This window comes from Coenobita brevimanus, chromosome 78, assembly GCF_032717465.1.
Source record: "Coenobita brevimanus isolate Jiangsu-jjx chromosome 78, ASM3271746v2, whole genome shotgun sequence".
In the NCBI taxonomy this organism is placed as follows: Eukaryota; Metazoa; Arthropoda; class Malacostraca; order Decapoda; family Coenobitidae; genus Coenobita; species Coenobita brevimanus.
The window spans coordinates 20,368,810-20,440,898 of NC_137031.1; positions in this window are offsets into that span (position 1 = coordinate 20,368,810).

Here is a 72,089-nt window from a genome sequence, read left to right on the forward strand (position 1 = left end):
ATGGGCAACCTCTTCAAGCCAAGTTTAGTGGTCCTTATTTCGTGGAGAAGAAACTCAGTGATGTCAACTATGTCATCGCCACACCAGATCGTAGAAAGAAGAAGCAACTTTGTCACATCAACATGCTAAAGTTATATCACAGGCGGGACGAAAATAATCCAGTCTGCACTGTAGCTGTTCCACCCGAGTCTGCAAGTGAAGTTCTCCCATGCAGCATGAGCCTGAGTGATAGTTTTGGGAAGAATCCTGATATCATGAATGATCTCCAGACTAAGCTTTCTCATCTAGCTCCCGAGGAAAGGCAGGAGTTTTCGGCATTACTGCAGGAGTACCCGCAAGTGTTCCGTGCCACTCCAGGAAGAACCACTGTGTTGATGCATGATGTCGATGTTGGAGACGCAAAGCCAATTAAATTGCCTCCTTACCGTGTGAACCCAGTGAAAGTTCCTTTCATCGAGAAGGAGCTTGACTACCTGTTGGACCACAAGATGATTGAGCCCTGTCAGAGCGAGTGGAGTTCTCCTGTCACTTTAGTCCCTAAGCCAGGTGGGTCACAGCGGCTTTGCATTGACTACAGACGTGTTAATCAGATAACCAAAACAGACACTTACCCTCTCCCTCGCGTGGAAGATTGGATAGACAAGATCGGAAAGGCTAGGTACATAAGTAAGTTTGATTTGTTAAAGGGATACTGGCAAGTACCTATGACTGAAAGTGCTAGGGAGGTCTCATGTTTTGTAACACTAGGAAAGACTTTTGCATGTTCTGTAATGCCATACGGTACGAAGAATGCACCAGCCACATTTCAGAAGCTCATGAATGTTGTAACAGAGGGTTTGGCAGGGTGTGTTGTTTATATTGATGATGTATTAATCTTCAGTGACAACTGGAAAGATCACCTATGCCATGTCAGTAAATTTCTTGAGCGTTTGGTTCAGGCTAATCTTGTAGCTAATTTATCAAAGTGTGAGTTTGGTCAAGCTAAAGTTCAGTACCTTGGGTACGTAATTGGTGATGGACATGTTGCACCACCAGGAGCTAAGGTTCAGGTTATAAGTGATCTTCCCAGACCTAAAAGTAGGAAAGAGCTACAAAGATTTTTGGGAATGGTAGGTTATTACAGGAGATTTGTTCTTAACTTTTCAATTCTTGTATCACCACTTACAGACCTACTGAAAAAGTGAGTTAAATTTGTTTGGACCTATAACTGTGAATCCTCTTTCTGCAAACTTAAAGCTATCCTATTAAGTCAGCCAGTGCTCGCTACTCCAAATTTTGCTAAGCCTTTTAAGATGGCTGTTGATGCAAGTGATACAGGAGCTGGGGCTGTTTTGCTGCAAGAGGATGATCAGGGTATTGAACACGCTGTATCTTATTACAGTAAGAAATTCACTCCACCTCAAAAGAACTACTCAACTATTGAGAAAGAGCTTTTGGCCTTGATTTTTTGTTTACAGCATTTTTCATTTTATTTGTGTTCTGGTTTTGACCCCATAGTCATTTATACCGATCATAACCCACTGAAATTCCTTAGTAAGTTAAAGATAAAAATCAGAGATTGACAAGATGGAGTCTACTTCTTCAGGAGTATTCATTAGACATACAACATGTCAAGGGGAAAGAAAATGTTATTGCAGATTGCTTATCTAGACTTTAGACAGATTGTTTTAGAGTAATAAGAAATTTCCTTTGTAAATTTCTTTTTCTTTGTGGGGAGGTGTTACATAGCCTATGATTTCATCATCCTTTGTGTAATTCTAACGTACACTATGCTGCATGTTTGATCACGAGCGTGTTCTACCTCACTCCCCCCTTCTACCGTTATAGTAGAGTAAGTCGTTCTTTCTGTTGTTCAGAGCAGGAGTGTCAACTCTTTGTCCCCTCTGGCTTCATTTGCGCGTCCTTCTTACAAGTTGTATCAAGCTCTGCCGGCCCCTATATAATGAGCTCTGTCTCTGCATTATTGCCACTTAGATCTACTCCTCATTTTGTTCACATCTCTGTCCTCCCCTGTACGGTTATTATTGTGAATGCTCAGGAAGTCTCCAACCATCTAGCAGCTGTGTAATTTGAGTATAAGTGTTGTTGCATTTTTTCTTGTACTGTGTAGCATGGGTTGTTAATTCTTAGGCCTAGTGAGGTTTTTGTGATTCATGTGTTTTTGTCAGTCATTTTTGATAATATTTTGTATCTGTAATAATATAACTTGCATTCACTGAGTATTATCTAGTATTGTCATTTTGTCAGGGCTGACTTAGATAAATTTACACTTGCTAATTTCGTGTTAATAGAGGCTATTGCAGTTAACCATATATTTAACCTGTTTTTTGCCATTACATTATCCTTATGAGTCCTGAATGTTTTGTTGTTAGTTTGAGCATTAAACTTTAACTTGTAATTTTACCTAACTCTTTGTTTTGAACCTGGAACTTTGCGGGACATTTTTCTCTGTTCCGTAACATAAATTTGGCGACCTCTTATCAGGATATTCAGGATATTATCATAAGGATATTGCTTGATATTTTGTGACTGTGATTTATTCATGATGTCTACTATTACTACGCTTGATGAAGCCAAAGATTTTTTGTCAAATGTGCAAACAGTGTGTGATGTAGAAAACAGAACAAAGAATGAACTTAAGCTTGTTGCTCAACAATTGGGAATTGCTGTTCGCTCTCATCATTCTAAGGATCAAATTGTTGACATGATTAATGAAAGTTTGTTTAATGTAACTCCTCCAAATGAGCAAACGCAGATTGAATTAGCTAAGTTACAGCTAGCCCTGCAGGAGGCTCGTGCTAAGGAGGCTGAATTTCAGGCAAATGCTCGTATTCAGGAGGCTCAGGCACAAATTGAACTAGCTAGGATTCAGGCAGACCATGAGTATCGCATGAAACAAGGTGGAACTGGATCATCTAGCTCTGATGATTTTGATGTGGCTAAAAATGTTAAACTTGTCCCTTCTTTTAATGAATCTGATTTAACAAAGTATTTTCATTTGTTTGAGAGGGTAGCTACAGGTTTTAATTGGCCCAAAAGTATTGGCCAGTACTCCTTCAAACTGTTCTCACCGGTAAAGCTCAAGTAACTTATGCATCTTTGCCTCAGGATCAATCTGATAATTATGATGTCGTTAAGAACTTGATTCTTAAGGCCTATGAGCTTGTTCCTGAAGCCTATAGAGTAAAATTTAGGACAACTTATAAGCAAGATAAGCAATCCCATGTTGAGTATGCAAAAATCAAAGAAGATCTGTTAGACCAGTGGTTAAATTCTGAGAATGTGGATTCTGATTTTGACAAATTTAAGCAGATGATTTTGCTGGAGGACTTCAAAAGGTGTATTAGTAAAGATGTAAGCCTATATCTTGATGAGAGAAGAATAGATAATTTGTCTGATGCTGTAGTTTTAGCTGATGAATACGTTCTCACTCACAAGAGATATTCTAGAGAAAAAAGGAAAGCTGAGAGTAAGTACGTTGCCTCTACTCAGAGTACAGGTAACAGGAAAGAGAATAAAGATGATGTTTCTCAGGAAGTAAATACCAGCTTCACCTCTAGATTTCAGAAAAGTAAATGTACTTATTGTAGTAAGCTTCGTTATACTACGGAGAGATGTTTCAGGAGACAGCGTGATGTGAACAAAAAGGAGTCTTTAAATATTCAGTCAGTTGGTCTAGTGTCCACCCTTGAGACTTCCCAGAATTCTTTAACTGAGTTAACTGAACCTGCTTTGAGGAGTAACTTAAATTCTCATGATGGAGCTCCTCTTTTGAGCAGTAACGTGGGTGACACTCTCAAGAGTTCATGTGCTAATTTCCTGTCTGATGGTTTTGTCAGTCCTCTGGACAGTAATGACAGGAAATCAGTTAAAATATATCGTGATACAGGTGCTTGCCAATCCCTTATGCTGACCAGTGTTCTAGGCTCTAATGTTAATTCCTCTGATGAAACTGTAATCTTACAAGGTGTAGGGAATAATTACTTCTCTGTCCCTCTGTGCAGAGTGAATTAGAGTCTGGTTTTGTTAATGGTTCCGTTATGGTTGGGTTTGGTTGAGACACTCCCAATGTCAGGTGTAACTTTCTTACTTGGAAATGATATTGGTGGAAGTCAAGTGTGTCCAGCTCCTCAGTTGTCTAGTGAGCCAGTGACTGCGGCCCAGGATTGTGATGTCACTGATGTGTTCTCTGCATGTGATGTCACTAGGGCTAAGTCTAAAGTTACTGGTGACTTAGAGGATAATGATGAAGATGATGTTAGCCTAGCTGACACTTTTCTTGCTAATTTGGACCACTCACCAGATGAGGCAGTACCCCGTAGTGTTGATAATTTGTCTCGTCAAGAGTTGGTTGAGTTGCAGGTTGCTGACCCTGAGTTGAAAGGTCTAGCTAACTCTGCTTGCAGTGAGGAAGAGTCAGCTGGTGCTTCTACTTGTTATTATATAAAGTCAGGAGTACTTATGAGGAAGTGGAGACCCCCAACAGCATCAGCCGACTGTGAATGGGAGGTTGTACATCAAGTTGTCATCCCTCGTGTTTGTAGGCAGGATATCATTAGAGTGGCTCATGATTCCAGTTTGGCAGGACACCTTGGAGTGAGGAAGACTGTGGCACGCATTTTGAAACACTTCTACTGCCCAGGTATCTTCAGGGATGTTTCCTGGTATTGTAAGTCTTGTCACACCTGTCAAGTTGTCGGGAAGTGTAATCAGACCGAAAAGGTTGCACCTCTAGTTCCCATTCCTCCTTTTGAGGCGCCTTTCACCTGTGTGTTGGTGGATATTGTGGGCCCTCTTCCTAAGACTTCTTCAGGATTTTCTTATGTGTTGACCCTGATTGATATGGCTACTCGTTATCCTGAAGTCATTCCACTTAGAAATATCTCAGCAAAGAACGTGGTCAAGGAAATGCTAGGGTTCTTCACAAAGTTTGGTCTGCCCAAGGAGGTACAGTCCGACCGGGTAAGTAATTTCATGTCAAATGTTTTCAAGCAGTCTCTGAAATAGTTGGGCACCACCCAGATCACGTCTTCAGCTTACCATCCCCAGACCCAAGGAGCGTTGGAGAGATATCATCAAACACTCAAATCGATGCTCAAGAAATACTGTTTGGAACATCAGAAAGTCTGGGACAAAGGTCTTCCATTCGTTGTATTTGCCGCAAGAGAATCTCCAAATGAATCACTGGGCTTCTCACCTTTTGAACTACTGTTTGGCCATGAAGTAAGAGGACCCCTTAAGTTACTCAAGGAATGCTGGCTGTCGGAGGAAGATGACGTCAACCTGCTGGAGTATGTGATGAAGTTCAAAGAACGGCTGTCCACTGCTTTACAGCTGGCGAGAGAGAATTTAGGAGCTGCTCAGGAGAAGATGAAGACTTGATATGATAAGAAGTCCAGGTTACGCCACTTTTAGCCAGGGGATCAGGTTTTGATTCTGCTACCGGTGCATGGGCAACCTCTTCAAGCCAAGTTTAGTGGTCCTTATTTCGTGGAGAAGAAACTCAGTGATGTCAACTATGTCATCGCCACACCAGATCGTAGAAAGAAGAAGCAACTTTGTCACATCAACATGCTAAAGTTATATCACAGGCGGGACGAAAATAATCCAGTCTGCACTGTAGCTGTTCCACCCGAGTCTGCAAGTGAAGTTCTCCCATGCAGCATGAGCCTGAGTGATAGTTTTGGGAAGAATCCTGATATCATGAATGATCTCCAGACTAAGCTTTCTCATCTAGCTCCCGAGGAAAGGCAGGAGTTTTCGGCATTACTGCAGGAGTACCCGCAAGTGTTCCGTGCCACTCCAGGAAGAACCACTGTGTTGATGCATGATGTCGATGTTGGAGACGCAAAGCCAATTAAATTGCCTCCTTACCGTGTGAACCCAGTGAAAGTTCCTTTCATCGAGAAGGAGCTTGACTACCTGTTGGACCACAAGATGATTGAGCCCTGTCAGAGCGAGTGGAGTTCTCCTGTCACTTTAGTCCCTAAGCCAGGTGGGTCACAGCGGCTTTGCATTGACTACAGACGTGTTAATCAGATAACCAAAACAGACACTTACCCTCTCCCTCGCGTGGAAGATTGGATAGACAAGATCGGAAAGGCTAGGTACATAAGTAAGTTTGATTTGTTAAAGGGATACTGGCAAGTACCTATGACTGAAAGTGCTAGGGAGGTCTCATGTTTTGTAACACTAGGAAAGACTTTTGCATGTTCTGTAATGCCATACGGTACGAAGAATGCACCAGCCACATTTCAGAAGCTCATGAATGTTGTAACAGAGGGTTTGGCAGGGTGTGTTGTTTATATTGATGATGTATTAATCTTCAGTGACAACTGGAAAGATCACCTATGCCATGTCAGTAAATTTCTTGAGCGTTTGGTTCAGGCTAATCTTGTAGCTAATTTATCAAAGTGTGAGTTTGGTCAAGCTAAAGTTCAGTACCTTGGGTACGTAATTGGTGATGGACATGTTGCACCACCAGGAGCTAAGGTTCAGGTTATAAGTGATCTTCCCAGACCTAAAAGTAGGAAAGAGCTACAAAGATTTTTGGGAATGGTAGGTTATTACAGGAGATTTGTTCTTAACTTTTCAATTCTTGTATCACCACTTACAGACCTACTGAAAAAGTGAGTTAAATTTGTTTGGACCTATAACTGTGAATCCTCTTTCTGCAAACTTAAAGCTATCCTATTAAGTCAGCCAGTGCTCGCTACTCCAAATTTTGCTAAGCCTTTTAAGATGGCTGTTGATGCAAGTGATACAGGAGCTGGGGCTGTTTTGCTGCAAGAGGATGATCAGGGTATTGAACACGCTGTATCTTATTACAGTAAGAAATTCACTCCACCTCAAAAGAACTACTCAACTATTGAGAAAGAGCTTTTGGCCTTGATTTTTTGTTTACAGCATTTTTCATTTTATTTGTGTTCTGGTTTTGACCCCATAGTCATTTATACCGATCATAACCCACTGAAATTCCTTAGTAAGTTAAAGATAAAAATCAGAGATTGACAAGATGGAGTCTACTTCTTCAGGAGTATTCATTAGACATACAACATGTCAAGGGGAAAGAAAATGTTATTGCAGATTGCTTATCTAGACTTTAGACAGATTGTTTTAGAGTAATAAGAAATTTCCTTTGTAAATTTCTTTTTCTTTGTGGGGAGGTGTTACATAGCCTATGATTTCATCATCCTTTGTGTAATTCTAACGTACACTATGCTGCATGTTTGATCACGAGCGTGTTCTACCTCACTCCCCCCTTCTACCGTTATAGTAGAGTAAGTCGTTCTTTCTGTTGTTCAGAGCAGGAGTGTCAACTCTTTGTCCCCTCTGGCTTCATTTGCGCGTCCTTCTTACAAGTTGTATCAAGCTCTGCCGGCCCCTATATAATGAGCTCTGTCTCTGCATTATTGCCACTTAGATCTACTCCTCATTTTGTTCACATCTCTGTCCTCCCCTGTACGGTTATTATTGTGAATGCTCAGGAAGTCTCCAACCATCTAGCAGCTGTGTAATTTGAGTATAAGTGTTGTTGCATTTTTTCTTGTACTGTGTAGCATGGGTTGTTAATTCTTAGGCCTAGTGAGGTTTTTGTGATTCATGTGTTTTTGTCAGTCATTTTTGATAATATTTTGTATCTGTAATAATATAACTTGCATTCACTGAGTATTATCTAGTATTGTCATTTTGTCAGGGCTGACTTAGATAAATTTACACTTGCTAATTTCGTGTTAATAGAGGCTATTGCAGTTAACCATATATTTAACCTGTTTTTTGCCATTACATTATCCTTATGAGTCCTGAATGTTTTGTTGTTAGTTTGAGCATTAAACTTTAACTTGTAATTTTACCTAACTCTTTGTTTTGAACCTGGAACTTTGCGGGACATTTTTCTCTGTTCCGTAACATAAATTTGGCGACCTCTTATCAGGATATTCAGGATATTATCATAAGGATATTGCTTGATATTTTGTGACTGTGATTTATTCATGATGTCTACTATTACTACGCTTGATGAAGCCAAAGATTTTTTGTCAAATGTGCAAACAGTGTGTGATGTAGAAAACAGAACAAAGAATGAACTTAAGCTTGTTGCTCAACAATTGGGAATTGCTGTTCGCTCTCATCATTCTAAGGATCAAATTGTTGACATGATTAATGAAAGTTTGTTTAATGTAACTCCTCCAAATGAGCAAACGCAGATTGAATTAGCTAAGTTACAGCTAGCCCTGCAGGAGGCTCGTGCTAAGGAGGCTGAATTTCAGGCAAATGCTCGTATTCAGGAGGCTCAGGCACAAATTGAACTAGCTAGGATTCAGGCAGACCATGAGTATCGCATGAAACAAGGTGGAACTGGATCATCTAGCTCTGATGATTTTGATGTGGCTAAAAATGTTAAACTTGTCCCTTCTTTTAATGAATCTGATTTAACAAAGTATTTTCATTTGTTTGAGAGGGTAGCTACAGGTTTTAATTGGCCCAAAAAGTATTGGCCAGTACTCCTTCAAACTGTTCTCACCGGTAAAGCTCAAGTAACTTATGCATCTTTGCCTCAGGATCAATCTGATAATTATGATGTCGTTAAGAACTTGATTCTTAAGGCCTATGAGCTTGTTCCTGAAGCCTATAGAGTAAAATTTAGGACAACTTATAAGCAAGATAAGCAATCCCATGTTGAGTATGCAAAAATCAAAGAAGATCTGTTAGACCAGTGGTTAAATTCTGAGAATGTGGATTCTGATTTTGACAAATTTAAGCAGATGATTTTGCTGGAGGACTTCAAAAGGTGTATTAGTAAAGATGTAAGCCTATATCTTGATGAGAGAAGAATAGATAATTTGTCTGATGCTGTAGTTTTAGCTGATGAATACGTTCTCACTCACAAGAGATATTCTAGAGAAAAAAGGAAAGCTGAGAGTAAGTACGTTGCCTCTACTCAGAGTACAGGTAACAGGAAAGAGAATAAAGATGATGTTTCTCAGGAAGTAAATACCAGCTTCACCTCTAGATTTCAGAAAAGTAAATGTACTTATTGTAGTAAGCTTCGTTATACTACGGAGAGATGTTTCAGGAGACAGCGTGATGTGAACAAAAAGGAGTCTTTAAATATTCAGTCAGTTGGTCTAGTGTCCACCCTTGAGACTTCCCAGAATTCTTTAACTGAGTTAACTGAACCTGCTGTGAGGAGTAACTTAAATTCTCATGATGGAGCTCCTCTTTTGAGCAGTAACGTGGGTGACACTCTCAAGAGTTCATGTGCTAATTTCCTGTCTGATGGTTTTGTCAGTCCTCTGGACAGTAATGACAGGAAATCAGTTAAAATATATCGTGATACAGGTGCTTGCCAATCCCTTATGCTGACCAGTGTTCTAGGCTCTAATGTTAATTCCTCTGATGAAACTGTAATCTTACAAGGTGTAGGGAATAATTACTTCTCTGTCCCTCTGTGCAGAGTGAATTAGAGTCTGGTTTTGTTAATGGTTCCGTTATGGTTGGGTTTGGTTGAGACACTCCCAATGTCAGGTGTAACTTTCTTACTTGGAAATGATATTGGTGGAAGTCAAGTGTGTCCAGCTCCTCAGTTGTCTAGTGAGCCAGTGACTGCGGCCCAGGATTGTGATGTCACTGATGTGTTCTCTGCATGTGATGTCACTAGGGCTAAGTCTAAAGTTACTGGTGACTTAGAGGATAATGATGAAGATGATGTTAGCCTAGCTGACACTTTTCTTGCTAATTTGGACCACTCACCAGATGAGGCAGTACCCCGTAGTGTTGATAATTTGTCTCGTCAAGAGTTGGTTGAGTTGCAGGTTGCTGACCCTGAGTTGAAAGGTCTAGCTAACTCTGCTTGCAGTGAGGAAGAGTCAGCTGGTGCTTCTACTTGTTATTATATAAAGTCAGGAGTACTTATGAGGAAGTGGAGACCCCCAACAGCATCAGCCGACTGTGAATGGGAGGTTGTACATCAAGTTGTCATCCCTCGTGTTTGTAGGCAGGATATCATTAGAGTGGCTCATGATTCCAGTTTGGCAGGACACCTTGGAGTGAGGAAGACTGTGGCACGCATTTTGAAACACTTCTACTGCCCAGGTATCTTCAGGGATGTTTCCTGGTATTGTAAGTCTTGTCACACCTGTCAAGTTGTCGGGAAGTGTAATCAGACCGAAAAGGTTGCACCTCTAGTTCCCATTCCTCCTTTTGAGGCGCCTTTCACCTGTGTGTTGGTGGATATTGTGGGCCCTCTTCCTAAGACTTCTTCAGGATTTTCTTATGTGTTGACCCTGATTGATATGGCTACTCGTTATCCTGAAGTCATTCCACTTAGAAATATCTCAGCAAAGAACGTGGTCAAGGAAATGCTAGGGTTCTTCACAAAGTTTGGTCTGCCCAAGGAGGTACAGTCCGACCGGGTAAGTAATTTCATGTCAAATGTTTTCAAGCAGTCTCTGAAATAGTTGGGCACCACCCAGATCACGTCTTCAGCTTACCATCCCCAGACCCAAGGAGCGTTGGAGAGATATCATCAAACACTCAAATCGATGCTCAAGAAATACTGTTTGGAACATCAGAAAGTCTGGGACAAAGGTCTTCCATTCGTTGTATTTGCCGCAAGAGAATCTCCAAATGAATCACTGGGCTTCTCACCTTTTGAACTACTGTTTGGCCATGAAGTAAGAGGACCCCTTAAGTTACTCAAGGAATGCTGGCTGTCGGAGGAAGATGACGTCAACCTGCTGGAGTATGTGATGAAGTTCAAAGAACGGCTGTCCACTGCTTTACAGCTGGCGAGAGAGAATTTAGGAGCTGCTCAGGAGAAGATGAAGACTTGATATGATAAGAAGTCCAGGTTACGCCACTTTTAGCCAGGGGATCAGGTTTTGATTCTGCTACCGGTGCATGGGCAACCTCTTCAAGCCAAGTTTAGTGGTCCTTATTTCGTGGAGAAGAAACTCAGTGATGTCAACTATGTCATCGCCACACCAGATCGTAGAAAGAAGAAGCAACTTTGTCACATCAACATGCTAAAGTTATATCACAGGCGGGACGAAAATAATCCAGTCTGCACTGTAGCTGTTCCACCCGAGTCTGCAAGTGAAGTTCTCCCATGCAGCATGAGCCTGAGTGATAGTTTTGGGAAGAATCCTGATATCATGAATGATCTCCAGACTAAGCTTTCTCATCTAGCTCCCGAGGAAAGGCAGGAGTTTTCGGCATTACTGCAGGAGTACCCGCAAGTGTTCCGTGCCACTCCAGGAAGAACCACTGTGTTGATGCATGATGTCGATGTTGGAGACGCAAAGCCAATTAAATTGCCTCCTTACCGTGTGAACCCAGTGAAAGTTCCTTTCATCGAGAAGGAGCTTGACTACCTGTTGGACCACAAGATGATTGAGCCCTGTCAGAGCGAGTGGAGTTCTCCTGTCACTTTAGTCCCTAAGCCAGGTGGGTCACAGCGGCTTTGCATTGACTACAGACGTGTTAATCAGATAACCAAAACAGACACTTACCCTCTCCCTCGCGTGGAAGATTGGATAGACAAGATCGGAAAGGCTAGGTACATAAGTAAGTTTGATTTGTTAAAGGGATACTGGCAAGTACCTATGACTGAAAGTGCTAGGGAGGTCTCATGTTTTGTAACACTAGGAAAGACTTTTGCATGTTCTGTAATGCCATACGGTACGAAGAATGCACCAGCCACATTTCAGAAGCTCATGAATGTTGTAACAGAGGGTTTGGCAGGGTGTGTTGTTTATATTGATGATGTATTAATCTTCAGTGACAACTGGAAAGATCACCTATGCCATGTCAGTAAATTTCTTGAGCGTTTGGTTCAGGCTAATCTTGTAGCTAATTTATCAAAGTGTGAGTTTGGTCAAGCTAAAGTTCAGTACCTTGGGTACGTAATTGGTGATGGACATGTTGCACCACCAGGAGCTAAGGTTCAGGTTATAAGTGATCTTCCCAGACCTAAAAGTAGGAAAGAGCTACAAAGATTTTTGGGAATGGTAGGTTATTACAGGAGATTTGTTCTTAACTTTTCAATTCTTGTATCACCACTTACAGACCTACTGAAAAAGTGAGTTAAATTTGTTTGGACCTATAACTGTGAATCCTCTTTCTGCAAACTTAAAGCTATCCTATTAAGTCAGCCAGTGCTCGCTACTCCAAATTTTGCTAAGCCTTTTAAGATGGCTGTTGATGCAAGTGATACAGGAGCTGGGGCTGTTTTGCTGCAAGAGGATGATCAGGGTATTGAACACGCTGTATCTTATTACAGTAAGAAATTCACTCCACCTCAAAAGAACTACTCAACTATTGAGAAAGAGCTTTTGGCCTTGATTTTTGTTTACAGCATTTTTCATTTTATTTGTGTTCTGGTTTTGACCCCATAGTCATTTATACCGATCATAACCCACTGAAATTCCTTAGTAAGTTAAAGATAAAAATCAGAGATTGACAAGATGGAGTCTACTTCTTCAGGAGTATTCATTAGACATACAACATGTCAAGGGGAAAGAAAATGTTATTGCAGATTGCTTATCTAGACTTTAGACAGATTGTTTTAGAGTAATAAGAAATTTCCTTTGTAAATTTCTTTTTCTTTGTGGGGAGGTGTTACATAGCCTATGATTTCATCATCCTTTGTGTAATTCTAACGTACACTATGCTGCATGTTTGATCACGAGCGTGTTCTACCTCACTCCCCCCTTCTACCGTTATAGTAGAGTAAGTCGTTCTTTCTGTTGTTCAGAGCAGGAGTGTCAACTCTTTGTCCCCTCTGGCTTCATTTGCGCGTCCTTCTTACAAGTTGTATCAAGCTCTGCCGGCCCCTATATAATGAGCTCTGTCTCTGCATTATTGCCACTTAGATCTACTCCTCATTTTGTTCACATCTCTGTCCTCCCCTGTACGGTTAATATTGTGAATGCTCAGGAAGTCTCCAACCATCTAGCAGCTGTGTAATTTGAGTATAAGTGTTGTTGCATTTTTTCTTGTACTGTGTAGCATGGGTTGTTAATTCTTAGGCCTAGTGAGGTTTTTGTGATTCATGTGTTTTTGTCAGTCATTTTTGATAATATTTTGTATCAGTAATAATATAACTTGCATTCACTGAGTATTATCTAGTATTGTCATTTTATCAGGGCTGATTTAGATAAATTTACACTTGCTAATTTCGTGTTAATAGAGGCTATTGCAGTTAACCATATATTTAACCTGTTTTTTGCCATTACATTATCCTTATGAGTCCTGAATGTTTTGTTGTTAGTTTGAGCATTAAACTTTAACTTGTAATTTTACCTAACTCTTTGTTTTGAACCTGGAACTTTGCGGGACATTTTTCTCTGTTCCGTAACATAAATTTGGCGACCTCTTATCAGGATATTCAGGATATTATCATAAGGATATTGCTTGATATTTTGTGACTGTGATTTATTCATGATGTCTACTATTACTACGCTTGATGAAGCCAAAGATTTTTTGTCAAATGTGCAAACAGTGTGTGATGTAGAAAACAGAACAAAGAATGAACTTAAGCTTGTTGCTCAACAATTGGGAATTGCTGTTCGCTCTCATCATTCTAAGGATCAAATTGTTGACATGATTAATGAAAGTTTGTTTAATGTAACTCCTCCAAATGAGCAAACGCAGATTGAATTAGCTAAGTTACAGCTAGCCCTGCAGGAGGCTCGTGCTAAGGAGGCTGAATTTCAGGCAAATGCTCGTATTCAGGAGGCTCAGGCACAAATTGAACTAGCTAGGATTCAGGCAGACCATGAGTATCGCATGAAACAAGGTGGAACTGGATCATCTAGCTCTGATGATTTTGATGTGGCTAAAAATGTTAAACTTGTCCCTTCTTTTAATGAATCTGATTTAACAAAGTATTTTCATTTGTTTGAGAGGGTAGCTACAGGTTTTAATTGGCCCAAAAGTATTGGCCAGTATTCCTTCAAACTGTTCTCACCGGTAAAGCTCAAGTAACTTATGCATCTTTGCCTCAGGATCAATCTGATAATTATGATGTCGTTAAGAACTTGATTCTTAAGGCCTATGAGCTTGTTCCTGAAGCCTATAGAGTAAAATTTAGGACAACTTATAAGCAAGATAAGCAATCCCATGTTGAGTATGCAAAAATCAAAGAAGATCTGTTAGACCAGTGGTTAAATTCTGAGAATGTGGATTCTGATTTTGACAAATTTAAGCAGATGATTTTGCTGGAGGACTTCAAAAGGTGTATTAGTAAAGATGTAAGCCTATATCTTGATGAGAGAAGAATAGATAATTTGTCTGATGCTGTAGTTTTAGCTGATGAATACGTTCTCACTCACAAGAGATATTCTAGAGAAAAAAGGAAAGCTGAGAGTAAGTACGTTGCCTCTACTCAGAGTACAGGTAACAGGAAAGAGAATAAAGATGATGTTTCTCAGGAAGTAAATACCAGCTTCACCTCTAGATTTCAGAAAAGTAAATGTACTTATTGTAGTAAGCTTCGTTATACTACGGAGAGATGTTTCAGGAGACAGCGTGATGTGAACAAAAAGGAGTCTTTAAATATTCAGTCAGTTGGTCTAGTGTCCACCCTTGAGACTTCCCAGAATTCTTTAACTGAGTTAACTGAACCTGCTTTGAGGAGTAACTTAAATTCTCATGATGGAGCTCCTCTTTTGAGCAGTAACGTGGGTGACACTCTCAAGAGTTCATGTGCTAATTTCCTGTCTGATGGTTTTGTCAGTCCTCTGGACAGTAATGACAGGAAATCAGTTAAAATATATCGTGATACAGGTGCTTGCCAATCCCTTATGCTGACCAGTGTTCTAGGCTCTAATGTTAATTCCTCTGATGAAACTGTAATCTTACAAGGTGTAGGGAATAATTACTTCTCTGTCCCTCTGTGCAGAGTGAATTAGAGTCTGGTTTTGTTAATGGTTCCGTTATGGTTGGGTTTGGTTGAGACACTCCCAATGTCAGGTGTAACTTTCTTACTTGGAAATGATATTGGTGGAAGTCAAGTGTGTCCAGCTCCTCAGTTGTCTAGTGAGCCAGTGACTGCGGCCCAGGATTGTGATGTCACTGATGTGTTCTCTGCATGTGATGTCACTAGGGCTAAGTCTAAAGTTACTGGTGACTTAGAGGATAATGATGAAGATGATGTTAGCCTAGCTGACACTTTTCTTGCTAATTTGGACCACTCACCAGATGAGGCAGTACCCCGTAGTGTTGATAATTTGTCTCGTCAAGAGTTGGTTGAGTTGCAGGTTGCTGACCCTGAGTTGAAAGGTCTAGCTAACTCTGCTTGCAGTGAGGAAGAGTCAGCTGGTGCTTCTACTTGTTATTATATAAAGTCAGGAGTACTTATGAGGAAGTGGAGACCCCCAACAGCATCAGCCGACTGTGAATGGGAGGTTGTACATCAAGTTGTCATCCCTCGTGTTTGTAGGCAGGATATCATTAGAGTGGCTCATGATTCCAGTTTGGCAGGACACCTTGGAGTGAGGAAGACTGTGGCACGCATTTTGAAACACTTCTACTGCCCAGGTATCTTCAGGGATGTTTCCTGGTATTGTAAGTCTTGTCACACCTGTCAAGTTGTCGGGAAGTGTAATCAGACCGAAAAGGTTGCACCTCTAGTTCCCATTCCTCCTTTTGAGGCGCCTTTCACCTGTGTGTTGGTGGATATTGTGGGCCCTCTTCCTAAGACTTCTTCAGGATTTTCTTATGTGTTGACCCTGATTGATATGGCTACTCGTTATCCTGAAGTCATTCCACTTAGAAATATCTCAGCAAAGAACGTGGTCAAGGAAATGCTAGGGTTCTTCACAAAGTTTGGTCTGCCCAAGGAGGTACAGTCCGACCGGGTAAGTAATTTCATGTCAAATGTTTTCAAGCAGTCTCTGAAATAGTTGGGCACCACCCAGATCACGTCTTCAGCTTACCATCCCCAGACCCAAGGAGCGTTGGAGAGATATCATCAAACACTCAAATCGATGCTCAAGAAATACTGTTTGGAACATCAGAAAGTCTGGGACAAAGGTCTTCCATTCGTTGTATTTGCCGCAAGAGAATCTCCAAATGAATCACTGGGCTTCTCACCTTTTGAACTACTGTTTGGCCATGAAGTAAGAGGACCCCTTAAGTTACTCAAGGAATGCTGGCTGTCGGAGGAAGATGACGTCAACCTGCTGGAGTATGTGATGAAGTTCAAAGAACGGCTGTCCACTGCTTTACAGCTGGCGAGAGAGAATTTAGGAGCTGCTCAGGAGAAGATGAAGACTTGATATGATAAGAAGTCCAGGTTACGCCACTTTTAGCCAGGGGATCAGGTTTTGATTCTGCTACCGGTGCATGGGCAACCTCTTCAAGCCAAGTTTAGTGGTCCTTATTTCGTGGAGAAGAAACTCAGTGATGTCAACTATGTCATCGCCACACCAGATCGTAGAAAGAAGAAGCAACTTTGTCACATCAACATGCTAAAGTTATATCACAGGCGGGACGAAAATAATCCAGTCTGCACTGTAGCTGTTCCACCCGAGTCTGCAAGTGAAGTTCTCCCATGCAGCATGAGCCTGAGTGATAGTTTTGGGAAGAATCCTGATATCATGAATGATCTCCAGACTAAGCTTTCTCATCTAGCTCCCGAGGAAAGGCAGGAGTTTTCGGCATTACTGCAGGAGTACCCGCAAGTGTTCCGTGCCACTCCATGAAGAACCACTGTGTTGATGCATGATGTCGATGTTGGAGACGCAAAGCCAATTAAATTGCCTCCTTACCGTGTGAACCCAGTGAAAGTTCCTTTCATCGAGAAGGAGCTTGACTACCTGTTGGACCACAAGATGATTGAGCCCTGTCAGAGCGAGTGGAGTTCTCCTGTCACTTTAGTCCCTAAGCCAGGTGGGTCACAGCGGCTTTGCATTGACTACAGACGTGTTAATCAGATAACCAAAACAGACACTTACCCTCTCCCTCGCGTGGAAGATTGGATAGACAAGATCGGAAAGGCTAGGTACATAAGTAAGTTTGATTTGTTAAAGGGATACTGGCAAGTACCTATGACTGAAAGTGCTAGGGAGGTCTCATGTTTTGTAACACTAGGAAAGACTTTTGCATGTTCTGTAATGCCATACGGTACGAAGAATGCACCAGCCACATTTCAGAAGCTCATGAATGTTGTAACAGAGGGTTTGGCAGGGTGTGTTGTTTATATTGATGATGTATTAATCTTCAGTGACAACTGGAAAGATCACCTATGCCATGTCAGTAAATTTCTTGAGCGTTTGGTTCAGGCTAATCTTGTAGCTAATTTATCAAAGTGTGAGTTTGGTCAAGCTAAAGTTCAGTACCTTGGGTACGTAATTGGTGATGGACATGTTGCACCACCAGGAGCTAAGGTTCAGGTTATAAGTGATCTTCCCAGACCTAAAAGTAGGAAAGAGCTACAAAGATTTTTGGGAATGGTAGGTTATTACAGGAGATTTGTTCTTAACTTTTCAATTCTTGTATCACCACTTACAGACCTACTGAAAAAGTGAGTTAAATTTGTTTGGACCTATAACTGTGAATCCTCTTTCTGCAAACTTAAAGCTATCCTATTAAGTCAGCCAGTGCTCGCTACTCCAAATTTTGCTAAGCCTTTTAAGATGGCTGTTGATGCAAGTGATACAGGAGCTGGGGCTGTTTTGCTGCAAGAGGATGATCAGGGTATTGAACACGCTGTATCTTATTACAGTAAGAAATTCACTCCACCTCAAAAGAACTACTCAACTATTGAGAAAGAGCTTTTGGCCTTGATTTTTTGTTTACAGCATTTTTCATTTTATTTGTGTTCTGGTTTTGACCCCATAGTCATTTATACCGATCATAACCCACTGAAATTCCTTAGTAAGTTAAAGATAAAAATCAGAGATTGACAAGATGGAGTCTACTTCTTCAGGAGTATTCATTAGACATACAACATGTCAAGGGGAAAGAAAATGTTATTGCAGATTGCTTATCTAGACTTTAGACAGATTGTTTTAGAGTAATAAGAAATTTCCTTTGTAAATTTCTTTTTCTTTGTGGGGAGGTGTTACATAGCCTATGATTTCATCATCCTTTGTGTAATTCTAACGTACACTATGCTGCATGTTTGATCACGAGCGTGTTCTACCTCACTCCCCCCTTCTACCGTTATAGTAGAGTAAGTCGTTCTTTCTGTTGTTCAGAGCAGGAGTGTCAACTCTTTGTCCCCTCTGGCTTCATTTGCGCGTCCTTCTTACAAGTTGTATCAAGCTCTGCCGGCCCCTATATAATGAGCTCTGTCTCTGCATTATTGCCACTTAGATCTACTCCTCATTTTGTTCACATCTCTGTCCTCCCCTGTACGGTTAATATTGTGAATGCTCAGGAAGTCTCCAACCATCTAGCAGCTGTGTAATTTGAGTATAAGTGTTGTTGCATTTTTTCTTGTACTGTGTAGCATGGGTTGTTAATTCTTAGGCCTAGTGAGGTTTTTGTGATTCATGTGTTTTTGTCAGTCATTTTTGATAATATTTTGTATCAGTAATAATATAACTTGCATTCACTGAGTATTATCTAGTATTGTCATTTTATCAGGGCTGATTTAGATAAATTTACACTTGCTAATTTCGTGTTAATAGAGGCTATTGCAGTTAACCATATATTTAACCTGTTTTTTGCCATTACATTATCCTTATGAGTCCTGAATGTTTTGTTGTTAGTTTGAGCATTAAAATTTAACTTGTAATTTTACCTAACTCTTTGTTTTGAACCTGGAACTTTGCGGAACATTTTTCTCTGTTCCGTAACATAAATTTGGCGACCTCTTATCAGGATATTCAGGATATTATCATAAGGATATTGCTTGATATTTTGTGACTGTGATTCATTCATGATGTCTACTATTACTACGCTTGATGAAGCCAAAGATTTTTTGTCAAATGTGCAAACAGTGTGTGATGTAGAAAACAGAACAAAGAATGAACTTAAGCTTGTTGCACAACAATTGGGAATTGCTGTTCGCTCTCATCATTCTAAGGATCAAATTGTTGACATGATTAATGAAAGTTTGTTTAATGTAACTCCTCCAAATGAGCAAACGCAGATTGAATTAGCTAAGTTACAGCTAGCCCTGCAGGAGGCTCGTGCTAAGGAGGCTGAATTTCAGGCAAATGCTCGTATTCAGGAGGCTCAGGCACAAATTGAACTAGCTAGGATTCAGGCAGACCATGAGTATCGCATGAAACAAGGTGGAACTGGATCATCTAGCTCTGATGATTTTGATGTGGCTAAAAATGTTAAACTTGTCCCTTCTTTTAATGAATCTGATTTAACAAAGTATTTTCATTTGTTTGAGAGGGTAGCTACAGGTTTTAATTGGCCCAAAAAGTATTGGCCAGTATTCCTTCAAACTGTTCTCACCGGTAAAGCTCAAGTAACTTATGCATCTTTGCCTCAGGATCAATCTGATAATTATGATGTCGTTAAGAACTTGATTCTTAAGGCCTATGAGCTTGTTCCTGAAGCCTATAGAGTAAAATTTAGGACAACTTATAAGCAAGATAAGCAATCCCATGTTGAGTATGCAAAAATCAAAGAAGATCTGTTAGACCAGTGGTTAAATTCTGAGAATGTGGATTCTGATTTTGACAAATTTAAGCAGATGATTTTGCTGGAGGACTTCAAAAGGTGTATTAGTAAAGATGTAAGCCTATATCTTGATGAGAGAAGAATAGATAATTTGTCTGATGCTGTAGTTTTAGCTGATGAATACGTTCTCACTCACAAGAGATATTCTAGAGAAAAAAGGAAAGCTGAGAGTAAGTACGTTGCCTCTACTCAGAGTACAGGTAACAGGAAAGAGAATAAAGATGATGTTTCTCAGGAAGTAAATACCAGCTTCACCTCTAGATTTCAGAAAAGTAAATGTACTTATTGTAGTAAGCTTCGTTATACTACGGAGAGATGTTTCAGGAGACAGCGTGATGTGAACAAAAAGGAGTCTTTAAATATTCAGTCAGTTGGTCTAGTGTCCACCCTTGAGACTTCCCAGAATTCTTTAACTGAGTTAACTGAACCTGCTTTGAGGAGTAACTTAAATTCTCATGATGGAGCTCCTCTTTTGAGCAGTAACGTGGGTGACACTCTCAAGAGTTCATGTGCTAATTTCCTGTCTGATGGTTTTGTCAGTCCTCTGGACAGTAATGACAGGAAATCAGTTAAAATATATCGTGATACAGGTGCTTGCCAATCCCTTATGCTGACCAGTGTTCTAGGCTCTAATGTTAATTCCTCTGATGAAACTGTAATCTTACAAGGTGTAGGGAATAATTACTTCTCTGTCCCTCTGTGCAGAGTGAATTAGAGTCTGGTTTTGTTAATGGTTCCGTTATGGTTGGGTTTGGTTGAGACACTCCCAATGTCAGGTGTAACTTTCTTACTTGGAAATGATATTGGTGGAAGTCAAGTGTGTCCAGCTCCTCAGTTGTCTAGTGAGCCAGTGACTGCGGCCCAGGATTGTGATGTCACTGATGTGTTCTCTGCATGTGATGTCACTAGGGCTAAGTCTAAAGTTACTGGTGACTTAGAGGATAATGATGAAGATGATGTTAGCCTAGCTGACACTTTTCTTGCTAATTTGGACCACTCACCAGATGAGGCAGTACCCCGTAGTGTTGATAATTTGTCTCGTCAAGAGTTGGTTGAGTTGCAGGTTGCTGACCCTGAGTTGAAAGGTCTAGCTAACTCTGCTTGCAGTGAGGAAGAGTCAGCTGGTGCTTCTACTTGTTATTATATAAAGTCAGGAGTACTTATGAGGAAGTGGAGACCCCCAACAGCATCAGCCGACTGTGAATGGGAGGTTGTACATCAAGTTGTCATCCCTCGTGTTTGTAGGCAGGATATCATTAGAGTGGCTCATGATTCCAGTTTGGCAGGACACCTTGGAGTGAGGAAGACTGTGGCACGCATTTTGAAACACTTCTACTGCCCAGGTATCTTCAGGGATGTTTCCTGGTATTGTAAGTCTTGTCACACCTGTCAAGTTGTCGGGAAGTGTAATCAGACCGAAAAGGTTGCACCTCTAGTTCCCATTCCTCCTTTTGAGGCGCCTTTCACCTGTGTGTTGGTGGATATTGTGGGCCCTCTTCCTAAGACTTCTTCAGGATTTTCTTATGTGTTGACCCTGATTGATATGGCTACTCGTTATCCTGAAGTCATTCCACTTAGAAATATCTCAGCAAAGAACGTGGTCAAGGAAATGCTAGGGTTCTTCACAAAGTTTGGTCTGCCCAAGGAGGTACAGTCCGACCGGGTAAGTAATTTCATGTCAAATGTTTTCAAGCAGTCTCTGAAATAGTTGGGCACCACCCAGATCACGTCTTCAGCTTACCATCCCCAGACCCAAGGAGCGTTGGAGAGATATCATCAAACACTCAAATCGATGCTCAAGAAATACTGTTTGGAACATCAGAAAGTCTGGGACAAAGGTCTTCCATTCGTTGTATTTGCCGCAAGAGAATCTCCAAATGAATCACTGGGCTTCTCACCTTTTGAACTACTGTTTGGCCATGAAGTAAGAGGACCCCTTAAGTTACTCAAGGAATGCTGGCTGTCGGAGGAAGATGACGTCAACCTGCTGGAGTATGTGATGAAGTTCAAAGAACGGCTGTCCACTGCTTTACAGCTGGCGAGAGAGAATTTAGGAGCTGCTCAGGAGAAGATGAAGACTTGATATGATAAGAAGTCCAGGTTACGCCACTTTTAGCCAGGGGATCAGGTTTTGATTCTGCTACCGGTGCATGGGCAACCTCTTCAAGCCAAGTTTAGTGGTCCTTATTTCGTGGAGAAGAAACTCAGTGATGTCAACTATGTCATCGCCACACCAGATCGTAGAAAGAAGAAGCAACTTTGTCACATCAACATGCTAAAGTTATATCACAGGCGGGACGAAAATAATCCAGTCTGCACTGTAGCTGTTCCACCCGAGTCTGCAAGTGAAGTTCTCCCATGCAGCATGAGCCTGAGTGATAGTTTTGGGAAGAATCCTGATATCATGAATGATCTCCAGACTAAGCTTTCTCATCTAGCTCCCGAGGAAAGGCAGGAGTTTTCGGCATTACTGCAGGAGTACCCGCAAGTGTTCCGTGCCACTCCATGAAGAACCACTGTGTTGATGCATGATGTCGATGTTGGAGACGCAAAGCCAATTAAATTGCCTCCTTACCGTGTGAACCCAGTGAAAGTTCCTTTCATCGAGAAGGAGCTTGACTACCTGTTGGACCACAAGATGATTGAGCCCTGTCAGAGCGAGTGGAGTTCTCCTGTCACTTTAGTCCCTAAGCCAGGTGGGTCACAGCGGCTTTGCATTGACTACAGACGTGTTAATCAGATAACCAAAACAGACACTTACCCTCTCCCTCGCGTGGAAGATTGGATAGACAAGATCGGAAAGGCTAGGTACATAAGTAAGTTTGATTTGTTAAAGGGATACTGGCAAGTACCTATGACTGAAAGTGCTAGGGAGGTCTCATGTTTTGTAACACTAGGAAAGACTTTTGCATGTTCTGTAATGCCATACGGTACGAAGAATGCACCAGCCACATTTCAGAAGCTCATGAATGTTGTAACAGAGGGTTTGGCAGGGTGTGTTGTTTATATTGATGATGTATTAATCTTCAGTGACAACTGGAAAGATCACCTATGCCATGTCAGTAAATTTCTTGAGCGTTTGGTTCAGGCTAATCTTGTAGCTAATTTATCAAAGTGTGAGTTTGGTCAAGCTAAAGTTCAGTACCTTGGGTACGTAATTGGTGATGGACATGTTGCACCACCAGGAGCTAAGGTTCAGGTTATAAGTGATCTTCCCAGACCTAAAAGTAGGAAAGAGCTACAAAGATTTTTGGGAATGGTAGGTTATTACAGGAGATTTGTTCTTAACTTTTCAATTCTTGTATCACCACTTACAGACCTACTGAAAAAGTGAGTTAAATTTGTTTGGACCTATAACTGTGAATCCTCTTTCTGCAAACTTAAAGCTATCCTATTAAGTCAGCCAGTGCTCACTACTCCAAATTTTGCTAAGCCTTTTAAGATGGCTGTTGATGCAAGTGATACAGGAGCTGGGGCTGTTTTGCTGCAAGAGGATGATCAGGGTATTGAACACGCTGTATCTTATTACAGTAAGAAATTCACTCCACCTCAAAAGAACTACTCAACTATTGAGAAAGAGCTTTTGGCCTTGATTTTTTGTTTACAGCATTTTTCATTTTATTTGTGTTCTGGTTTTGACCCCATAGTCATTTATACCGATCATAACCCACTGAAATTCCTTAGTAAGTTAAAGATAAAAATCAGAGATTGACAAGATGGAGTCTACTTCTTCAGGAGTATTCATTAGACATACAACATGTCAAGGGGAAAGAAAATGTTATTGCAGATTGCTTATCTAGACTTTAGACAGATTGTTTTAGAGTAATAAGAAATTTCCTTTGTAAATTTCTTTTTCTTTGTGGGGAGGTGTTACATAGCCTATGATTTCATCATCCTTTGTGTAATTCTAACGTACACTATGCTGCATGTTTGATCACGAGCGTGTTCTACCTCACTCCCCCCTTCTACCGTTATAGTAGAGTAAGTCGTTCTTTCTGTTGTTCAGAGCAGGAGTGTCAACTCTTTGTCCCCTCTGGCTTCATTTGCGCGTCCTTCTTACAAGTTGTATCAAGCTCTGCCGGCCCCTATATAATGAGCTCTGTCTCTGCATTATTGCCACTTAGATCTACTCCTCATTTTGTTCACATCTCTGTCCTCCCCTGTACGGTTATTATTGTGAATGCTCAGGAAGTCTCCAACCATCTAGCAGCTGTGTAATTTGAGTATAAGTGTTGTTGCATTATTTCTTGTACTGTGTAGCATGGGTTGTTAATTCTTAGGCCTAGTGAGGTTTTTGTGATTCATGTGTTTTTGTCAGTCATTTTTGATAATATTTTGTATTTGGAATATTATATCTTGCATTCACTGAATATTATCGAGTATTGTCATTTTATCAGGGCTGACTTAGATAAATTTACACTTGCTAATTTCGTGTTAATAGAGGCTATTGCAGTTAACCATATATTTAACCCTTTTTTTTTTGCCATTACATTATCCTTATGAGTCCTGAATGTTTTGTTGTTAGTTTGAGCATTAAACTTTAACTTGTAATTTTACCTAACTCTTTGTTTTGAACCTGGAACTTTGCGGGACAGTTTTCTCTGTTCCGTAACAATATATATATATATATATATATATATATATATATATATATAGCATTAGGAGAAACACATTGAGGTGGTTTGGCCATGTGGAGAGGATGAAGAGTGAGAGCCTGACTAGGAGAGTGTATGTGAGTAAGGTGGAGGGGGAGAGAGGGAGGGGAAGGGCAAGGATGAGATGGAGGGATGGAGTGGAGAGGTATTTGAGGGAGAGGGGTGAGAATTGGGAGCAGAGCAGTGAAATGGAGGGGGACAGGGTGACGTGGAGGCGATTTGTTTGTGGCCACCCCGTATAGGGGATAAGAGGGTCTGGCAATATATATATATATATATACATATATATATATATATATATATATATATATATATACTGTATATCGCCCTGACCGGGAGCTTTCTGTGGCTTTAACTTATTAGTTTCTTTTAGATAACTAAAGAAGAGATGTTAAAGGGCTTCCTATACCACTTAGAAAACAGACTACAGAGTTCTGGACAGTTTCGACTTCCGAGTAGTTGCAGCAAGTTCATAAGGCCGTTTCATGTGCCACGTCGTTTTGATGCTAAGGAGGGCACTGACAACGGACAGAGCCATGCAAAATTACACTCTACACAGCACAGTCTCTCTACATATTCTGTCTTACTGTTTATCTGTTTACCTATCTATGTATATCGATCCTCAGCCTTTTTAACAACTAATTATTCTGTTGATGTATGTTGAACTTCTATCTGTCTAGCCAACGTTATAGGTAACATTTTCCTGTCGTGCCATACGTACACCCGAGGAAAGTTCCGCCTTATACACCTGCCTGCCAGTTCGGAACTTAATGCGTGAGACAACGACTAGTGAAGCAGTAGCCAGACACTCAAATGCCTGGTACCACTGTGTGGGAGGGGAGAGGTTAAGGGAGGAGGAAGGCATGGGGGAGCTGATAGTTCCTACCCCTCCCTCTTCAGTCCCCATCCTTCTCACACAGTTACCAGATATATGAATGTTGGCTACTGCTTCGCTTAACACTTGTCTCACATTTACTATTTCGAAGTGGTGAGCGAGAGTACAACGCGCAACTTTCCCCGGCAGTACATGATTACTTTATTATAATGCTGTTACTGTTTTATTGCGTATTGCTGTCATTTATACTATGCATGATAACACTACTGAACCACACTGTAATACAACACTGACCTACGCTCTCCACCTTTCCGAATGGTTTTAGTAGTACTCTTAATATCGCGAGTATAAACCGTCCTAAACTGAGTCATACAGCAGAACAGTGTATACCAACGACAGAGAGAGAGAGAGAGAGAGAGAGAGAGAGAGAGGAAGAAAACAGTAAGGAGGAGGGATAGGCCGGATAGTAAAGAGAGAAGGAGGAGGAGGAGAAGGAAGAGAAAGAAGAGAAAGAAAACAATACAGAGGAGGAGGAGGAGGAGGGAAAGGAGGAGGATGAGGAAGAGGAGAGGAAGGACAAAAAAAATAAGACATGAAAGACTAAGAAGGAGGAGGAATAGAAACGAAATCAAACATCAACAGACCTGTCGGTCCTGCCAAGGCTGTTTGTTTTAGTGTTGGCTACAACTTAGGTAATTACTCTGTTAGTCGAAGACAAGGATGGAGAAGCAGGAAGACTTCTTGCCATTCACCAAACTCTCCAGCCGATGCCGGCAGGAAACATGAGAAGAACCCCACCATGCAGTGCTGAAAAATTGTCATTGTAATTTCACTGGGAAGAATAAATGAAAATTCTATATTCTGTACTAACATAGTCTGTATGGGAAAAGTGCCATTAACCGATTAGTCATGTTGCAATGTTGCTTAATTTTTCTTTATTCTGAGGCGAGGAATAAGATAGTTAGGCTAGAATGCATTTTATAAATATTCAATTGAGACCATGCATAGCTGAGAATTAGATGAGAGACACTTTTTCAAGCGATTCTCAAATGTAATTACTGTATCGTAAACTGCATTTATGGACACTGTTTACCACAAGTGTATACCTCTGTTAAAGAAAGAAACATGCTTTGAAGTATGAAAAGACCATTTTTTAAAATGCCATGTTAGTCTGAATGTTTTTGGGCTGGTTGCCCTCATGCTTAGGCAATCATCAGGGAGACATATCATTATCATATAAAAATATTTCTAGGCCATATCTACCTCCGTGAGACTTAAGAGGTACGGCAGCTGCCCTTCCCATATGGCAGAGTTGTATGCTAATCTGTTTACAACTACCTTGAGAGATAAGGCAACCAGCTGCTTGGCCTGGCTATGTGCCATCATTCCAATGCCAAGTAAACTACCAGATTCTTGCAGTTTTGTATATATATATATATATATATATATATATATATATATATATATATATATATATATATATATATATATATATATATATATATATATATATATATATATATATATATATATATATATATATATATATATATATATATATATATATATATATATATATATATATATATATATATATATATATATATGTATATATATGTATCTGTAGTGTACATCAATATGTACAGATAACTCTTTCGTAAGCCTTGATGAGTTCCTAAATTTTACCAAGAAACAGTTTAAATCTCTTCTCGAATTTGCAGTCAAAGATTGCATTTTTTTGTTTAACAATAACTATTATAAACAAGTTGATGGGGTTGCAATGGGTTCTCCTTTGGGTCCTACCTTGGCTAATGTATTTCTTTGTCACCATGAGGTGTCATGGCTTAAAGATTGCCCTGCTCATTTTAAACCGTTGCTGTACCGTAGATATGTTGACGACTGTTTTTTTGTTATTTAGACAGTCTGATCATGTAAATGATTTTTTGAATTACATTAATCATAAGCACCCTAATATTGAATTCACTGTAGAAACAGAGGAAAATAGAAGGCTTCCTTTCCTTGATGTTTTAGTTCATAGAAATGATTCCAGTTTCAGTACCTCTGTTTATAGGAAGAGTACCTTTACAGGACTTGGTCTTAATTTTTTGTCTTTTGTACCCAGGGTCTTTAAATTCAACTCCATTAAGACTTTGTTATACAGGTGTTATAACATTTCCTCGGATTGGAATTTGTTCCATTTAGAAATTACTAGGCTTAGAACATATTTCTTGAATAATGGATATCCTTTGCATCTTTTTGAAAGTACCTTACACAAGCTCCTGGATAAATTATTTAGTTGCACAAAGCCTGTGTCTTTAGTTCCCAAACAAGTACTTTATATTAGCTTCCCTTATTATAGGCACAGCAGTTTTCACATCAGAAAGGAATTAAATAAACTGCTTAATACAGTTTATCCACAGGTCTCATTTAGGTTCATCTTTAAAAATTCATATTCTATTGGATCCTTTTTTAGGTATAAGGATAGAATCCCCAAAGCTTTATGCTCTAATATTGTGTACATATTAATTCTTCCTACTGTAATGCAGGATATATTGGGAGTTCTATTCGAAACCTGAAAATTAGGATGTTCGAACACAAAGGCCTGTCATATAGAACCACTTTACCACTCTCAAACCCTCCCTTCTCGGAAATTAGGGAACATTCATTTGTTTCGGGTCATACATTTGATCTGGATGATTTTGAGATTTTAATGACAAATAATGATAAAACTAGTCTTAGAATAGCGGAATCATTGCTCATTCATGACTTAAAGCCTTCACTGAATACCTATGAGTCTTCCATTAAATTATTTACCCACTGATTCACGGATTCGATTCAGCAGTCTCATACAGCTCAACCAAGTTACTTTTCCACAGACTTTCCTCTACTGATTAGTTGCTTTATGTAGTTGCCACGGTGTGGACGTGTTTATGTTAGATTTTTCGTAATTTTGTGAATTTCTTTTTTTTTTTTTTTTACTACATTTTTTAATTTAATTTGTATATTTTATTGGTTTTTATTAATTGTGAATGAGGTTTTGGTGATACTTCATTTTGTAATTCATTTTACGTATTTTAGTTTGTCTGATGATGAGGTTGGATTTCTTCGAAACGTCACTGAAATAAATTGTGAACATGGCCCCAGTTCATCGTCTCTTGTCCTGGTCTTCTATATATATATATATATATATATATATATATATATATATATATATATATATATATATATATACACACACACATTATAAATGCACCCTGATGATTTAGCTGTGAATATTCGTTGGACCTTACAATATCCCTTCTCCATTTGTTGGAAAAGTAGCCTCTCTCTTTTGTTTTTGACTAACTGGGTGAACATTTGACCAACTCTACGTCAAGTATTGGGAAGTGACTCCCTCACCCCCCAGGTCAGGCCATCCCTGCCTCCACTTGTACTTAAAGCCACCGGAGCTTGGACCCAAGCCTGAAATATTGTTGACAAGAAAATTGACACCATGTAAATTATTTAATAGCCTGATTAAACTATTTGACCCAATCACGACATTTGGAGTTATTTATGACCAGACCATTTGCAGGAATGCATACAAATTTGCCTCCCCCCCCCCCTTGCCACCATTCCATGGGTGAAGGGGGTCCAGGTCAAGGCACCTTGATTAATATGGTACTTGATTTTTGCTTAGACTATTCTCCTGACAGGAGGGAAACCAGGGTATTTTGTATTTGTTCTCTAAATATTTATATAAAAAGAAAAAAATATATAAAATAATGGTTTGTCCTCTCGGAGACCTCTTCTTTTATGTAAAAAAGAAAAAAAAAGCTATACTTTCCATTTTTGACCAACTCAGTAGTTTTTTGACCAGCTCAGAAACAAACATTGGGGGAGTGACCCCCCACCCCCCAACCCCCCGGTCGGGCCATCCCTGCCTTCAAGGGGCCTCCAGCAGGGACAAATAGGAGGAGACCTGACCCCCTTAGATCGGCACGAGAAGGGGAACCTGTGTGTTCACTGCTTGCCTGTGAGGAAATTCCTCATTGCAATGAGTCCCCCGGTAGGGGAACCGAACCGCTCATCCCCAATGGGGAAGGGATAGGGCATGGAGGAGCAGGCAAGGAGGAGTTTGAGGCAGATGGTGGAAAGGGTGAGGGGCTACCATGAAAATAAGTGAAGCACTCTATTCCCTGATCAAGACAAAGTCGCATTTGTAGGACCTTGGCTTTCCATCTAAGTAAGAAGCCTTGCTAGCACACCCTCTTCTGTGGCAACTTCCATCTGATCCGAAGGTGGTGGAACTGCAGGGAAGCTGCTTCATCTCCACCTGGGGAAGGAGGAGATGGTGGCCAGTATGAGTAGACGGGACAATTGGCGGGATCGAAGAGCTGGCCTCACCCACAGTTGGCATGGCAAATGCAGTGCATGTAACCATACTTGGGTAACTACAGTAGGCACAGTACTAAAGGAAGAGCCAGAAAAATGTCTCCAACATCTCCGATGGGACGGATTTGGAGAGAGGGAGGAAAGAGAGGAGGGGGTCTGAAGGCCAAATGAGATGCAGGAATGGCACAAGGGGGAATAGGGTAAGCAAAAACAAACAAACAAAAAAGAATACCTACTACACCTCCCTCCCAGGCCTCCCACCCCCTTGTCAAAGGGAGGTAATGGAAAGGGGAAGGAGGAAGAGAGTAAACAAGATGAAAGTGGAAGTGAGACTGGTTACCCCTTTTACAAGCCTCCTCCGACTGACGACAAAGAGAGAGAAGGAGCTTTCTCCACCTGGAGATTCAGGGAAACAAGAGAAGGAAAACGGAAGGGAAAGCAGGAAAAAAACCACATGGGACACTAATCTGAAGAAGCACAATGCTGCCCATGTCCCAAACTGGGGTTAAAGCAGCACCAGAGATGAGAAAGGGGCAAGAGCCAGGGCATAGAATAGATGGAAGAGAAAGGGAAAACACAGGGTAAGGAGAAACACTGCACTCCGAAAGGAGAAGAATAACAGCACAAAAACAAGCCTGTAAGTTGCGAAAGGAGTATTGACTGAAAAAAAAAAAAAAATCAGGGGGATCTATCAGAGGAGAAGTAGCTGGAAACAGGCACTGGCACTTCCTTATAGGTTGCAGAGGTTGCACGAAGGTACGAATGCCGCATGAGAGAGAAGACTTGCTAGGAGGCAGCAAGCCCTGTGATACTGACTCATCTGAGGGAGAGCAGAAAATGATGGAAGATAGCTAGTTCATGCAGCTCGCCGCCTAATCTTGCAAAGGAGTTGTGGAAATATTAGCCTATATCACTGCCGTACGTCAAGTGCAGCTGCCATAAGTTTATATTTACGTCTCACAGTTATTAGTGACCAAGAAAGATTTTCTAGATGATTATGATATGATGAATACCTAGGCAGGAAGGCATTCAGCCATAGAAGCACTCACATTAGCAAAGCCAGAATTAAGATGCTTCAGTAGTAGTAGTAGTAGTACTAGTAGTAGGAGGAGGAGGAGGAGAATAGAAATGAAAGTGAGAAGGAAGGGTGAGGAGAGTATGGAGGAGGAGAAGAAAGAAGAGAGGCAATGGAGAGAGATGGGAGGTAAAGAGAAAGAAACTGAATGGAGTGGAAGAAAAAAAAACATATAAGAAGAGATAGAAGGAAGAAGAAAAAAGATGTAGGAAGAGAAAGGAGGAGAAAAAGAGGGAAATATGAGAACGGATGGAAGAAGAGATTGAAAAGATATAAAAAGAGAGAAGATAATGGGAGGAAGGAGAGAAAATAGTACGAATAGAAAAGGGGAGGAAAAAAGAGACAGAGTGAACAAAGTATTAGAAAGATAAGAGGATAAGGGACTGCAGAATAAAATGGACGGGGAAGAGAGGAGAAGGAGAGAGAGGAGAGAGAGAGAGAGAGAGAGAGAGAGAGAGAGAGAGAGACTTTCATAGGATTAGCGTAGGAATACACAGAAATGCCATCACCACCATGAACATTACCACCACTACCAACATTACAACCATTACCAACATTACCACCACAACCAACATTACCACTACTACCAACATTACCACCACCACCACTACCAACATCAATACCACCAACAACAACATTGCCACCAGCTACCCACATTAAAACTGCTACCACCATTACCACCAAAACTATACATTAAACCACTACTGACGTTACCACCGCTACCACCACAACCCACATTACCACGCCACCAGTATTACCACCACTGCCAACATTACCACCACCACCATCATTACCACACTACCAACATTATCACCATTACCATTATTGACACCATTACCATCGTTACCACCCCTGCCAACATTACCATACCAATAACATTGGCACCACTACCAACATTACCACCACCTCCAACAACATTATCACCACTATCAACATTGCTACCATTGTCAACATTATCACCACCAACAACAACCTTACCAGCAACACCAACACCAACATTACCATCACTACCAACTTAATCACCGCCACTACCACCAACATTACCACTACCACCAACATTACCACTACCACCAATATTACCACTACCACCAATATTACCACTACCACCACCAACGTTACCACTACCACCAAAATTACCATCACCAACAACATTACCACCACCAATATTACCGCCACGTCCATCATTACTACCAACATTACCATCACTACCAACATAATCACCGCCACTACCACCAACATTACCACTACCACCAACGTTACCACTACCACCAATATTACCACTACCACCACCAACATTACTACCACCACCAACGTTACCACTACCACCAACATTACCATCACCAACATTACCATCACCAACAACATTACCACCACCAACAACATTACCACCACCAATATTACCGCCACGTCCATCATTACTACCAACATTATCATCAATACCGCGCCACTGGCAACATTACCAACACTAACAACATAACCACCACTACCAACAATAACATCCCTGCCAACATTACCACTACCAAAAATACTAATAGCACTACTAACATTACCACAACTACCAACATTATCACCACTATCAACATTACCACTGCTACCAACATTACTGCGACCACTACGAACATTACCGCCACCAACATTACCACCACTGTCAACATTACCACCACCACAGCCACCAGCGTTACCACCATCGCCACAAACATTAACGCCACCACCAACATTACCACTACTTCAATCATGACAACCTCCCATATCACCAACATTACCACCACCAATATCATCAACATTAGCCTCCCACCACCATCAGTAATTACCACCACTCCCGACAGCACTACCCCTACCATCATTACCACCACTACCAACATTATTACCACTGCCAATGTTATCACCATTAACAATAATACCACCACTACAAACATTACCACCACCATCAACATTATCACTGGCAACATTATCACCATTACCAATATTGCCACCACTAGCAACATTATCACCACCACCAAAAGCATTATCACCAGCACCACCATTACCACAACCACCATTAACATTACCATCCCCACTAACAACAACAGCATTACCACCACCACCAACACTACTACCACCACCACCATTACGACCACTACCAACATTTTCACGACCACTACCGACATTACCATCACCACCACCACCAACAACAACAACATTACCACCACCACCAAAAACATTCCCACCACTCCCAACAGTACCACCACTACCAACATTACCACCACTACCTTCATTACCAACACTACCAAAATTGGCACCAATATCAACATTACTACCATAGCCAAAATAACCAACACTATCTTCATCATTACCATCACCATCATAACCACCAGCCCCACCACCATTACCACAGCTTTCAGCGTTACTACCACAACCAACATTACCAACACTACCACCATCAGTGCCACCATTACTTGTACCACCACAGCCACAACTACCAGCATTACCATCATCACCACTACACACATTTTTGGAACCAAACACACAAACCTTAACACAACTGCCAATATTAAAACAACTACCAGTATCATTCCTACCAACACCACTTCTATCACAGCTACCACCATCACCAGTTCTATCATCATCATCACCACCACCACCTTCGCCTTAACATCACCACAACCACAACTCCCACCATCAGACTACCAACATCTCCATCACCACATCCCCTTAACACATCACACACACAGATACCACCAAAACCACCACCACCACCACCAACACCACGCTGCCACCGCCATCACAACAACCACAACTACCATCATCACCACCACGCTACCACAACCACACCTACCCCCACTGTCACCATCATCACCATCACCACCACAATACCACAACAACCACTCTCATCATTACCAACAAGAGAGAGAGAGACAGACAGACAGACAGACAGACAAACAGACAGAGAGACTGTGTGTGTGTGTGTGTGTGTGTGTGTGTGTGTGTGTGTGTGTGTGTGTGTGTGTGTGTGTGTGTGTGTGTGTGTGTGTGTGACCCAATGTTAGTGTGAGAATACAAGTCAAGTAAGCCTAGGCAATAAACATTTAAAATGAAAGCGCCAGCGTCCTGTCCCTAGATACACTGTGATTAAAAGCTTTCAGGTCATAGCCAGTGGGAAAGACATGATGAGGAAGACAGTCACTCAGCTGGTTATTAGTGTAGACATGGCAGAATTGGACAGAGAAGTGACGAAAGTTGGCTGTTAGACGGGTGCTGCTTGGCCTCTGTAATAGGGGAGGGATACGATTCAGAGCTCAGAGGGACAGAGGCCACGGAAATATTGATACAAACGAGAGAAATATTCCGTATACGCCTAGAGAATCAGGACAGTGGGTCGTACTGTATGTAACGGTAGATATTGTAACAGCTTTTTAGCGACTTATTCTACACTTGGCACCATAGTATCCGCTTACATGCTAATACTGCAAACTGTGTAGATACCAAAATACATGATTTCTATCAAAGAGAATATAAAAATAATGGAATATAAATCACTGCGAAAGAAGTGCCACGAAGACCCCTTATGCCACGAACAATGTACAAGATATAACATGAAAAATAAATCGCTAAGAAAAAGGTGCCATCCGGAATACTGCTCAGGGTCCGGACATTGAGATCACTTGTCAAAGATATATACTTGTAAATGAATCCACTTATATGCTTGTCCCAGGCTAGGACTATAGATGCAGAAGTAGTTGTCAAATACATCGCGTGCCACACCAATGAAAGCAGTAGCAGATGTAGATAGATAGATGGATAGATTGATATAGATAGATAGACAGATAAATGGATAAATAGATAGACAGACATAGAGTCAGACAGAAAAGTAATAGACAGATAAATAGGCGGACACACACACACACACACACACACACACACACACACACACACACACACACAACAGCCAGGTACAGGTAAATAACTGTGTACAATGAAGGACAATACTGTTTACGAACATATTTTTGTCACTTTGTCCTGAGACGTATACAACAACAAGTCTAATCCTATTCCTTCATCACCACGGCGCCTATATTCTAGTCTTGTTGCTGCCACAATGTGTTATTCAGCTTAGAAGAGCACCTCCTGATAGTGAAAGGTTGTTATGGCTGTTGTTATTATATGTGGTGGTGGTGGTGGTGATGTGGTCCATGGCTAATAGGAATGTAAACCCGGTGGACTGCAGGTTGAAGTCGTTCTTTCTCTGCATTCCACTACCCTAGTTTGAAGGAAGAGTAAGGTTGTTTAGGGCTGCTTGTATAACCATTGACTGCTTATATTGGTGCCACCACATGAAGGCTTCATGAAGTAGAAAATGAAGGCCATAACTATACCCTCCAGATCAAAACGTCTCCCCCAAATTATATAAAGTCGCTTGGAAATGGCGAGAATAGACTAAAGAAAAAAAATTATTTTATCATATAACCATTTTATTTTTCATTCATCAAACCTTGTTAGATGAGTTCTGTGTGCTCACGTTATTGTTCCATTTTCTTTTCTTTTTAATAGCTGCCAGGCTTCATTTCTTTGCTTCACTTAAGATTCAGTCTTTTTATATGGTATTCGTCTCCCTCCCTCTCTCCCTCTCTCTCTCTCTCTCTCTCTCTCTCTCTCTCTCTCTCTCTCTCTCTCTCTCTCTCTCTCTCTCTCTCTCAAACACACACACACACACACACACACACACACACACACATACATCATTCATCCAGTGTTCATTTTCTTCACCACCCCCACCTCCGCCGTTACCACGTCCACAACAAAGGGTGAAGACTTGAAATGCCATTATCAACAATCTCTAAATGGGATTCCAGGTGTGTCAGTGAACTAGGGATGGGCTGATAGAAAGAGACAGGTAGATAATCACATAGACGGAGGTGGGTAGATAGAGGGGTAGATAGACAGACAGATCGATAAGCGGAAGGACAAATAGAGTAATAAATAGATAGACGGATGGATAGATAAACAGATAGACAAACAGGTGGATACAGTCGGATGGGTGAGAAGTGGATATAAGTGAATAAGTGGGAAGGATTGAAAGTTAAATCAGAGGCAAGAAAAATGGTGAATGAATTACCATAGGATGAATGGGTAAGGTACATAAACGAATGAACACACACACACACACACACACACACACACACACACACACACACACACACACACACCAAACAACCTCCCCCATCCTGCTTCACTGCCTGTCAAACAAAACAGAGCAGCTTCCAAACACCGCCACCTCTTAACTGTGTAGTATTTCTCAGCGGTACTGATATTTCTAGGTAGAGTTACCCGCGTCATCAGAGCTAAGAAGTAACGCCTACAGACCTGCCTGGCCTTTTGTCTCAGATATGTATTCTCCAGCACTACATTCTGGTCATGTGCGTATTTACGCGCAGAAACTGTGTGTATGTGTGTGTGTGTGTGTGTGTGTGTGTGTGTGTGTGTGTGTGGTATGAGCTAACTATGTTACTCTCGCCAGAAGTGTTTGTGAGCAGGTCGATAGATAGATAGGTAGATATAGACAGACCAATGGAGAAATAGAGATTGACAGAGAGGGCCATAGTTGAGTTCACAAATAGATAAATAGACAGCTACATAGATAGATAATTGTACTGACTGAAGAAAAGATACAATGATAGACACATATATAGAAAAATGGACTGATTGATAGATACACACACACACACACACACACACACACACACACACACACACACACACACACACACACACACACACACACACACACACAAATGTATATCTATCTATGTATCTATAGCCCGACGCCCTAATCCTGCAAAGGGTTGCCGCAGACAAAACGCCTCCAAGTCGCTCTGTCACCCACCATTTGACTACCCTCCCCCCATCTCTCCCCCCCTCCCTCATATACCTCTCAACTCCATCCCACCACTTCATCTTCGGTCTACCCCTCCTTCTCCCCCCCTCCACCTCACCTACATGCACCCTCTTAGTCAGTCTCTCATTCTCCATTCTCTCCACATGTCCAAACCACCTCAGTGTATTTCTCCTAATCTTCTCAACCACATCCACATCCACCCAACAACGTTCCTTCACTTCTTCATTCGTCAACCTGTCCCTCCAAGTCACTCCACATGCTCCTCTCAAGTAACTCATTTCCACTGCTCTCACTCTAGATTTGTTCCCCTCTTGCAAGGTCCACGCCTCGCTTCCATACGTCAGGGTAGGAATCACAATACTATCATGCAGTGACTTCTTAACTTCCATACTCACCTCCCTATTTCTCATCACTGCTTTCAGTGATCCAACAACCTTCCTTCTCTGCTGTACCCTTTCACGCACTTCATCCCCCATAGTTCCATCCTTACTCATCACACTACCCAAGTACTTGAATGCACTCACATTCTCCATATCCTCACCATCCAACCTCACTGTACATTCTGTGACTTCATTCCTCTCAAACACCATAACTTTACTTTTGTTTACATGAACGTTCAGATTCCTCTCCCTACACACTGTCCCAAATTCATTCACCAAACTTAGCAACTCACATTCATCTTCACTCAGCAATACTGTATCATCAGCAAACAGCAACACTGGAATCTTCCAAATCGCTCCCTCATTCATTAGAGCCACCCCCACATCCACTGCCCTACCTTGCACCTCATGTACAACCCCATCCATGTATATATTAAACAGCCATGGAGACATCACACAACCCTGTTTCAGTCCCACATTCAGATCAAAGAACTCATTCAGCTCACCATCCACTCCCACCGTAGCCCTAGCTCCTTCGTACATATTCCTCACAGCACTCAACAATTTCCCCTCCACTCCATATATTCTTAATACAGTGTATATATATATATATATATATATATATATATATATATATATATATATATATATATATATATATATACTGTATATATATACTGTATATATATATATATATATATATATATATATATATATATATATATATATATATATATATATATATATATATTAGAAATATTAGAGAGAGAGAGAGAGAGAGAGAGAGAGAGAGAGAGAGAGAGGGAGAGAGGAAAAACACTGTCTACCCCTCTGTGGATGCACAAAGAGCTCTGTAAACTGCTCTAACTAATGGAACTTTTTATGGCGCATTTAAATACTTCGTATGTTAATTGCAGTTGTCAGAGGGGACACCCCTAATGGTCAAAATTATAACTATTTAAAAATAATCAAGTCAACGTGTTGGAATCATGGTTGCAAATTTCCACACAGAGTTTTTTACTTATACAACCATTTCCTTACCCGTCCCCGCCCCGGAGGGGCTCTGGGACGGGTACTGTTTTCACTCAGTTTGTCTGTTTGCTTGTCTGTCTGTCTGTCTGTTAACAACTTTACGCGAAAACTACTGGTGCAATTTTGACTAAATTTTCAGGGAGGATGGGCTATGACGTTCTGATCACCTGATTAAATTTTGGGTCAAACTGGGGCAAGACCCAGGCTGTAGGTCCAAAAAATGTAAAAAAACAAATCGTTTTTTTTCCACAACTCCTTTCAGATTCGCCATACCAACATGAAACCCAAACCCAAAGGTGCGTCTTTCAAGTCTGCACCCGGCCAATGCCGGCTACCACTGATAATTGAGAGATCGATAGATAAAAACATAAACAGGCAGACGAGGAGTTTGAAATGATAATAGGAATACAGACTGAATAAGGCAGACAAAAAAAAAATCTTTTAGAATAAGATATAATTAGTACTTTTAACAGAGGCATCTAGCATGTATCTAGCAAGGACGGTGCGTAACAACGACCAAACAGTGACATGAGAAGGTGTATGACGCACAGGAAGCAGCTGAGTCTCGAGTAATAGACTGGCTTGCTGAAAAATAAATTAATAAAATAAATTAACATAGACAAAGTAAACAAGTGTCAGGTAAATAGTCAAGGTGGGAAACTGTCAGAGAGAGAGAGAGACTTTTTCTTCACCTCTCTCTCTCTCTCTCTCTCTCTCTCTCTCTCTTCCCCACAAATACTGTTCTCTAATCATCCTTGTTCTCTCGTAGCGTCCCATCCTCTCTTGTCGTCGTCGTCGTCCCTCTCCTCCTCCTGCTCCTCCTCCTCCTGCTCCTTCTCTCCCTCCTCCTTCTCCTTGTCTTCTGCACGTTTTCCTTTTCCTTGTCACCCTTTCATGAACCTTCGGATTCTCTTCCATTGTCTTCTTCATTACTCCTCTCTCTCTCTCTCTCTCTCTCTCTCTCTCTCTCTCTCTCTCTCTCCTCCTTCAATGTGTGTCCATATGATCCTCCTTTCTTCTGCTCCCTCACGGTGTTTTGAATTTGTTTCTTAGAGAGAGAGAGAGAGAGAGAGAGAGAGAGAGAGAGAGGGAGAGAGAGAGAGTGCCATAAACTCTGTCATGCATACAAACTTCAGGTTGCCAGATCTTACGCTATTCAGGACAGCACAAAAACATACGCACACATTCATATTCATACACACGCACATCTTCACGTACAGTACATGCAGCTGAATGCATAAACAAGAATGCACTGTCACAAACATACACAAAGTCATACACATACACACACACACACACTTTTTCTCTCTCTCTCTTTGAATTTTCCGTGTGTGTGTGTGTGTGTGTGTGTGTGTGTGTGTGTGTGTGTGTGTGTGTGTGTGTGTGTGTACAAGGTAATTGGCCCAGTTTCTATCTGGTTTTAAACAAACATGGTGGAAAGGCAGGTTGACAGCGAAGGGGTTGATCAGTTGTATCGTTTTTGAGAGCAATGGGTCAAAGGTCATGGTGAGAGATCATTTCCACAATTCGGCCTAGGAGGCGGTGGCTCAATCGGACCCAGGTTCAAATCTCCGCTGGGGCAGGGAACAGTTTAAGGATTTGAATTTCATGTAATGCAGACTTTACCGCTCTACCAGAAGACCCGCCGACATGTAAAAATACCCCCGCTAATACCCATACACCAGTCCTGTATGAGACAGCCCTAGCATGTATTCAATATGGACGATGGGTGTTAGCACCTAAGTGGTGACATGTAGAGGTGTATGATATGTAGGAGGACTACTGGGCCTTGGGAGCAGGCTGTGAAGCCTATGCCCAGAGTCGAGCAGATAAAAAAAAAAAATGACGTTAAATTTCTCAAGCGATTTAGACCAACCTTGGAGGAATAGTTGACAATGATGGAAGAAGGAAGGGACTCGATTTTCAGAACAACTGGTTAAAAGCCAAGGCCACGGGTAGGGTCATACTTGAACCCATGTGTCTGTGTGTGTGCATTATAACAAACAGTTCTGATCGAGTTGGACTAAACTTGACGAAACGGTAGAGAATCAGCCAACAGTTTGGCCTACTATTTTTTAGAACGTTAGATCAATGATCAAGGTCACATGGCAAGATCAACTTAAATAGTTTTCACGCAGTTTGTGCTAAACCTTGTGGAAGGGCTCAAGATAAGGTAAGTACAAAGGAACTTCATTTTAAGAACAATCACTCAAAGGTTAAATTCACAAGGGTCTCAGGGAAAGGTCAACAATTAAGGTCGCAGGACAAGGTGAACAACAGCAGTTTTTGGCTGATATGGGTCAACTTCCTGGAAGGAGTATGGGCAACGAAAGAAATTAGGGAGTCGAATTTGACAGCAGTCACGAAATGATCAAGGTCAAAGGGCAAAGTCAAATCTTTGGTTCTTAGGTCACTTGGTGAGTGAAATGATGCACTCTCTGAGTGTTCTTTGTTGTATATGCTTATGTGGTCACTTATGGTTGCCGTCTTGGTTGTACTCGTACAAAGAACTACGGTATAGGTATAATATAACTGTGTGTGTGTGTGTGTGTGTGTGTGTGTGTGTGTGTGTGTGTGTGTGTGTGTGTGTGTGTGTGTGTGTGTATTTTAACACATTGTTTTTCTCTTTGACCTTAAAACACACACACACACACACACACACACACACACACACACACACACACACACACACACACACACACACACACACACATACACACACAAACACACACACACACACACACACACACACACACACACACACACACAACTATCTATATCTATCTATCTATCTATTTATATTTATCTATATACAGAGAGAGAGAGAGAGGGGGGGGGGGTAGTTGGTTACATTTAGGAAATGAAAACAAGAGTCTAATGAGGAGGGGTGGGGCAGGAAGGCAGGTAGGTTAATCAGGAGTTAGGCAGAGTAAGGCAGAGGTAGGCCAGGCACAAATGAACATGTAATCGATAGGTAGATAAGTGTAAGGGAGATAAGCTATATTGGTGGATGCTGCAAACCACCACCACCATCATCATCATCATCATTATTCGACCGCCGCCTCAGAAAATACACACATCAGGTGGTGAACGTAGCAGTCACTGAGCCACAATGGCTACCACTAACATCCTTCACACATCTCACACTTTTAACCCAAATTATCAAATCTTTACACGACATTCTGGGAGTCCAACTCATGTACACAGCGAAAAAAGATGAAAATATTGTATGTCTATCTATCCGTCTATCATTAACCAGACACCATAATCCCAGAAGAGGTGGCCACAAACGAATCGCCAACCGTCAGAGGTAAACCCTAATAAGGCAGATTCCGTTGGAGAATCTTAACCCACTAGACCACCAGGCGTCAATATACACCTCAAACTGCCCACTCCTGTAAATCCTCAGTTATAACAGTATGATACGAGGCAGCAGAGGTACAGCTGTGACAACACTGGTGTGTGTTATTTAAGTCTCTCACCAAACAACATACAGAGAGAGAGAGAATTAGCCTTCTAATGCTACCTCCTTTGCGGTGTATTGTTTGTGTCTGAGTATTTTGGTCTGCCCCACTCCACCTTCTCTCTCTCTCTCTCTCTCTCTCTCTCTCTCTCTCTCTCTCTCTCTCTCTCAATATCACAAAGTAATTTTCTCAACTCAAGTCTTGACTTCCCACGTATCCATAAATTCCGTACCGCATGTAATTACTTCTTCCCTCTCTCCCGCTTCCTTCCTCTGTCGTCTTCCTCCCCCCCCCCCGTCTCTCTCTCTCCTTTCATTCACTACCTCTCTTTCTCCCTATCCTGTTGACCTCACACCTGGCGAAAGGGAGGAGGCGGGGAAAAAAAATTCAGGATCATAAACAAATTATGTCAAAGGAACATACAGCAAGATGTATTTATGTAGGAGATAAATGAGACTAAACTACCTCTATGAGCAAGCATGTGCAACCAGGTGGTATAATGACCCGCATTACACACACACACACACACACACACACACACACATGGAGATCTTCATTTCAATATTCATCATACAAATAACCGAATCACTCACAACATCTACACCTTCGGGGTCTCTGAAGTGCAGGGATTAACAAAAGCAACGACCGTGGAACCGGTTCTCAGGATCCCCTCTCTCTCTCTCTCTCTCTCTCTCTCTCTCTCTCTCTCCTTCATTCACTACCTCTCTTTCTCCCTACTCTGTTGACCTCACACCTGGTGACGGGGAGGTGAAAAAAAGAACAAAGCAAGATCATAAATATAATAAAGGAACATACAGCAACATGTATGTACCACTAACAAAAAGACAGGAGGCACGGTTGAAGGTAGCAGTATGGAAGATGTTGCGTTTTTCACTTGGAGTGACTTGGTTGGACAAAATTAGAAATGAGCATATTAGAGGGACAGCGCACATACGTCAGTCTGGGGAGAAAGCAAGAAAGGTGAGACTGAGATGGTCTGGACATGTGCGGAGAAGGGATGAGGAGTATGTCGGGAGTAGGGTGCTGGAAATGGAATTACCATGTAGGAGAAAGAGGGGAAGGCCAAAGAGAAGGTTTATGGATGTGGTGAAGGAGGACATGCGGGTGGTAAGTGTAAGAGAAGAAGATGCAGAAGACAGAGTAAGATGAAGACGAGTGATCGGCTGTGGCGACCCCTAAGGAGAGAGCCGAAAGGAGAAGATACAGCAATATGTATTTATGGATTGTCTTAAATAAGAGAACAGAGGAAGGAAAAACAAATGAATAAAAAAAAATTTCCATACACCAGATTACTCGCGTCCTCCATTCGTAAAAAAATTTGTAACAGTTGGCCTTGAGCAGATGTAGGTTGAATTTTGCGGTGAAACAACTCAAGGGAAGCAAGTTCCAGAGAGATGCAGTTCGGGGAATAAAAGAATTCTGATTGGGAGAAGTTTTGCGATATAGCTGTGTGATATTCCAATCATGTGCGCTCCCATATGCCCGTGTAGCACGAGGGAAGGCGTGGAGAGGTGGCATAATGAATGCAACTTTTTGTGAGCATTTGCCATAGAAGTATCTATAAAATAATGCAAGGGAAGCAACATTTCTTCATACTTGTAGGGGAGGTAGTTTGTTTATAATAGCAGGGTTATTATTTCCAACAATTTTGTTCTGGATTTTGTGTAGTTGTTTTAGTGCAACCTATCCAGGAGAGGAGATAAATGAGGTTAAAGTATGTCTATGAGCAAGCATATGCAACCAGTTGGTATAATGCCCTGCATCACACACACACACACACACACACACACACACACACAGCAGCCTGCCACTCCCCACACAACAACGTGGAAGCGGCTGCCGCTGGATGATTCCCTCAACCGGAGGACTGCCACTCTAATCACCGACCCAACTCTGGCAATGGCTTCAGTTCAGACCACTGATAATGTTCACCACCCGCCGTCAGTGACTAGGGAAGGGCAGGACTCTTCTGATTCCATCTCCATGGCTGAGGATGCACTGACCTGCTCATTGACAGGAGGAAATTTGATGAGTCCTCCTCTCCTCTGGCAGGAAAGGGCAGCACATCTCACCCTTCTATCATGGATCACAAGGATAGGCTAGATGTCTCCTCCTACCTCTACCCTCTGACACTCAACCCCCACACCCGGTTGTAGCAGCTCAGAGTCTCGACCTACTCCACCTTGTACGATGTTCTCCTAGCAACCGGCCTGGGTGAGGGGATTCCACCACTTTTCATTGTCAGAGGGGAGAGGGTGTGTCTAGCCAATCTTCGTGTTTTCTATCATATGCTGCCTCCAAGACTGGCCCTCTAGACTGGCTGTATGGAGCAATGTGTGTCCCTTTTGTCCAACTTTTATTTTTTATAATTTATTTGGCCTAATCCCTCACCTTATGGGCAATGGCCATAAAGCCTTAACTAAAAAAAAAAAAAATACAGTGGGCTAGCACAGTCGCAAATTCACAGTACGCGAATCGCATAGTACGCAAGTGACCAAAAATGTTAACCAAAAAACCTTGACTGCACGACTTTAGCCCACAATATGCAAGGCAGAGGCAAGGAGTGGCACAAAACACCATTTACCCTGACTACTCGACCCCCACCCATGCACAACACGCCCATTATGACGTCAGTCATGATGTAGATGCACAGAAATTCCCGGGCATTCTGCTAGTGTGATGGAGGGTGGCAAAGAACTGTCTATGTCAAGGATAAGCAAGATCCTTGCTGCCGTGGATAAGTTCAACGAAGAAGTGAAGGAACACGATATTAGCCACCAAAGAACGGAGAAGGTTCTAGTTAGTATCGACAAAGCCTTCCGCTTCTGCACAGACAGGCACAGGCAAGAAATTAACAGGAGGAGGCAGAAGCTTGTAACAAGTTACACACGGCGGCCTCAAGAAAGCGAAAGCGAGGAACCAGCTACATCGTCTGATCCTGTTCCTGTAGTGAAAAAAGAGGATGCAATGTCATCTGTGTCATCACTGGACTTCAAGGGGTTTTTGGCCAAAGTGACTGAGTTGGAGGCTGGTGGGGAAGGTGCTCAGGAGGAGTCTGAGGACGGAAGCTTTGGTGAGGCGTGGGATGCGGAACTGTGAGTGTTGCAGCTCCTCGGAACCCCTGTTATTTACGTCCATTAGGCCTGTTGTTAAGGTGGCGTACCATATTTTTGTTCCTGTACCTATATCTGTAGTATATGTCTCAAAAAAATTCCCTTTATTATGTCTCTAAGGGTCAAAAACTGTCAAGGTATGAGGGGGTACTGCCCATGTGTAATTTTTCCCATAAGATTATGTATTCACAGAGAGTGGTTTCGCAGTGCACGAGGACAAGGACCGCCCATGCACTCGCACACTGTGCAAGCCCACTGTAATAAGTTACCAAGCTGAATTAACGACTGAAGTTTAAACAGAGGAGTTGTGTGGTATTTTGTGGGACCCTTTTGTATATAGCATTTTGTTGTGAATATCTGCCACACGTGAGTTATTGTTTATTCATTAAGAGTGTCATCACATGATCTACCCATTAGGTTGTACTTAGTGATATTGCAGTTATTTACTATATAAGAATGGCTAATTTTGAGTCACTAGTTATTCCTGCTAATATCATCCATTTTATTCAAGCGTCAAGAGTCTGTATCACTTCTTTTATAGTCATTATTGCACCTCCAGCAGTTTCAGAACCCAGAGGCTAGTTTCAGTGTTCTGGTTTACCATTATCATTTATGTTTGTAACTTTAGAATAGTTTCTGCAACCCCTAGTTTGGCAAATCCTGTTCGAACCTGAATGATTTTGTTCTTTGGAGTTTAAGTTAGTGTTATGTATATTAAGTATTTTTAATTGCCTATTCCATTCCCCCTTTTGTCATTGCTATTTGTTTACACTTGATTCCGATTTCCCCGCTTTTGAGCTTAGGACGTGGTGTGGTTAGCTGCTGCCTTTGACTCCAAAGTTTCCTTCCACACTTTATTTTGATCTTCACGCAGTCAGATAGACCTTTGTCCCTCAACCCGACGAAACAATATATATATATATATATATATATATATATATATGGTATTCTCTTGCAACTCACGAGCATAGTTTGCAGCACGTGATGGGCAAGGGTGGGGCTGGTGAGTATGTGTGGTGGGGTGCGGCTGGTGTGTGAGTGAGTGGTGGGCACAGCAGCAGGATGATGACGTAATGTCTGTAGTGTCTGACTGGCTTCTGAGCGTTTCCTGGAGCAGCAACAGGCAGCACCTAAACTAGTGCAAACTAAGACGTGCATTCCTTAAAACTGGCCAAACAATATTGTGCTTTAAGAGCATTCGTTAATCACTGGCGCAGTCGTCACCAGGGTTGCCAGTTGGTATTCCTCATTAACAAATGTGAGGCAATTTGGTGATGAAAATATCGATCGGTAATGATTCAGAATGATTAATTACCAAAAATTCAATCGTTAATGATTCAGAATGATTAATTACCAAAAATTCAATCGTTAATGATTCAGAATGATTAATTACCAAAAATTCAATCGGTAATGATTCAGAATGATTAATTACCAAAAATTCAATCGGTAATGATTCAGAATGATTAATTACCAAAAATTCAATCGGTAATTATTCAGAATGATTAATTACCAAAAATTCAATCGGTAATGATTCAGAATGATTAACTACCAAAAATTCAATCGGTAATGATTCAGAATGATTAATTACCAAATATTTGGTCGGTAATGATTCAGAATGATTAATTACCAAAAATTTGGTCTGTAATGATTCAGAATGATTAATTACCAAAAGGATTTATCATAGATATGAGTGTACCGAGGGTGGAGACGGTGGATTATCTTTATTTTCTTTTAATGCAAGAAAGAAGGAACCAAAGACTAAGAGCCCACAAACAGTTCCTTCCAAAAAAGAAAAAAGAAAAAAAGAAAAAGAAATACACGATAGCTAAAACCCCTCCAGCATTTATGAGACTGAAAATGAGGCACGGCATGTGGCCCGTGCCGAACAGCTGTTGAGTGTTTTGATTCAGCTTCCATGGTATGGCGTCGTGTACCACAACAACAATTCGCATTATCTACCCTCTGTACAGTGCTGGTAAGGTCTTGAATGTTCATAATAAATAAACAGTCTTACTCCTGCATGCTTCTATTGTAAGTTTTCCTATTGCATTTTAGTTAGAGATAGGTACTGGTGAATCAATATACTAAAATTCAGGATGTGTCGCCCATAAAGTCATTTTAACATGGGATCCTATGCTTCGCAAAGCGCGAACTAATAAACTGCGACGGGCTGTGTCGCCCATATTCACAAACTTTACGCGAGATGACTGTGTATATATATATATATATATATATATATATATATATATATATATATATATATATATATATAATATATATATATATATATATATATATATATATATATATATATATATATATATATATATATATATATATATAATGGAGTTTTTTATAATATCACGGTAATTTTGGAATAAATGCTTATATATTATTTAATTGATATTAATATTCAATAATATTGAAGAGCAGAGACATTGATTGTCTTGCTACATCAAGCAACGATTACTTTACGCTGGCTTGTGCACGATTCTCTGAGAACGAGAATTTAAAAACTTTCTCAACAGTACACAACAAAGACTAATTACTCACAAATGCTGAATTAGTACTGTTAGCCTCTGGAGAAAGTTACTTCACCCCTGACAATAAATAACTAATACTAACATCAGGTTCTTGCCGATGCTTAAACTCCTAGGTGGCACAACGAATATTAAGTTAATACAACAAGACTGGTCTAAGTACCAATTATGAAAGCAAACGTTTATGCAAGCTAGGAGCTATATGGAAAATAAGCTTAATTTGGAGAAATGAAACAAGATTTTACTTTACATTAAGCTCAAGAAAAAGAACTGTTAAATTTATTGATTACAAAAAATAAATTTAACGTTACATTTCAAATCAAATCAATGAGACCGCACTCACTCACTCACACAAAAGCTAAATACTTACGCCTAGGAAAAAACACCTTAACTAAACTCTTAAGACTACGAAAATACAAGAAGGAAATACTATAGTCGATGAATGCTTTGTATCACCCGAAGCTGAACTAAGGATGGGAGTACTGGATAACTGTACTCAGTGGAGTCTGGGTGCTAGCGACCTCTTCTCTCGCACTTCTGGAGCACAGGACCTCTCTCCGTCAAAGCAACAACTAGACTGACCAAGTCGTGGGAAAGAAAAGCGGAGCACTAGGCCGCATTTTCTAACGGTCGAGTGAGCGAAACGCGCCCAAAACAATCGCTCGGTGGAAGGGCTAATGTCTCACACAGAGACGATCACGTATGACAATGAAAAATTGATTTGACAAAGCTTCCGTCCGAATGAGCGGTTAACTGAACGATAAACAGTGAGTTTTCCACTAATAGTTCGTGGCTTCTCACAAAAGGGAAATGTCGCGAACTTGATTCGTGACATTACGCCCCTACAAAATTAAATTTTTTCCTTATGGGAAAAAATTTGTGGATATATATATATATGTACACATCCTAAGTCATTCACACAAGATTCACACTGTGGTGTGTGTGCTATCCTGCTACAGGAGAAAGTTGCAGTCGCCAGTGAGCGAAAAACCTCGTATTTACGTTAATAGAAGCAAGCTTGAGAGAAAAACTCCGTGACGACGGTGAAAATCCTGTGCTCAGGTCAAACTGAGCGAAAAGTTGCTACATTTACACTGACAACTAATTGTTGTGTAGTGTGATGTATGTAATACACGGTGTAGGTGTGACAGTTGTAGTGTGACTGTACCTATGTGTAAAATGACACAATAATAATAATATGACGATGACGAAGGCAGAGGAGAAGAGGCGGCAGCGTGCGGCAGACGATCAGCTGGGCCGCACAGCAAAACTGCTTCACCCATTGCTGTACCTGCAAAACCAATTAAGGTGGAGCATCAAAAGTGTCAGTGAGACAAAATTCTTGTTAAGTTACAATTACTCTCTCTGCCTAGCAATCAGTACATGCTACGAAAAATACGCTCTGGCCGAAAAATACAAGTGACAGCCTAAGCTTCGTACATTCGAGGTCGCCAATTAATTATAGCACACGATTAGTGTCGGCAAGTTGAGAATCCTTGTGCAAACTCGGGTCTTCCATAGCCTCGAACTGCACACGGGTCCTCAACCTGTGCCTTAACCTACAGTACTTATATTAGTATTGGAGAGCTGAGAATCCTCGTGCAAACTCGGGTCTTCCATAGCCTCAAGTCGCCTCTGCGGAGTTCTCACTTCCCCCTTAACCTACAGTACTTATGTTAGTATCGGGGAGCTGAGAATCCTTGTGCAAACTTGGGTCTTCCATAGCCTCAAGTCGCCTCTGCGGAGTTCTCTCTCGAACTTCCCCCTTAACCTACAATACTTATATTAGTATCGGGGAGCTGAGAATCCTTGTGCAAACTCGGGTCTTCCATAGCCTCGAGTCGCCTCTCAACTTTCCCCTTAACCTACAGTACTTATATTAGTATCGGGAAGCTGAGAATCCTTGTGCAAACTTGGGTCTTCCATAGCCTCAAGTCGCCTCTCAACTTCCCCCTTAACTTACGGTACATAATATGTATGTACAGGCCCTGGACATAATGTGTCCTGTGGGGCCAATGGGCGAGACGTCAGGTCTGCACCCAGTTCACCACTACCCTGTCTCTCAACTGACTCAGAGGTTACAGGTGTGGTTACAAATGGCACAGGAAGGGCATGTCCCTGATTAGTGGTGATACTTTGGCACACACTGCAGGAACGGACAAAACTATCTATATCTCGTCCCATCCCTGGCCAGAAAAAGTCAGCTCAGATACGGCCCTGGGTCTTCCTTTTGCCCATGTGACCTCCTGAGGCTGAACAATGACCCCATTGTAACACTGCTAGGTGGTACTTAGCGGGAACGACAAACTGCAGTCGAACCTCGCCCTCGGGTGTTCGTGACTCACGGTAGAGCCGTCCTTGTTTGCAAAGGAACTTGGCTCGACCTCCCCGTGAATACTTAATCACTCGACCCTTTTGTTTGTTCCGCACGGCAGCAAGTGTCGGTCAAGAATGTTGTTCTTGCACAACAAGTTGACTACACATCAGATCTTGCGGCGATTCAATGATCACTGGGGTGACACAGTCTGGAGCCTCAGTCATGGCTCGTGTTACCGCAGCAGCCGAAGTCTGAGTAGCGCCATCATCGGAGCAACTATCCTTGACTCCTTGAATATTGCCTACTATAAGGTCAAATAGAGGCTCTGGCATGACAACTGCGAGTGTCGTACCAGTATAAAATGGAGATGCCACTTGGATACATGCCTCAGGGAATAATCTCACTGATCCATCAATAAGGTTTGCATGGATCTGTCGACCTGTATACTGCTCAGGCCGAACTAAACTCTGCTTAACAGAGCAACCTGAGGAACCATTATCTCTCAGGACCTTCACAGGAATGCCTCCCACAAACCCTGGCTGAACAAGGAAGGTACTGTCACCTGTGGGAGGGCCTGTGGAGGAAGAAGGTAGCCACTCATGAGGCTGCTGAATTGATGCGGCAAACATTGTGCCTTGTGAATTATATTGGGAAGATGGAACATTGGCCATCTGTGGAGGGGGGTTCACTGTCACTGTGGGACTAGTGAACTGTGGGGTAGTACCCACACTGGTAAGGACGTGACCACCGTGCTGCTGCTGAGGAATGAAGGCTGCATTTGCTTCCTGCCTCTTTTGAGCTGGTGGTGAAAAAGTTTGTCCCGACGGTCGGTTGCGTGGCTGATACTGCTGCTGGTTAGGGTACTTGTTGTACCTCTTCCACTCAGGTTTCTGAGTGTTTTGCCCCTGGTCCTTCTGTGGTTTGCTTGGACCTTGACCATTACTCTGAGAACGGCCTTGGTGCTGGGATTCAGTCTGAGACGGCTTCCCAGACTTGGCAGTATCTTTTCTGCTCCAGGTGTTTTGCTTACGAGTTTGATACCCGTATGCAGTAAAGAATGCGTCAGCCTTTTCTGCCATTTGGCTAGCATCTTTCACCTGGCAGATCTTAAGCTGTGCTATGAGTTCAGCAGGCCACGACCTCTCTAGCTGTGTACGCAGCATAAGGTCAATTATCCCTCAATGCTGCGGGAAGGAGTTTCATCTTTCTCCATCCACTCATTTAAGTAAGTTGTGAGATGATCAAGGAACTGAACAGCTGTCTCCTTGTCTTGGAGACGAGCTCGCATGAACTGAACTTTGGCGTCATCTACTGTGAGACCATACGCCTTAATGAGCGCAGCTTTCATCATCTCATATGTGAGATTGTCTCCACGAATTCTGTGGAGAATATCAAGGGCAGGGCCCTCAAATAGGCTAAGAAACTGAAGCCGCTTAGCTGCCTCATCCAGTTGATACATGTCTGCCATGTCCTCAAAACGAGCTATGTACGGCTCAATTCGCTCGCTTTCCTTGTATGAAGGAAGCTTGATGCGTGGGGTCGCCAGGACATGTGCAGGGAGAACGCTCGTGGAGCTTGGACCAACTGCACCAGATGTGTCTGAAGCCAAGGAATCTCGCTTGAGCTTCAGCACTTCAAGTTCACGTTTTTCTCGTGCCTCACGTTCGGCACGTTCATATTCACGTTGTTCCCGTACGTGTTCTAAGTCGAGCTCGCGTTGTTTCTGCTCGTGTTCGCGCTGTTGTCGCTCTTTTTCTAACTCGAGCTCGCGTTGTTTCTGCTCGTGTTCGCGCTGTTCTCGCTCGTGTTCGTGCTGTTCTCGCTCGTATTCGTGCTGAATTCTACGCTCTTCACGAGCATCTTTCTCACGTTCTTGCTCGTAACTGAACCGTTAGAGAACGTAACTCTGTATTTTCTCTGGGTCTGTGAGACCCATATCTTTGGCTTCCTGTACATAAGCACTGGCTGCCATGATGCTAGCTCAATTTACTAAGTAACCGAAACTGAGTACTGACTGCTTAGCGACGAATACTAATAAACACAAGTAAAGAATACAGACACAAGCTAGTGGTGACCAGTCTTATCTAGTTAACTGGCAAAGATTAAAGCAAAAATGCAAATAACTGAGAACTCAATAATTAACACAATGGGTACAGCGACTACCCAGGAGCGAATAAAATCGTCTGGCGATACCAAAAATAAAGTACTAGAGTTAAGTACTCTACGGATTAATAAAGCAAAAATTCACTTGCTAAATTAACGGTAAACACCAGTAAACTTGTACCTATAAACTTTAATTATAAATACCTAAATATGAATGAGTGAGCACTATCTCGTGAATAGCTTTAGAGCTAGGAGTTAATATCCTGGAATGAGGTCGCCAATTGTCACGGAGTTTTTTATAATATCACGGTAATTTTGGAATAAATGCTTAAATATTATTTAATTGATATTAATATTCAATAATATTGAAGAGCAGAGACATTGATTGTCTTGCTACATCAAGCAACGATTACTTTACGCTGGCTTGTGCACGATTCTCTGAGAACGAGAATTTAAAAACTTTCTCAACAGTACACAGCAGAGACTAATTACTCACAAATGCTGAATTAGTACTGTTAGCCTCTGGAGAAAGTTACTTCACCCCTGACAATAAATAACTAATATTAACATCAGGTTCTTGCCGATGCTTAAACTCCTAGGTGGCACAACAGATATTAAGTTAATTCAACAAGACTGGTCTAAGTACCAGTTATGAAAGCAAACGTTTATGCAAGCTAGGAGCTATATGGAAAATAAGCTTAATTTGGAGAAATGAAACAAGATTTTACTTTACATTAAGCTCAAGAAAAAGAAGTGTTAAATTTATTGATTACAAAAAATAAATTTAACGTTACATTTCAAATCGAATCAATGAGACCACACTCACTCACTCACACAGAAGCTAAATACTTACGCCTAGGAAAAAACACCTTAACTAAACTCTTAAGACTACGAAAATACAAGAAGGAAATACTATAGTCGATGAATGCTTTGTATCACCCGAAGCTGAACTAAGGATGGGAGAACTGGATAACTGTACTCAGTGGAGTCTGGGTGCTAGCGACCTCTTCTCTCGCACTTCTGGTGCACAGGACCTCTCTCCGTCAAAGCAACAACTAGACTGACCAAGTCGTGGGGAAGAAAAGCGGAGCACTAGGCCGCATTTTCTAACGGTCGAGTGAGCGAAACGCGCCCAAAACAATCGCTCGGCGGAAGGGCTAATGTCTCACACAGAGACGATCACGTATGACAATGAAAAATTGATTTGACAAAGCTTCCGTCCGAATGAGCGGTTAACTGAACGATAAACAGTGAGTTTTCCACTAATAGTTCATGGCTTCTCACAAAAGGGAAATGTCGCGAACTTGATTCGTGACAATATATATATATATATATATATATATATATATATATATATATATAATATTTCTTTCATCCCTCTTCCTTCTGCCTGCGGGTGACTTTACACTCCCTCGTCTGTCTGTCTTTCCTTCATTCTTTCCCCTTCCTTCTGCCTATGGGTGAATCTGCACTAAGTGACAAGCCAAATGGTTTTCTGTACACTAGCAAACCATCAGAACGCTGGGTGGTAACCATATAACCAAATTATGGCGCCTGGTGGTTTAGTGGGTAATTTAGGCACTCTGATCGAATAGAGTCTGTGCAGGTTTATATCCAAGGGATGGTTGGGGTTCACTGCTCACGTGATGTCACTCAGGGATGAGTGAGGCTGGTCACTCTCGTCTTAAATGTCAGAACCAACTTGCCGAGTCCCGGGTTCCTACGCTCCTCATGGGGCAACATAGGATTAGACGATGGATATATATATATATATATATATATATATATATATATATATATATATATATATGTGTGTGTGTGTGTGTGTGTGTGTGTGTGTGTGTTTTAAGGTCAAAGAGAATAGTAACGCCTTAAAACACACACACACACACACACACACACACACACACACACACACACACACGCGCGCGCGCGCTAATATTATCTCCGTAGTGTTTTCTATAACCAAGAGCAAAATCACAAATGACCACCTAAACATATACAAGATAGAGCACTCAAAAAGCGCCACAGTTCGCTCACCAAATGACCTAAGAACCAAACATTGACTTTGTCCTGTGACCTTGGCCTTCCACTGACTGCTGTCAAAATGGAATTCCTACTTTCTTTTCTTGCCCTTACCGCTTCCAGGCAGTTTGACCCATATCCGACAAAAACTGCTCTAATTCACCTTGTCTGTGACCTTAATTGTTGACCTTTCCCTTTGGTCCGTTTCTTTGACCTTTGAATGATTGTTCTTAAAGTGGAATCATTTATTCTGTCGAAGTATTGAACCCTTCCACAAGGATTGGCACAAACTGGGTAAAAACTATTTAAGATGGTCCAGCCATGTGACCATAATTATTCGTCTGATGTTCTCAACAACAGCAGGTCAACCTGTGGGCTGATCCTCAACCGTTCCGTCAAGTTTGGTCCAAATCCGATCAGAACTTTTTGTTATTATGCTCACACACAGACGCCTGGGATGAATTATGATCTTATCTGTGGCCTTGGCTTTTAACCAGTTGTTCTCAAAACTGAATACCTTCCTTCTTTCATCATTGCCATTTATTCCACCAAGGTTGGTCGAAATCGCATAAAAAATATTTAACTCCACTTTGCTAGGTCAGATTGCGACAAAGAGCTCTTTGCTTGACCTTTGACCTATTGCCCTCTAAAATGAAAGAAATACATTCCGGAGCCGAATGCTAATCGCCCGCCTGAATATTCTGTTGGCCGAGTCCAAGATTTTGGCCATATCTTGATGCCTGAAGGATTCATGTTGATAGCTCAAGTCGTTCATGAGATATAATGGTGCTAAAGGGGGCCAATAAAAAATTAGTTGACCTTAGACAGCCATTTTAGTGGCCATGGCCTTGACCCCAAGTGTCCATTTTCGAAATCATCCAAGATTCTGGCCATATCTTGATACTCTGATTGTTTCATGTTGATAGCTGAAGCCATTTATGAGATATAATGGGAACACACACACACACACACACACACACACACACACACACACACACACACTACAGTTCGAGAGAGAGAGAGAGAGAGAGAGAGAGAGAGAGAGAGTGTTTAATGGAAGCTTGTAGGGTGTGTGTGTGTGTGTGTGTGTGTGTGTGTGTGTGTATACTATTCGGTGTGTCCGTGTATGACTTTGTGTATGTTTCAGGCAGTACATTCTTGTTTACACATTCATCTGCACGTATGTAAGGATGTGCGTGAGTATGAATATGAATGTGTGAGTATATTTCTGTGTTGTACAGAAAAGCCTAAAGATCTGGCAACCTGAAGTTTGCATGCATGACAGAGTTTATGGTACGCTCTCTCTCCCTCTCTCTCTCTCTCTCTCTCTCTCTGACAGTTTCCCACCTCGACTGTTTACCTGACACTTGTTTACTTTGTCTATGTTAATTTATTTTATTAATTTATTTTTCAGCAAGCCAGTCTATTACTGGAGACTCAGCTGCTTCCTGTGCGTCATACACCTTCTCATGTCACTGTCTGGTCGTTGTTACGCACCGTCCTTACTAAATACAAACTAGATGTGTCTGTTAACAGCACTTCCTATATCTTATTCTAATAGGATTTTCCCGGTCTCTTTCAACCTGTACCCCAAACACCATTTTTGTCTCTTTATCTATCTGCTTATATTATTATCTATCTTTCTACTATCAGGGGTACCCGACGTTGGTCGGTTAAATCCGTTTTATCATACACTCCGTCATTACCCGGGAACCTGGGTGGTCATTCCCCCTGTGGGAGAAGACTCCCGCAGTCCCATCTTATCCACTGAAATTATGTTCCTCCTTTGGCCCATTTCCCTAGGGATACATTTCCCACTGACTTATTCCAATCATGGACCCACTCACTATAATTATAACACTTTCCACCCACCCCACCCACCCTGCCCACCCCACCAATCCGTCCGACCATCAGATTCGTTGCAGATTATTATGATATGGTTGTAGAAGTAAAAAACTCAGTGGTAATTGGCTATTATGATTCCAACACGTTGACTTGATTAATTCTAATTAGTTATAATACTGGCCATCAGGCGTGTCCCCTTCCACAACTGCAATGCATATATTTAAAATTCGCTGTAAAAAATTCCACCAGTTTGAGCTGTTAACAGTATTTTGTGCATCCATAGAGGGCAGATAGACAGACAGTGTTTTCCATACATACATTCATATATATATATATATATATATATATATATATATATATATATATATATATATATATATATATATATATATATAAATAATATCCAATCTTGGATGTTCTCACACCTCCATCGTTCCCAGGGAAGGCGGCAATATGATAGTCTTATCTTTTTCTCTCTTACATTTTAATTTTCACTCCTTGACATTCTTTCCTTCCTCCGTTCACTCTTTCTTTTTCGTCCCTCCCTTCCTTTATCCCTTCTTCCTCTTCAACCTAGTTTTCACTTCCTTTTATTTTCTTTCGTTTCCTCTCATCAGCCATTTTTCCTTTTGTATTCCTCTTTTTTTCCCACGGCTTTTTTTTTTTTTAATCCATCTTCCTTGCTCGGTTTCCTCATATATCCCTCTTTCATCTATCCTTCCTTTCCTTCATCTAACCCTCCTCCTTCCTTACTACTTAATTCTTCCCTCCTCCTCCCATTTTCTCCTTCTCATTGTGTCTTCTGTTCACTTCTACTAAACTCTTGTTTCTCTCGGCTTCTCATTATTTTCTCTCCTATTCCCTCCTCTCCATTCTTTCTATCATACCATTTTTTTATCCTTCCTCCCTCCCTCTCCCCCTAGCCTTCTTTCCTCCTTCCCTCTCTGCCTGCAAGCCTTTGTCATCTCCTGGACTCACAGCGCGTCAAGCAAGATTAGAATACGTATATTGTCACCTTCCCAGGGAACGATAGAGGTGTAGTAGGATCCAAGAGGATTCAGGAACACTGAATCGAAAGAGAGAGAGAGAGAGAGAGAAAGTGTGTGTGTGTGTGTGTGTGTGTGTATGTGTGTGTGTGTGTGTGTGTGTGTGTGTGTGTGTGTGTGTGTGTGTGTGTGTTATGTATGTGTGCGTTGCACAACGAAACTCCACTCAAAGACAATCCCTTCAAAATGAACACTCCTATAGTCGCGGCGCACGACTCTGAGGTTGTCATTACCGTACCCTATCAGCCTATCACTCCAGTGTGCGTCCGATTTCGTACCATATCATACACGGATCACATTATTATGCACGAATATATTATACACGAGTATTATTATACACGAACATATTATACACGAATCACATGCGTCTCATATTATAGGCAACACGAAATGGGACGCACTTTTGAATGGTAGGTTGCCCGGCAACGATAATGACAACCTCAGAGTCGTGCGCCGCGACTAATCACACACAAAGCCAAAGACACAAGCAGAAAACAAACAAAAAAGGAAAACGAAAGAGAAGCCTCACTCCACATGCACCCTCTCTCTCTCTCTCTCTCTCTCTCTCTCTCTCTCTCTCTCTCTCCACAGAAACATACGCGTAAAATTTTATGATTTTTAGTCCCCTCTTCAAGGACTGATAACGAACGAAACTACATGTAATTTTGGAGTGGAAGGGTAGATGCAGGAAATGATGAGAGAGAGAGAGAGAGAGAGAGAGAGAGAGAGAGAGAGAGAGAGAGAGAGAGAATGTGACTTTGAAGATTTTGTATGATCTTTTCATCAGCGATTCATTTTTTGCCATTACTCCTCAATATTGCCTTAATGTTGTTCATGCAAACCATACAGATCAAAAGATATAAATACCATGCAAAGTAACCTAATGGGGATATATGCAAAATAAATCGCTAAGGAAGAAATGCTACGAACTTTACATTGCCTCAAGACTATGGTGCAACGTTTGAACGTGTAGGGAGGATCTACCAGTCCATCCAACCAATCTTTCATTCATGCTGCTATTAATTCTTTCATCCACTCTTTTTCCTTCATCCATCACTTCTTTCTTTACTCCCCCATCCCTCCTTTCCCCTCCCCACCTCTCCTCTCACTTTTTCTTTTCCTTCTCCCCCTTCTTCCCCTCTTTCTATATTCCCTATTACTCATTCCCTTCCAATCAGGCTTCTATTTTCTTCCTACCTTCTTCCACCACACTCTTTTCCCTCTCCCTTCCCTTCCTCTTTTCCTTCTCTGCAGCCCACATTACACTTCCTTCCAGTGATGTGTTGCCCCCGTTAACTGTGTGGGGAGACATAAACGCAGCATCGATCAGGAACCAAACTTCCTCCCCTTTCCTGGCGCCTCGCTGTGTCGTGGTGCTGTCTGCCGCAATGGAACATTGGTTCACTGCAATGGACAGCCCTACAGAGGTGGTGGTTTGCCTTCGTTGATGGCTTTGCTCTGTCAGACAGACCGTGGTTACTCAACAACACTTCCCCTTCGACTCTCTTTTCCTCCCATTTTCAATTTTTCTTTCTCTATTTCATTTTTTTCCTTTTCCACCATTCATTTTTTTTTACCTTTTCATCTGTCCACGTTCTCCGAATTTCCTCATATCTTTCCCCCCCTTCCTGTATCTCTCCGTTCTTTAATCTATCCCTTTCCCCCCCCCCCTATCATCTTCCCTCCTTCTCTCACTAAGTCAATCAGTGTTTCCTCTCCTATTTTCTCCTTACGATCTCTATCTCCTATCTGCTTTTATCTCATTTTATCCTTTCCTTCTACTCTCTCTTATCGTCTTTTTATCCTTTCTCTCTTCGTCTCTCCCTAACTTTCTTTCCTCCTTCCCTCCCTGCCTCCAAGCCTTTGTTATCTTGTGGGCTGATCGTGCGCTAGATAAAATTAGAATACTTACTGTATATTATCACCTTGCCAGGGAACGACAGAGGTGTGGGAGGATCCAGGCTTGTATAAGGATGAATAAAGAGGATTAAGGAACATTAAAGTGGATTAGAGGGAGAGAGAGAGAGAGAGAGAGAGAGAGAGAGAGAGAGAGAGAGACTGTGTGGATGTTTGTGAGTGTGCATGTGTGTGTGTGTGTGGGAGGGGGGGGGGGTGCGGAACGAAACTCCGCGCAAAGACAATCCCTTCAAAAAGCACACTCCTATATCACACACAAAGCCAAACACACGCAATAGGAAAAACAAACAAGAAAACGGAAAGAGAAGCGTCAATACAGTACACAAGCACACACAACACAGAAAAAAAATAGAAACAAAGCATATGAATTACTTGTAACAATCTCTCTCTCTCTCTCTCTCTGCACAGACACGTACGCGTGAAATTTTATGATTTTTATCTCCCTTCCCAGTAACTTATAACGAGCGAAATAACATAAAAATTTGGAGTGGAAAGGCACATGAAGGAATTGGTGTGTGTGTGTGTGAGAGAGAGAGAGAGAGAGACTTTGAGAAAAGCATATATATTTTAGACATGCCACCACCACCACATTTTATCCTTTTTTCATCAGTATAGCTTTGCCGTCGTCTGGACAGGAGAGATATTGATAATTCTGAAGTTCTACTGAAGGCTACGTCGTTTTGCAATCTGTTCATAAATTCATCCTACTCAGTTTATCTTTTTTTTTCTTGTCCTTTCTGAACCAAAGCTCATCTCGTAAAGGAGTGGGAAAAAGAGGGCAGTATGTTTGGTTATGATGATGATGATGATATTCAATATATTTTCATTTGGTGCAACCTAGTTTTCTTCCACCTTTCATTTATCCTTTACCTTACTCGCTCCCTTCAATGGTTGTCTATTTTCCCAACACCCTCCATCACCATTTATAGATTTTATTTCGTTACTGCAAGGTAGTAGAACCCACACTAGCTACCCTTCACCTCTCCCTCCCTCCCTTCCTCTCTCTCTCTCTCTCTCTCTCAGGTCACACGGCACAGGTCACGTCACAGCAGGGTGAGGAAGCTTATCCTTAGGTGAATTATATCGTCTGTGGAGAGTGTACAATAAGAAATATAAAAAGGCTTCGTCCATCATTCACTGTTGGCCTATAAGGTTAGTTTTTGCTTGTATTCTCACATCAGTGCCTCGTAAGATTTTTGCCATCTCGACTGAGTATTTTAAAAAGTGAAACAAGCAAATTCTAGTTTGTGACGCTGGCCTACTGGATCTAGCCATTCTATGATTAATATGCAGCCTATATGGATGTGAGAAGTGCTTCAAAGTGAGCGAGTAAATTACTTAAGCAACTGCCGAAAATCCCGGCAAAATCATGGTTAAACCCCCATACCAAGCGCCTTATTGGAGAAGTATAGCCAAAAAGTTAAAATATATTTTACAAATAACGACTGCTTTAACCAGTGGGGGAGTTCTAATATCTACTATAAGTCACCTAAATGCAATACAAATAATTATATTAGATGGTGAAACACATAATTCTTTGTATGTCCAAATTTGCGGAAGAATAAACCCATACTTTTCGATATAAAATGCCGACCGCCCAAGTTACACGAGGAAAAAGATAAAACACTATAAACGAGAGACAATCAGCTATAAAAACACGGACAAGTTTATTTTAGGCGACTTCAGTAATCCAAATAATGGCTGAAAAAACTCGTGTGCGGACAAAGGAGGAAGCAGATTGTTAGAACTAATAGACGATGTATTTTTAAGTAAGAGTGAATAGCCTACACCAACGCTTGGTAATAAAATACTCGACCGTGTCCTAGCAGCATACAGTGATCTACTAAGTCTGTGTGATGTTGGTGAAAATTTTGGTGACAGTGATCATAATATCATCAGACTTGAAAATAATGTTAACTGTAAGACCAGCGGAAACTGCGTTTTAATCCCTAATTTCAAAAAAGCTAGTTTCTGTCATTTCAGAAAAGGAATTTACCATCACCAAATGGATCAAGTTACTGAAGGTGGATAATGTGGAGGACATGTAGAAAATATTTAGCAATCAATTGATGTTCATCCCACGAATAAACAAAAAAAAAAAAATACCGAGAGATACATGAAGGAATAATTAAATTAAAAAGCTGGGCTGTATGATAAAAAATAATGCAAAAATTAGCGATGACAAAAGAACATTAAACTATGTATAGGTACAACAAACCACGACAACAGTACCGAATATTTTAAGTTGCAGAAAGAATATAAGTTTTCCTGGAAAGTTAACGGGAAATTTATTGTAATGCAAAGTCTGACCCTCAGGATTTCTTCCATTCTGTATGGAGTAAATGTAAAAGCCAACTTAGGATTTATATTAAACTCGGAATGCGATCTCGTTAATGATAGCCACGCATTGGCAGTTTCTATGGTTCCTAAATTTGCAGGTGAAACAAAGATCGGAGGCAGAGTAATCACGAGGGCGAACTGCAAATCTATTCTTATACGACCTGGATAAGTTAATAAATCGGAGTGAAAATGGCACGTGAAATTTAATGTACAGTAAGTAACTGTTAGATAATATTCTTTGGCAAACAGGACATTAAATATTGATATAGTGTGATCGATACTTCACTGACGCAAGAATGAGACGAGAAGAATTTCAACGTTATTATTCGTAATGACGTCAAAAACTGGTAAAAGTGTATAGCAGCCAGTAACAAGGCTAGCAAATTGCTCTGCTTCATCGCAAGGAACTTTGACCATAAAACGACCAATTTAATCTCTAAATTTTATAAGTCATTACTTATACCACCCTGGACCCCTGCGTGCAGCAGTGGTCCTTTAATCATTTTATGGATGAAGACAAATTAGAGAGTGCAGCGCAGAGCAACAAAAATGATCCTCTCACTGCGGAATTTACCCTTCCAGGAGCGATGGAACAACTATATATGTCCCCCCTCAATAAAAGAAAAAAACAACCGACGACTTACTGTACAGATCTAATACAAGTATTTAAAACTATAAACAAACTGACGACGTTTGATATCATAAACTTATCGGAATACAGAATAATACTGTGACGAAATTATGGAATGAAACTCATAGTCATGAGATACAGCACTAATAAAGGGATAAATTACGTTAATATTCGTGTCGTGGAACAATGAAATAGGCGACCAGCGATAGTAGTTAATACCAAAACTATTGTTACGATTAAAATTCGACTTGACCAAGTGAGACTACAGGGTATAAGTAACTGAGTCTTGTTTATTTCCAGTTGACGTGTATGCTGAAGACAATAAGACTTAAGCTGAATGAGAACATTTGGCGACTGACCATACCCTTTCCTTTACAGATCTGTTCAGAGTTTTCATAGTGCGTATATATAGTTGTTCCTCTTCTGCTTCTTCTGTTGAAAATTGAACTGTTTATTCTTTATCATGAGCATTTTTTTTTAAATCTTTTTCCTGCCGGTTATACCAGATGGTGTGGTGTGTGGGGGAAAGCCTTCATGTTTTCTATCCTCTCGTCTTCGATGTTGGTTAGATCTCAGTAGAGTTTGTTTTTGTCTCTAACTGAAAAGCTCGTCATTGATCAACCAGTCTCCTGTTATCTGTACTTCCTGTGTACTCCTACGACCTTTCTTCTCTCTTCCTTCTTTCCCTTTCCTCCTTCTCTCGTTCTCTCCTCCCTCATTACTTTTCCTTCTCTGCTCCCCTCCCCTGTTCCTCTTCTTCTAGAATCGCCTCCTCGTCTTCGTCCTCCTCCTCCTCCTCCTCCTCCTACTACTACTACTACTATTCCTACTGCTACTACTGCTGCTGCTACTGCTCTTCCCCCTTCTCCTCGTCCTATTCTTCATCCAGCTCCCTTCTCTCTTCCTCAGTTTCGCTTCACTCGTCCCTCTTCCTCTCCTACCTTTCTCCCTTCTTCCAGCTATTTCCCTGCCCTCTTCTTACCCTCCGTTACTATTCCTCCCCGTGCCTCTCCCATTTTTCTTCCATCCTTTTTTCCTCTTCTTCATCTTGCCTTCATCACCTGCCTCTCCCAATTCCCTATCCATCCCTCTCCCATCTTCCTCCCTCTCCATTTTCCCTGTCTCTCTTTCTTCCACTGCTCCTTCCTCTTCCTCTTCCTCGTCCTTGACTTTATCTTTTTGCCTCAGAATCATTGATATTGCCCGTCGCCTACGCCCTCAAAAATACATAAATAAATAGAGGAAGGAAAACGCTCCCTTTCTCCATCCAATTTTCCCTTTTTACTCTTCCCTGTTTTGTCTTTCTTCCTCTCACTTAACATTCTCTCTCTCTCTCTCTCTCTCTCTCTCTCTCTCTCTCTCTCTCTCTCTGTCAGCCAGTGTAATATTTAAAGAAAACTCGTATCAAAAGAAACGAAAAAAAATCCCATAAGGTGGGAATTATGTCGTAAGGCAGGGTGAAGGTAAAAGAAAACGGTGAATTAAGAAAATCGAGAGAGAGAGAGAGAGAGAGAGAGAGAGAGAGATGGTGGTAGGGAAGGAGAGGAGACAATGAAGAGGGAGGAAAGAAATAAAGGGGGAGAAAGATAAATAAGGCGAGTAGAGGGAGGGCGAGAGGTTGGAAAGAGAGGGAGGTGATGAGGGAAGAAGAGAGAGAGAGAGAGAGAGAGAGAGGAAGTAATTACGTATGTTAGAGAAATTATGGAAATGTGGGAAAGCAAGGCTAGCTTTTAGCAAATTACTCTGTGTTGGAGAGAGAGAGAGAGAGAGAGAGAGAGAGAGAAATACAGACAAAACACCGCGAACAGGTGCCAATAGAATATGTATTCTCTCTCTCTCTCTCTCTCTCTCTCTCTCTCTCTCTCTCTCTCTCTCTCTCTCTCTCTCTCTCTCTTTATGTGTATGTGTGTGTGTGTGTGTGTGTGTGTGGTGAGGGATTAAACAAACACCAGTGTTGTCAGAGCCTTATGCGCTACTGCCACGTGTCAGTGTTAAACTGTGGATTTAGTGGAGTTGGCATTTTCAAGTGAGGATGGACTCCTGATGGTCTAGTGGGTTGAGGTTTTCCAGCCGGATGTGCCCTATAAGGACTTATGTCTGAGGGATGGTTTGGATTTACTACTAACATATTGACATTCAGATAGAGCCACTGGTCACTCGCCTTCAGTGCCTGGACTAATCAACCTAGCCCAGGGCCCCTACACTCCTGTTGGTGTGTGTTGGGGGATTAAAGCAACAGCTACTCAGTGTTTTCACAGCTACACCCAATGCTGGTACGTGTTATGGTCTTTGAACTTGGGTTTTCTAATCATCGGCATTTTGGGGCGATGGCTTTTGAAATACAGGATGTTGAAGCGTAAAATAAATTCAGATATTTGGGATGTGTACTGGAGCTGGAGGGAGATACTGCGGCTCAGAGGTTACTGCGTTCACGTCATAATCATTTGTTATTTACCGAGGCTTATCTTAAATATGATCCTAGTGGAGTCCATCAGCATAGTTTTGGGGGGAAAGGTAAATGGGTGAAGGACATTTGTGTAATCAGGCAGGGGAGCCGCCTGGTTATGCTGGTGCCACCACGTGAAGGCATCCCTCTCCAGCACCCCTCCATATCACTGGTGCAGAGGGACGCCTTCACGTGGTGGCAGTGATATATGTGGCGACCCGGTGAAAGAATCATCCTTCATTCCCTCACCTCCCTCCCTATCTCCGGAAAGGAGGCTGCTGGACTGCAGGGGAGGGACGAATTCAGACAGTAGTTCACCGGGTTCACGTCCAGATGAACCTTCACGTCCAGATGAACCTTGACCACCACCACCACCACCACCACCACCACCAACAACAACAACAACAACAACATGCTTACCTGGTTGGGACTGTGGGAGAACCGGGAATTTGAATAAACAATGTGGCATTGAATGTTGACCTTGAGTGCTAAGAGGAAGAGTCTTTATATTCAGAGTACATGTGTGTGCATAGGAGGGAGGGCAGCCTGATGACGGAAGACAGGGTGACAGGGAGGAATTCGACTGTAGTCAGCCCTTCCGGGACAAAGGCTTCTGGCTGTAGGTCGGTAGATTGATAGATAAATAGATCGATTAGATGAGATTTTCATATTTCCTTGTGTACATGACTGAGACCCAAAGATTGTCGCTTAAAGATGTGGTTGTCAGATTTAGGAGTGTGCAACATGTGTACTGTAGGATTTAGGAGTGTGCAACATGTGTACTGTAGGATTTAGGAGGTAGCCATTGTGGTTTAGTGTTTGCCGCGCTCACCTCCTGATGTGTGTATGCTCTGAAGACGCGGTGGAATGGTGATGATGATGGTGATGATGATGATTATTTGCAACATCTAACAATACAGCTTTCTCCCTTACCCAGATGCCTGAGCCTTGACGCTGACGCCTGCCATCCAGCGGGTCAGAGGTCAAGTCTTGTGTGCGTATACTGCTTGTCAATATTATCTGTGGTTTGCTCTTTCACACCATTTCCTACCCCTTGATCCCTTGATTATCAATACCTACCTCACCCCTGCCTTACCCTGCCTGACTCCTGCTTACCCTGCCTGCCTTACCCTGCCTGACGCCTGCTTAACCTGCCTGCCTTACCCTGCCTGACTCCTGCTTACCCTGCCTGCCTTACCCTGCCTGACGCCTGCTTAACCTGCCTGCCTTACCCTGCCTGACTCCTGCTTAACCTGCCTGCCTTACCCTGCCTCACCCCTTGTCATTAGATTCTTGTTTTCATTTTCTAAATATAACCACGTCCTCCCCCCTCCTCTCTCTCTCTCTCTCTCTCTATCTCTATCTATCTATCTATCTCTGTCTATCTATCTATCTCTCTCTATCTCTCTCTCTCTCCCTCAGAGGAAAAAAATGTATTTAACACACACACACACACACACACACACACACACACACACACACACAAAGAGTCTATCCGCAATGTAGATTTATGTATAACCAAGAACATAACCATACATGACCACATTAACATATACCGGTACTAGAGAAACAGAAAGTGCATCATTTCACTCACCAAGTGGCCTAAGAACCAAACATTTGGCTTTGTCCTGTGACTTGTATTTTCACTGACTGCTGTCAAAATCAAATTACTTCTTTTTTTTCCCAACCCGTACTTCTTCCACAAAGTTTGATCCACATCAGACAATAACTGTTTAATTTTCCTTGTCCTGTGACCAGAACTGTTTACCCTTCCCTGCGACCTTGACCTGAATTATTCTTAAAATCGAGTTCCTTTCTTCTTAACTTATCCTAAACCTTTCCACAGCGTTTGGCATAAACAGAATAACAACTGTGTTAGTTGATCCCGCCATGTTACCCTGATCATTGACCTTGTGTTCTAAAAAACATTAGGTCATCATGTTGGCTGATCCTCAACCGTTCCATCAAGTTTGGTCCAGTTATGATCAGAACGTCTTTTCTTATTAAGCTCTCACACAGACACATGGGTGGTGGTCTGATCTCACCCGTGACCTCGGCTTTTACCCCTTTGTTCTCAAAATCGAATCTCTTCCTTCTTCCCTCATCGCCAACCATTCCACAAGTTTGGTATTAATCACATGAACACTTTTAAAACTGGCATTGCAAGGTAACATTATGACCCAGCGCTGTCACCTGAAATTTGACCCATTGCTCTAAATAACAAGAGTTCGTCCCCTTGGCTGTCCATTTACCACTCAAGGATATCTGTTTAAAGTCAGACAGAAATTGAGTTATTTTCTTCACACACACACACACACACACACACACACACACACACACACACACACACACACAAAGAGAGAGAGAGAGAGAGAGAGAGAGAGAATAATGTTGGTCATGCATGCAAACTGCAGTTTGTCAGATCGTTAGGCTGTTCTGGACAACACAGAAATATACACACGCCTCTATGTTCTTACGCACACACATCTTTTACCTACATGCTGATAAATGCATTCACATGCATGCACCTACACACAGATTCACTAACAGGCATGCAAACATAGCTATACTTTGTAGAATACACACACACACACACACACACACACACACACACACACACACACACACACACACACACACACACATACATACCTCTGTGTGTCTGTCTGTGTGTCTATCTGTCTGTTTGTCTGTCTGTCTGTCTCCCTCTCTCTCTCTCTCTCTCTCTCTCTCTCTCTCTCTCTCTCTCTCTCTCTCTCTCCTTCTCTAACATGAAAGTAGGATCATTAATATATTTAAACCTCAGATACATCTATGTTGCAGAACACTGTGTGTGTGTGTGTGTGTGTGTGTGTGTGTGTGTGTGTGTGTGTGTGCTTAAACTAGAGAGAAAACAAACAATTACCATTTAATATTCTTAATAAAAAGACGCGAACTGCAAAGATATCTTTAAGAAGTAGTCTTCGCCTTCGTCTTGTTGTATTCGTATGTTTTCCCTTCTCTTCGTTTTTTACTTGGCTGAAAGTCTCCTTCCATGGATTCTTCCCCCCCCCCCGCTCCCTCCCTACCTGCTTCTGCTCATTAATTACATCCAACTTTCCTTCCTCCCTATCTTCCATCCATCCATCCATCCCACTTCCGCCCTTTCTTTCATCGTTCTTTTTTTGTTTTTCTTAATTCTCGCCTCATTCCTGATTCCAATCTTTACAGCGTTCACGAATACTTACTTCTCTCTCTCTCTCTCTCTCTCTCTCTCTCTCTCTCTCTCTCTCTCTTACTCAGAAGTGTTGTTAAGGAAACGTGAGGGAAGAAAGGAAAGGAAGACGAAGGAGAAAGCAATTAGGAAACATTAAAGGTAGAGAGAGAGAGAGAGAGAGAGAGAGAGAGAGTCTTAATGAGTAGGAATGAGAATTTTGGGAGGACGGGAGGAACGGTAGTCGGGGATGAGAGTTCAGTCACACGCAGAAGACTCAACTCGGTGGTTCGGTCTGTATGGTATTAGGCTCATGTTCGCAGGATCTTCAGTCATAAGTTCAATTCCCCAAACTGCTACTTAGTTTCCGGGAAGGACCTCACAAACTAACACCAGTTCGTAACAGTTAACTAACCATACTAATAACATAACAATAATTACTACATTTGTCTTCTTTTTCACCGCTTATGTCTTATATTTGTAACACTAATGCTCGCTTACACCTAACCACTGCCAGCTACCCCTATCTTCGTTTCACCTTCTATGTCTTGTAGCTGTCCTGCCTTCCTCCACCATAACACTGCCTATTATCTTTATTTTCATCGTCTGTGTTTTGTGTCTGCCTTACGTCCCTTCGCCAGACCACTGTCTGCTACTACGAACTTTTTTAAACGTTTGTGTCATGCACCTTTCACACCCTCCATTACCAAACAGCTGTCTTCTATATCATCGTCTGTGCATTATGTTCATCCTTTCTCCCAAATCCTATGTGACTAAACCCTTTACATGGAGAAGTATTTTTTTTCTCTCCTTTGCATCACATTCATTTTCATCATTTTACAGTCATATTGTTAATAACTGTTATTCTCTCCGACAAAGAAGTATGTTTTCACCCCTGTTTGTTTGCCTGTCTGTCTGTTAACAGGATTACTCGAAAACTAAAAGAGAGATTTGGACCAAATTTGGTGGGTATATAGCCCATGTCCCAGAGAACAATTGATTAACTTTTGGGATCGGTCCGTGTCGTATTACAGAGTCTGGATCAGGAAAACATTTTTTGAGAAACCCTAATCAGTGATGAGAAAACCTAACCTATTATGAAGAATGGTTTGGAAATTACGTTGCCCTTGATGGAGAGATGGGCTCCACTAAGTGCCCCTCTTGTTTATATTATTATTAACAATACTATTTTAATTATTGAGTATTCTCATAATTACAAACAAGCAAAAGAAATGCCACAGGTAGAGCTCTTGCTGGATGGAACAGATTGTATCTGTTAAGTTTTCACCAGCCTGTAGGCAGTCATTTGGAGATTTTTTTGCCATTCATTGCGAAGCACAAGATGGGTCTAGGAAGCTACAAATTGCATCGCCAGGTGCGCCAGACGTTTTTCTTCAGTTTGGTAAGGAAAAAATATCTATCTATTGCCAGTCGCCCTTAATCCCGTAAGGGGTGGCCACAAACGAATCTCCTCCACGTCCCCCTGTCCCCCGCCATTTCATTACCCTGCTCTCAGATTACACCCCTCTCTCTCATATACCTCTCCACTCTATCCCTCCATTTCATCCTTGGATTCTCCCTCCCTCTCCCGCTCGCCACCTCACTCACATACACTCTCCTCGTCAGTTTCTCGCTCTCCATCCTCTCCACATGCCAAACCACATCAGTGTGTTTCTCCTAACGCTTCCTATCACATCCTCATCCACACCACAACTCTCCTTTATATCCTCATTTGTCAATCTGTCTTTCCATGTGACTGCACATGCTCCTCTCAAAAGCTCATTTCCACTGCTCTCACTCTAGACTTGTGTCCTTTCAACAAGGTCCAAACTTCACATCCATACGTTAGAGTTGGTATCACAGTACTGTCATTTAGTAACTTTTTCACTTCCATGCTCACTTCCCTGTTTCTTATCACTGCTTTCAAAGAACCAGCAACCTTTCTTCCTTGTACCCTTTCAAGCCCTTCACCCTCTAAACTTTCATCCTTACTCATCACACAACCCAGGTACTTAAACGCACTCACATTTGGCATTTTCTCCTCATCCTCCCTCACCGTACATTCACTGACTTCATTTTTCTCGAAGACCATAACTCCATTCTTCTCTACATTAAGCTTTAGATTACGTTTCTTACACCACTGCCCTACCTTGTATCTCTTTTATAACCCCATCCATATATAGATTGAACAGCCATGGAGGCATAACACATCCATGTTTCAATCCAACCATCAAACAGAAAAATTCAATCAGTTCACTGTCCACACACACTGCAGCCTTAGCCCTCTCATGCATACTCTTCACGGTATTCAACAGCTTCCCATTTACTCCATAATTTTATTCCTAATGCCTTCCACAATCCTTGTCTATCCACCCTGTCATATTCTTTCTCCAAATCCATGAAGGCCACATACAACTTCTTTTCCTTCTCTAGAAACTTTTCCACTAAAGACCTAAGAATGAATATCTGATCTACACAACCTCTTCCCTTCGTAAAACCTTCCTGTTCTTCTGCAACTAATTCCTCTGTTATTTCCCTAACTCTGTTAATAAGTGTCCTGCCATATGCTTTTTCTATTACACCAAGAAGACAAATGCCCCCATGATTACCACACACTTCTTTTTTACCTTTTCCATTATATAGGGGAATAATTATATCTTACAATCCTCCGGAACTTTACAGTAGTAGAATGGATGTGCAAATCTTCCACATCCATTCTATTACTGTCTCTTCTCCATGCTTCGGCATTTCACCACACACACCATCAATTCCTGGGCCTTTCCCCATTTTAACTTTCTTCATAGCTTCCACAACTTCCATCCTACTGATTTCTCACATCCCTCCTTCTCCCAGTTATTGCCCACCCACTTATACTCGCGTTTCTTTCATTCTCCATGTTCAACAGTTCCTTGAAGTGTTCTCTCCATCGGCTCACTTTTTCTCACTTCTCCACTAGTAATCTGCCATTTCTGTATTTCACTCCCCGACAAGCTTCTTTAACACCCTGTCTAACTTTCCTTACTCCTTTCCAGAACACTTTCTTACATTAGCTCCACTTTACACTCGAATTTCTTCCTAATTCCTCATCCACTCTCTTCTTTCTCTTACTAATCTTTTCACCTCTCTTTTCGTCTCTACATCTAACTCTCTCTACTGTCTCTCAAGTTCCTCCACACCTCTGTTTCTCATCCACTCACCAAATTGTTACTTCTTTAGTGCCACAGTCTGTCTCACCTTTTCATTCCACTATGCTGTTCCTTGCACCCCTTTTCGTCTTCTCTTCACCCCACACACCACCTCACATGGTGCACTTATTTCTTCTGTGAATATCTTGCTCACACCTTCCACGTCCCTATCTGCTCCAAATCGGTGGCTCAGTCGGTAGAGAGGTGGCCTGCAGTCCTACCGGACCCAGGTTCGAATCCCCGCTGGGGCAGGAAACAGTTTAAAGATATGAATTTCATAATAGCAGGCTTTACTGATCTACCAGGAGACCCTCCGACATGTCATAAAAATATCCCCGCTAATACCAATACACCAGTCCTGTATGAGACAGCCCTTGCATGAATTCAATATGGACGGTGGGTGTTAGAGCCGAAATGGTGACATGTGGAGGTGTATGGTATGTAGGAGGCCTACTGAGCCTTGGGAACATGCTGTGAAACCTATGGCCAGAGTCGGACACGTAAAAAAATAAATCATATTTATCCAATCGCTCCTCCACTTCTCTCTCATATTCCGTCTTTTTGCATCCTCCTGTAACCTTTTCACCCTCCTTGTGAGAACTGTTTCCTCCTGTCCTTCCCTTCTTCTATTCCTTCACTTCATGTCAACCTTGACTTTCACCATCACCAAGTGGTGGTCAGAAAGTCCATTCCCCTAACCTCTATATGCTCTTGCATCCATTACACACCTCACTCTATCATCCACACACAAATAATCAATCATTGCCTTCCGTTCATTCATTTCACCACCCACCCTTCTCATCACTCGCCACGTATATCTGTGGATCATTTTGTGTCTGAAGAGGGTATTGGCTGTCATCAACCCCCTCCAGGCACAAATGTCCACTAGAGCACTGACATTCTCATCCACTTCTGCAGGCACATCCCAATCACCAACTACTCCATCCACCTTCACGCTCCCTATTTTTCTGTCCATATCTCCAATCAAAAACACTCTCATCCCTTTCAAACTTTTCTATTCACACTTTCAAATTTGTCCAGAACTCTTCTTTCGCTCTGCTTGCACGATCTTGCTTTGGCACATACACACACAATTGCCCACATTTTGTAGTCCAGCTTTCAATCTTACCCACACAGTCCTTGAGCCAACTGATCCAAACTCTCTTATATTCTCCTTCTATCTCTTGCACACACTTATACACACTCCTTCTTTAGCCCTCTCATTCTCACCCACTCCCTTGCATTTACCCCATCCATACTCCCATTCTCTCACAGTCTCAGCTCACCATTTAGTTTCAATTAATCCACATACATCCATTATTGCACCCTCAAGCACCTGGACAATGTCTTTTTCACCTCATCATTTACATCTCTTACATTCCATGTCGCAATCCGTACCATGACTTTGACTGGTCCGCGGTAGTCACCTGTTGGTCAGTCCTGGTCCGAGACTTGTTGTTCTTATTTTTAGTTAGTTGTTTTCCGTGGCGGGGCACTAACCCTCCGCCAACCCACTTGTTGTCACGTAGGCAACACGTGTTGGTCAGTTATAAGGTTACCACCCAGAGTTGTAAATGATTTCCTGGTTTACAGGACATCATTTGGCTTACCACTCATTGTAGAGCTACCCTAAAAACAGAGTACCGCTACACTAAGTGGGTGGATGATGGGCGCCCCCACCTACCACAAAAAATATCGATTTTCGAAATTGAAAGAATTGTGCCTGGACAGGCTCCTGGGTCCTGATGATTTCCAGACCCACGGCCATTGAGCGATTTCAACCTCCCACGCAGCCCAGGGCCTTTGACCGATTTTGATGTAAAACAATAGGCATCTTGGGTTTATGGATATCTACCTTCTGATTCTTTTTATTTTTTTGGTTTGAGCGATTGGCTCTTAATTGTTACCTGTAGAGTGCAGACAAACAGACACACAAACAAACATACGGAACTGACCAACATGCTTGCCGAATCTTTCGATTCCGGCAATCAACAAACATTTTTATTGACAATGTAATTTGTGTATATCACGTG